Source organism: Hemicordylus capensis, chromosome 3 (genome assembly GCF_027244095.1).
Source record: "Hemicordylus capensis ecotype Gifberg chromosome 3, rHemCap1.1.pri, whole genome shotgun sequence".
Classification (NCBI taxonomy): domain Eukaryota; kingdom Metazoa; phylum Chordata; class Lepidosauria; order Squamata; family Cordylidae; genus Hemicordylus; species Hemicordylus capensis.
The window spans coordinates 273,851,314-273,923,402 of NC_069659.1; positions in this window are offsets into that span (position 1 = coordinate 273,851,314).

Genomic DNA, 72,089 nt, shown 5'->3' on the forward strand with positions numbered 1-72,089 from the left:
TGGGACCAGAAGATAAGGAGTAGGGAAGGTGGTCTGGAGGTTCGGGGGTTTGAGGGTTCGGTCCAGACGTACGGGGTTTGGGGATCGAATCGAACCTCTCCCCGGTCCATCTGGACCAGAACCAAACCCCCGACAAGTCCACAATTTTTTTTTTAAAAAAATTAATTTTAAATACCTCTAGCCCCTTTGGGGGGCTTCATGTAGGCCACGGGGTGGTGGTGTGTGTCCGCAAAGGTTCCCCCTCCCCTCACCGGCCTCTTAAATCACTGCTGCAGGCCCGTAAAATGCTGCTTTCTGGCCCGTTCAGGCCTCGTTTTTTTCCAAAATAAATTTTGTGTAAGGCCCGAATTTAGGTTGCTTTCCATCTGCAGCTTCTGAGGTCAGTCTTTCTCCAAAATGCGAGGAAGGGGTCTAATCACAGGGGTCTAATCACAACTAGTCTATCCCTAATAGTTTCATTTTTGCTGTTCCCAAATTCACAGTCATCAGTTTTTTCTTGCAGCCATCTTATGTAGGCCTCAGATGAATCCCCAGCCTCTGAGTCCTCTGGTGGAAGCAGACCCTTTCATGAATAAGCTTCCTCTTTGGCACAAAATATCAATCAAATTTCCCCAGGATTATGAGATAGTTATCCCTATCCTCAGCAGCAGAAAAGGTAAAGGACTTAAAAATCTGCTCTGCTCAGCCTCCACCAGAGACCCATTGCATAAATGAGAGTGCGGACCTGGATTTCTTCTTCAGCATGCAGCTTTGTAATACAATCCTGTAATGGGAGAACCAGTGCTTCCAGTCAGGGCATCTTGCAGGCCTACTAAAATCAAAGCCTTCTTCTGGTGGAGAGAACTTTGCCATGCTAGACCTTCGTTCAGCCGTTCAGTTAAACAGAATGCAAGTCAGGGTTTGTTTTCTTTTTGCTGCTTTCCTGCCAGTCCAGAAACACTAGAAAGTGGCCCCAACTTCTGACAGCATGTTCTTGATCGGAATATTAAAAGTAATAATGTGAGGATTCAGTTGAAACAGGAACAGCTTATTTGTTGTTTTAACAACAAAGCAGCTTACGCGGCAGATAGTATCTAAAACAAAAAAGCAAACACACACACTGCTTGCTTAACTCTCCCACTCCTTATAAGGCCCTTGCCCTTGGTAGGATCACATTTCACTACATGGTCTGTCTCAGAATATGGCAGCTTCCTATGTTCTTATGTAATGTTTACCCCAACTTCAGATTATTTATGAAGTTAGCTAGCAGCTGTACTAACAGGGTCAGCTTTAGATTTTAGGGGACCCTCTGCAGCTGCCAGATGATGCCAATCCCTGCTGCTGTCTCTAAGTTCCATCAAGTAACCTATTTATCTCCACTGTTTATCTTCCATTTCCTATTTTAACCTATAGCCAGTTTGGAAGAGGACCTGTTCCTCTCCTAACCCATGCAGTGCTTCACACGAGCAGTGTGAAGTGCCCTAAGGGGGTTTGCCGGGAGATGGGCTTAACCTGCTCTCCCCACAGATGAACAGGAAGCTCGCCCTGCGAGGACTGATCCAGTCGCCCACACAATTACCAGCTCCGTCACGGAGCCGGTTGGTGCGGTGGGGATCGGGGGCCTCCTGGCCCCAGAACTCCCTATGCAAGTGTGTGAGGCATTCCGAGGAGCCCTCCTGACACTGGGAGGCTTGCTGTAGCCTCCCTGTCAGGGGTCTAATTGTGAATCACCATGGCATGGAGCCATGCCACAGCGCCACATGGCCAAAAAACCAGGAGTGTGCATTCCGCTAACCTCGTTTAACGGGGGTGGGGATTTAAGATGGCTGGCGGCCGGGAGCCGTGTGACTCCCATTGCAGCACATGAGCAGCAGAAACCGGGCAGGGCTTCCTTAGTCTGGTTTCTGCTGCTCGTGAGAATATCCTCTATAACTATTACTGAGTTTTCTTAACATACATTGGTGGGGAAGTTTGTCAAAAGCTTTTTTTAAATCCAAGTACAGAATATCTGTTCCTGTTCACATTTTCAAAGAATTCTCAGAGGTTGGTAGGCAAACTTACTTTGTAGAATTCATGTTTCTTCCTTAGTGAGGCACATCCTATAATGTTGCCACAAGGTGAATCGGATTTCTGAATGTAGCTGAATTTTTAAGCTTCTTTCAAAAGTTATGCAAGCCACTTGAGTTTCAATCCTAAAATCAATTATTACAATGTTTTCAAACCCGACTTAAAGAAGTCTCCAAAAACCATGCATTTTTTTAAAACTGCAATAAAGAATTTAAGTGGTGGTGCTCAGCATGAGCATATGCGGTATTTTATAAGGCACATAATTTGTTTCTATGGCCTTCTGTGCATCCTTTGCTGCAGCACAAGAAGTCTTTTCCCAAAGCAGTCTGTGGATCATGGCTAGTGTGATCTAGGTGGGCTGAGATGTGCCAATGTGGCTTCCTTCATAGTCCATTCAATTAATTAGTTTGTAAGCTTTTTAGGGGTGTGTATGCTTGTGTTCAGGAGGACAATGAAGTTAACTTAAATTTCAGGGTGAAAGTACAACGTAATAAACAACCTCTGTAATTCTGCACCAAATGAATGTCCCTGAGTCAAGATGACAAGAATCTTTCATTTGCAATAGAGTAAAAGGACATGTTTCTTTTCTAAAATTTATCTGCAGTTGCCACCAGCTCCTCTGGTGGCTGCTCAGGAACAGGCCTTCTCCATTGCCACCCTGAGGCTTTGGAATGTGCTCCCTATTGGAATAAGAACCTCCTAATCTCTGACAACGTTTTGAAAAGCAGTCAAGACACATTTGTTCACCCAGGCTTTTAATTAGAGCTACAGTTTTAGCAATTTTAACAGTTTTAACATTGTGTTAAATTTTAAATTGTTTTAATGTTTTCATGTTGTTTTAATTTGTATTGTTTTTATTGTAAACTGCCCGGAAACATACGTTTTTGGCGGTATATACATATGATAAATAAATAAATAAATAAATAAATAAAATACTAACAGCCAAGAAATGGAGGGGTGGCCCTTGCCATTGTGAGGAATATTCCTGGGAAGCAATGTAACTCCAAAGCTTTACAAACCGAATTAGGTGTAATCCTTATGGGATCACTAACAGCTCATAAATAACTTTTAATGAGTTTTCCAGCCAGCACAACATTTCCACGAAAAGAAGAGACGAAAGAGAATTTGAGCTTTGCTTTGTAAAGTATAAGAGAAACTTTAAAGAAGAGAATCTTTCTATAAGTAAAGATTAGTAGCTAAAATATTTAATTATGTGACAAGGATAGAGCAAGTCTAGGAACAAGTCATTGCAAATACATAGACATTGACCACTAATCTATGGAAACATATAGATCTACATCTCAAGCATGTTCCAGAGTTAAGCAGAGATATAAATCAAGGTTTGCAAATGTCATTTAAGTTTTCACCTGTCCCAAGATTCAGAATTATTGGCTTTCCAATGAAAAGCATATGTTGCGTCTCTAGTCTGGGGAATAGTAATGAAGTGAGGCAGACACTCTCCAGTTCTCCACTACCATCTCTTCCCCTCTTTATTTCCCATCGAGTCAAAATAATTACTGTATCCTTGAGAGAGCATTTCTCTCACTCTGCCGATAACCACTGCCATGTTGCCTCTTCATGAGCTGTTCTTCTTCCTTGTGGGACTATGATTTGATTTATGAGAAAATAGTGGGCAAATTGCGATGTCCATGTTGATGGATGACATCATTTGGGCCATTTTGCTGATCATGTATGACTAACTTTTTTTCATAGTGCTCTTGCAATTGATCAACAGCAGCATCGCAGCTGAGTTTTGTACAAAAAATTGAGGGAGGTGACAATTGCTTTTGCTACGAAGGAATTGTAATGGAGTTTGTACAGCAGAAACTTCTTCTGCAAGTACAAAGATGAGAATGAACACTCTTCAGACTTCAATACCAAGATGAGGTTAGGAGAATGAACATTTTATCAATGGTAAATATGTCATAAATATGAAAAAATAGTTAAGTTCACATGCTCTGACCCATCACAGTAACACACACACACACACACACACACACACACACTGCTTGCTTTTGAATCTTTTAGGTCTAATGCTAACACTATTGTATATATATTGTTGTTCAGGTTTTTCAGTAACAAATACATTCATAATATAAAACGGTCGCTGGTGTGGTGGTACACTTATGATACCCTTCATTAGATTACGCTTGTATTTTTTCTGAACTGGCTATTAAGTATAATGTCATAGGACATATCTTTAAATAATCAGAGCTGCAATTATTTATAAAAATAGAGGGGTATGGTTTAGTAAATACAAATAAGTTCTTTCTAAGTACTAACCTTGAAAATTAATGAAATTTAGATTTTGGTGGCAAAATTCAAACATATATGGGGAGGGTTTTTTCCAATGAAATATGAATTTTATTATCAAGATTCAGCTCTTAAACTTGATCAATGCTGCTCAAAAGACCAGAAGAGTAGAAAAACAACAAAGAACCATGTGATACTTTTTCCAGTGCACACAGGGATCCCATTCTCCAGCAAAAAAAAAAAAAGGGTGGAGGGATAGAGTCCCTTTTCAAATAGTGTAGAGGAAAGATAACACATAGTAGTGGGTTGACAGAAATGCTGCGGGCATTATGGCTGCTATGAGTGTTGATATGTTCTAAGTATAATCTAAACATGAGTAGTACACTGATATTTCGTATTGTGTAAGTAACAACATAAGGAAATAAGTTTAAGTTGGACTCATAAAAGACAGCAATAATACAAAGGTTCTGAACCGCTTAAGGCCCATTTCACCTTTCCATTCAAACAGTGTGTTAGAAAAGAATTGTCAGTGGAATAACAGCACAATTGAATGTAAACATTCATGAATTGCATGGTATTAACAGTGAGCTGACCAGCAAGATGAAAGAACAACCTGTCTTCAGTGATTCATAGAAAAGAAATGAGAAGTTTATAATTTCAGTAGCTGCTGTGAAGTTACACATGGAAGTGATGGAGACATAGACACTACATTATTGTTTCAAGGATTCCTGATAGTAAATATATCAGCTCTGAGAACATGCTACGGGTTTATACCTGCTGGTTCTTCTGGAACTTGCAGTGGTTGATACAATAAGCCATGGTATTCTTCTGGGCCACCTTGCTGGGTTAGGAGTTAGTATTCTAATTATATCTGGAGTAGGTCCAAGGAGTGGTAGTGCTAGGTCATGAACAACCAGTAGGTTGGAGTCTGAAGTCAGGACCTGGAAGGCCCAGCAGAAAACCAGGAGTGAGCAAACACACCAGAAACTGGGGTCAGTCAGGGAGCAATTAGGAATCAATGCCAAAACCAAGGTTCAAAGCCAAGCAAATAAACAAGGAACCAGGATAAGTAGACAAGCTGTGAGTCCCTAAGCAGACAAGCCAGGACCAAGAGCAGAAGACAAGCCAAAAATCAGAACAAAAGGCAGCAGTCAAGTCAAGCAGAAAACAGAATTTAAAAAACACAATGCCCCAGGACCAAAGACAGCTTGAAACTGAGGCAAGTCTGAACCTAGACAGGAAACCTTTATGTGCCTCCTGTCCTGGAAGGATAAAATAAACAGCATGTTTGGGTAGGATCAAAGCAGAGCCTGAGAATGCTCTGCTCTGGCAAGGCTGCTGTAGTTCAGTTGGCTGCTTCAAGGGGCAGCAGAATGCAAGTTCTCAGATTCTGAGACTTAATATGGGAAGTTCCTGACAAGATGGTGGCACTGGGAGTTGGCCACTGGTCAGTGCAGTTTCTCATAGTTCTATCTTGCCCCCTCCCATGCTGTTTAACTTGTACATTAATCTGCTCTACTGGGGATATGGGTTGTCTGGGGCCTTGGGCTGTGGTGTCATTAATATGCAGATACTGTACCTCTCTTTTCTATCTGATTCTAAAGTGGCAGTGGAAGCCCTAAGCCAGTGCTTTGGAATCCTTATGGACTGGAAGATGAAATTAATCCAGACAAGACAAAAGTGTTAAATTTTTATAACTAATTACTGACCATAGGGACATTAGTAGGCAAGGGTGGGGATGAGGTGGTTTGTCCCAAAGCCCTTAGGTTGCTAATCAGTCCACATCATTACTAGCCTGGAAAAGAGTCCCTGGACAACATTCAAATTCAAATGAACACTGCCGGGTGTTCAGCCAAAAGATGCACCTCTGCAATGATTTCACTCTCACTTCTGAAGCGCAGGTACTCATGAGCTGGGGATGGGGAATGTATGCCAATCTCTCCTTCCCCCAGAAGTGCTCTGTGCAGCACACAATTATGTCCCTGAGGCCTGCACAAAAGAATTGTTTTGTAGGATTGGGCTGTAGAGCAACCATAATTCAATATTTCTAACTGATATGGTTGACAAAAGAGTTGGAGTCAGTGATGATCTCACTAAGGGAAAGGTAGAAAACTGGTTTTATTGAGCCAGATGTCTCTCAAACCTTCCTTTTCCTCTTTTATAGGATGCATATTTTAAGCAATTACTTTTATATATCTATTATTTGCAAAATCTCAATTTATTGATAGACATATTTTAATCCATCTTACTCTGTTTATCATATTTTACTAGAAGAAGAAATACATGACATTTTAGAAAGCTTACATTTTCTCTACATTTCCTAAATGCAGTGATCTGCTTTTCTCATTACCTCTGTAATGGAATGATAGAATCTGCTAGCTTGGTAAAGTACTTTACACTCATTTCAGCATCTCATTGTTTTATTGTAGAGTTACAGCCATTAAGGTTACCTTTTAATAGGGAAATTTTTATTTGATGCTGCAGTTTTTCAGCCAGTTTTGTCACACTGAGATTTTTATTTTCCAAGGAATTTAAGTCTCTCTCCCTCCAAGCCAAAATCTAAAGCACATATCTTTATTGCTCTAAACATAGCCAAAATCTATTCCTTTTTATAATACTATTATATAACTAGCTAGTCCCACAGAAGTGAAATGTACAGGTTCAAAATGAAAGTTTGATATGAGCACCAGGGTTTCAGAGTGTGACAGATAAAGGCACAAAGAAACTATTTCTCATCTCTCCCCAGATTCTATTAATATTATTAGGGGCCCCAAAATATATGCTGTTGTTTTTAAAAGGGTATTACTTCTGAAGACTGTATCAGTCCAGAATTAAGACTGATTAAGATTAATTAATTATGATTATATCCTAATCAGCATAAGGGGAAAGGCTAAATACTTTCAACTTGCCTCTTCAGAGGCTTTAATGAATGCCACACTTCTATCCTGTTCCATGGCTTTGTCTGGCTCCATTTTTGACCAGGCATACGACTGCAAGCTGAATCTTCTTTTCTTTATCATAGTTACACCTTGGGAAGCTCTTTTGGGAAAACTTGCTTTGACAACGTTTGGGAATCTCAGAGACTAATGATCTTCTTGTTTACCATAGCTGCAAGCTTCTTAAAATGCAGCATTTCACCAAAAAGGCTTTTCTTTTTGCATTCCATGGAAACAGATCTGTAAAGTTCAAGTCAATGTTCAGAATCTTATGCAGTGTTTACAATCATCAACAAGAAAACAGTGCCAACTTTCCCCCTCTGTGACTGCTACAAATGCTTCCTGCTGCTTTGTAGGACATCAGATGCACTGAACTCCCTGTCTAGCTTTCTGATGGTACTTGCCTACGCAAAATACTTTAAGGACCAACTTGTACACTTTGAGCAGTTCATGGTGTGTATATTCTCACGATAAGCCCTATTTAGACATTATGCTGTACATGTGTACAGGTATCTGTACGCATGTACCTGTGTTGTTGTGAATGACTGTACACGTGTTCGAATTAAAAGAGAATCTGTGTATCGGTCCTCTCAAATTCAGGGTACATTTAGGAGGTGTACTACCCTATGTATATTAACATAATGTGCAAATGACTGTGCATATGTACAGATCTGCACACGCATACACTAGTTGACGTGATGCACACTATTACAGAGCTGTCCACAGCAAAGGCAGAAACTGTGGTAACAGTGTTGGGCTGTTACGTATGGGTAGTTCACAACAGCCCCGGAGCACAGCATTACAGCTCTGTAATTCATGTCAGCCACTACACAGATTGTACATGCACTGAACATAACATGTGAATAGAGCTACAGTGCCAGTGACACCTAAACATTCCATTCTGTTTCTATAGAGAGCAGAGGGTTGTTATCAGAGATCGATTTCCAGTGGGCCTTATAGGCCCAGGAGCAAGGATACCATTCTCTGAAGACACCAGAAAAGTCGGCTTTTCACTAAGTTTGTTCTTGATAACCGTAACGCCGGTATTTAGCCTGGTGTGCAATGCCCAATTAATTTACACACCAAGGGAGACCGTTTCAAAAAGCTTTATTTGACTCTGCAGAGCAAAGGAGCATAGACTAACCCAGGGAATAGGTTTGCAGCAGGGCAGTCTAAAATGGAGGCTTCCCAAGGTTTATATAGCAAATGGATACAAAATGGACACGTGAAAGCAGGAACCGAACAACAGACTTGCTAGGTAGTCTATAATACATCATCATAGTAGTGCTTTGAAGAATACAACCCTCCATTGTTAAAGACTTAAATTGTTAGTTTTCTACTGAACTACCCTTATCAGAATTCATTAATATGGTCTGATCACTTAGCATAGCGGGAAGGTGCCTCTCTTGGCAATTTGTTGCAAGTTCTCAAGGTTGTGAAAGGAGGAGGATGTGAGAGCAGAACAAATGCTGACTAAATGCTCTTTTACATGCTGGCAAACAACTAAGAAAATGGCAGACAAATTGCTGCTCTAAGCAGGAATCTAAAATGGAGTCACTAATGCTAAAATAGAATCTCTAATGCTAATTTACAGATATCACTCTAAAACTGTACTTTCAGACTGAAAGGCAATGTTACCGTATGTTCAGCAAGTGCAGTGGTCGGGAGCGGGGTGCCAGTTCTTGGGGCTCCTGAGGGGTAAATCTGTTCCTTGCTGCTATTATATTCTCTTAATACTGCCCTCTGATTTAACGAGTATCTATTTTATGAACAAAATGTTGCAAAACTAGGCATCTCTAAGTAGTCAAATAAAACCTTAATTTAGTCCAGCTCTGTAAGCTCTGAAATAAAGTGTCTGAATTAAGACACTTTCCCTGTAAAGTATCAAATGCTTGGTACATTTATTTAAAAGGGGGACATCTGGCCACACATTGAAAAGGAAGTAACTACAGACTTCTGATTTCCTGTTTTGACATTTAAATAATTAATTCTACATCTCATTCTCTGCTGGATGTTCAGCAAGTTAGGTAAAATACAGATTTATGTTGTTAAATTCTTTCCTTAACATGCAAATAGCCTACAAAAAAACTAAAAGTTTTGTAAAGCTATTTCATTCCAACCATCTCAGATCCCAGCCAAAAATTCCATGCAAACCAAAACAAAGTTATACCATGTGTTATGGGTGTGGTTTGATTAGCTGGCAAAATTGTTCCTATGCCAACCTCTTCTGTGTAATGAATTGGTCCCCCTCCAGGATGTCTGGGAGGTCCCATTGTGTATGCAGAGTGCACTATTATTCCTGCTTAAAATCTGGTCCCAGCTAAAGTGCAAGTTAAGTGCTCAATTCAGCATTCTTTGTCTGGTCAAAAAGGGAAAAACAGCACAGTGGGAATCAACTGTTTCAATGGGTGGCCTGAGAGGCTTTCTCTGAATTCAGAGTCAGACAATTGTCATATCATGTGCTGGTTTTAGGTACTCAATGAGAGTGAGAAAGACCAGAGTGATGTACTTCAGTAACAATAGTGCTGAATCATAGACCTGAAATTACAAGTGCTTTTCACATTCTTAAATCATATTGAAGCACCTATTAAAGTTGATTAATACCTGAATTAAAATCCAACAGAATGTATTTAATCTGCTTTTACAGTTAAAACAAAAAACAAAATTATATACTCAAGATTACTTGTATAGTTGCTTCCACTCTGCTAGAAAAGGATCTGTAATATCTATCATCTATCTATCTATGTGTCTACCTACCTACCTACCTACCTACCTACCTATCATATTTCTATACCACCTGATGTGCATCCCTAGGCTCTGTACATAAATATACAATATATTTTAAAAGATTTAAATGTTTCAAACAAGTATGACATAAAACCAATTAAAGTAATTAAAAGCCTGAGAAAACAGGTGTGTCTTAAGGGTCTTTTTTAAAAACAGCCAGAGAGTAAGAAACTCTGATTTTAACAGGGAGTGCATTCCAGAGCCCCAGGGCAGCCACAAAGAAGGCCCAGTCCTGAGCAGCCATCAAATGAGCTGGTGGTAGCTGTAACTGGACCTCCCCAGATGATCTTAATTGGTGGGAGGGTTCATGACAAATGAGATGCTCTCTTAAATACCCATAAATAAATTATGAGAAGAGATCTGGCTTGTGGTAGCGAGGATGACTTGTCCCCTTAAGCTAAACAAGATCCGCCCTGGTCGCATACGGAAGGGAGACTAGAAGTGTGAGCACTGTAAGATATTCCCGTTAAGGGATGGAGCCACTCTGGGAAGAGCATTTTGGCTTCAGGTTCCTTCCCTGGCATCTCCAAGATAGGGCTGAGAGAGATTCCTGCCTGCAACCTTGGAGAAGCCGCTGCCAGTCTGTGTAGACAATACTGAGCGAGATGGACCTATGGTCTGACTCAGTATATGGCAGCTTCCTATGTTCCTATGTACCCTGGATCCAAGCCATTAAGGGCTTTATAAGTACTTTGTACATCACTTGGAAAGATATTGGCAGCCAGTGCAGTTCTTTTAAGATCAGTGTTATATGATCTCTTCGGTGTATCCCAGAGACCAGTCTGGCTGCCGCATTCTGCACCAATTGTAGTTTCCAGACTATGTACAAAGGTAGCCCCATGTAGCGTGCATTACAGTAGTCAAGCCAGGAGGTTACCAGCATATGCACCACTGTTTTAAGGTCATTTTCCTCCAGAAATGGGAGTAGCTGGTGTATCAGCCAAAGCTGATAAAAAGTGGCCCTGGCCACTCAGACCTCAGTCTGAGACCAGGGAGAGTTACAAGCTATGCTTTGTTCTTTCTGGGGCAGTATAACCCCATCCAGATCAGGCAGATCTAAACCATCTCTCGAGTTCTGACCCCATACAGTCAGTACCTCCATCTTATTTGGATTCAATATCAGTTTGGATTTGGATTCAATTTCAGTTTGTTATCCCTCAAACAGCCCATTACCACCTCCAGGCAGGCATTTATGGAAGTTATGTCATTGCCTACGAAGCTCATATGGAAAAATAGATTTGGGTGACAACCGCATATTGATAACTCCCTGCACCAAATCCCCTGATGAGCTCTCCCAGTGGTTTCATGTAGATGTTAAAAGGCATAAGAGACAGTATGGAGCCTTGTGGAACTCCATACATTAATTCCTGCTTTGCACCAAGCGACAGCAACTGGAATTTGCCAGAGAGCTAGGAATGGAACCACAGTAAAACAGTGCCATTCTATTCCAACTCCCTCAGGCAACCCACCAGGATGGGTCAATACCATGGTTGATGGTATCTAAAGCAACTGAGAGATCCAAAAGGATCAACAGTCTCACACTCTGTCTGTCAATACCTAATTGGAGATCATCCATGAGGCCGACCAAGGTGGTCTCCACCCCATAGTCCCCCTGAAAGTCAGTATGAAATGGGTCTAGATAATCAATTTCCTCCAATACTGCCTGGAGTTGTGAGGCCACCACCCTCTCAATTACCTGGCCCAGCCATAGAAGGTTGGAGACAGGCCTATATGACTGGCACTGCTCCCCAAGGTCAAAGAGCTGGCAGGCCAGCTGGAAGGAGAAACAGCTATTAAGTTTCTAGTTTCTCTTCCCCTGTAGCAGCCTGCTGACCGACCAATGCTGTATCTTCATTGGTTCCCCACCACCACTGGAACAGCTGTCCCGGAGTCACACACACACCCCGTCCCCTTCTCTGGACAACCCAAGACACATACCTGCGCTAGGCCCAACAACATATTTAGCAACAATAGCACCGTGGTCATCAGGAGTCTCTCCTTTATGAAACAGGTACAAAACAAACTCTGCCCCAGCCCTCGGTTCCACCCCTGAAGGCCACCACCAAAGGCTGGCCCCTTTGGTGGCTGGCTTTGGTGGCTGCCTGCAGGTGGCCCGCCCACCAGCAGGCCATGCTGGTAGCTCCCCCCCCCAGTGCTCCCCACCTTTATAAAGGGCCAGAATTTAAAGTCCAATAGACATGCCTCTCACTCACTCTATCAGACAAATATGGCCCAGCTGCAGGATGCTTTAGCAATTAAGACAAGCCAGAAACAGGCAGCAGTCAGAAGGGGGGGTTGATAAAATCCGAGCTGCAGCCCAAATCCTTCGGGTGGGGGTGAGGGAGAAACCAGATGAAAATAAAACTCCGACCCCATGATGTCTCTTCACATTGCCTTCTAATAACACAAATATCTCTTTGTGGCGAGAGACCCAGATGGGCCTTTGCATGGGTCCATTATGCTTTGGACTCCCAGCCCCCATGCTCTGAGTGAGCATGGAGTAATTCTCTATCAATGGGCACAGGACTTATTTTCAAGACTACAGTCCATGTGCATTTCTCCACAAGATAACTAGAGAAATAATCGTGTGATGGGGCAAAGGCTTTGGTGGCCACATTAAATGTCATGCAAAATTAGTCAAGTACTGGTTGGAAACTAGCTGCAGATACACAAGGTTACATCAAATATACAGGGTAACATCTTAACTCTCAAAGTGCATGCAGTAGCAGGCTCTGTGGGGATGCTATGGAGGCCTGAAAGCAACTCCCACAGTCATCATCCACAGCCTGTTGTGGAATCAGACAAAACTTTCCAGATCTACCTGTTTACTGAAAGTGATCTGTAAGAGAAGAAACATGTTGCTCTGTCTTGCAGTTTGCTTCTGGGGTGTGGGCATTGCTGGTGCAAAAGCACATGCAGAGGAAGACTGGGGGAATTGTGTGCAGGCCTCCATTGTGCCTCTTACTTCATGTATCTTCTTAGGATGCCACTAAGAGTATCTGATTATCAGCAGGGGAACAGAAAAGGAAAAACAGCACAATGTGACAAGTTCTGGTTTTCACCATCTGAGTTCACAACATTTACCCAAATTAACTATGAACATTTGCTTCAACTTTTGAAAAAGGAAAGTAGAAAACAAGGAGACTATTCACACGATGGGAGAAAATCGAGCTAGTGGACGCTAGCGTGATTGTCTCCCATCGTGTGAACGACCGGGCTCGGCTGCGAGCTTGGTGGTTCGCAAGCGGTCACCCACTTCTGTAGCCCGGTGCTTAAATCGGGTTTGCGGAGCAAGCACTCCGCAAACCCGGTTTAAGCAATCGTGAGTAGCCACACCGTGGCTCTGTGCCATGGCTACTCACGAGTAGACCTCCGGTGGGAGGCTGAAAAGCAGCCTCCTGGCTCGGAAGTCTCTCCAGTATGCCCTGCGCACTCATGCAGGGCATACTGGAGCTTCAAGGGGGCCATGCGGCCCCCGATCATCCCAGCCCCCACCGGCTCCGTCACGGAGCCAGCAGTTGGGTGGGCAGCCGATCCGGCCACCCAGGGCTCCCGCCCTGCTCGTCTGCGGGGAGAGTGGGCTTAGGCTTCACAAAGCGGGTCTCACTGATCGTGAGACCTAGCTCAAGATGTCATTTGGCTTTTGTTATCTTTTTATATGGCTACAGCTGGCCCCAATGTCAGAGAGTGATAGCTGTGCCACAAGGCAAGGTGAAGTAGTTTCTTCAAGAAGCAGAAGTCCTATTTGTTGGAAGTTAAAGGACTTTGCGCTGTCTCTTTGCCTCAGACAGTGGAGGACAGACTAGTAAGTCAGAGGGCTAGAGAGTCAAGACATTGGTCATCCCTTCTCCACTGCTCTGATGCTATCCCTTTGAAATGTAGATTGCTAATCTTAGAGAGTCAACTTCCTTCCTCCCCTCCTACCTGCCCCTTCTACCTTGCAACATGGCAAGCCTCTCTCCCTGCACCATGTGTGCAGAGAGGATGCAGAATCCATCTGCATCCAGCTAGATAGATAGATTAGAGATCCTAACTCCTCACTTTCCTATCTAGAATGGAGTTCCTTAATAAATGCCTTTTATATTGATTTGAAACTATGAATTGGCTCCAAGTTACTTTACTGTCAGGATACACGCATGCCTAACTAAACTACCACTGTGTTGTGCCTCTGTGCACTCTGCTATAATGAGAAAGGGATTCTCTCACCACAGAGAATTTCCAACACTATTAAGGGTAATTTGTGTCACTTTTTAAATGAATACAATTAGATGAATCCTCAAAACAATGCTAGATAGAGGTAGCCCTACCAGAAGTCAAGGTAAAGCCGTGCTTTGGGAAGGCAAAGAACTGGCCCATGAACTATAAACAGCTTGACATTGTCCTGTGGAAGTCCTGTGGAAATGAACTGGAGGTCTCTAATTCTAAGATAATATATAGTTGAATGGGTTTTGCTTGGCTGAGAGTCCTGGAGGCAGGGCTGAATTAAGGGGGAAGGAGACATGTGCACTTTCCCCATTCACATGGGTCTCCTAATGGTGCATGCGCCTTACTTGCTTTGCTGCCACACTGGCAGCCCCATCTGAACACACTGAAGGGGGCTCCATGTTACAATGCACATGTGACTAGGCTCATAGGCTCATAGGAAGCTGCCATAGCCTGAGTCAGACCATTGGCCCATCTAGCTCAGTATTGTCTTCACAGACTGGCAGCGGCTTCTCCAAGGTTGCAGGCAGGAATCTCTCTCAGCCCTATCTTGGAGAAGCCAGGGAGGGAACTTGCTCCTACTGGACTTTTCCAAATAAACCACTGCCACTGCCTAACTCTGTCTCACTTACTGTGCACCGTGCCTGTCTTGGCACATGTGTCACTCTGTGCCTGTGGGCTGCAGCTGCAGTGAGGGGTATTTCGGTGAACTGGGAGGATACTGAGCATGCGGAGCAAGCTCTTACTTTCTCTTGCTTCCAGAGAGCGGGAGAAAGAAGCAAACAAGGGGGCAGCAGTGGGGAGAAGAGAGGGAGAAATAAACAGCTGTTCTCGGTGCCTGATTGTGGACTTAGGAGTCCTGAAACTGGTGTAGGATTTCCACCGAAGGGCAGAACATCCAGTGATGTCCAGAGACCCTTAATTGTAGGGCAAATAAGGTGCTATAGCAGTCTAGAACTTTGATTGCCACTGGTGACCAGTGCTAGACAAGGATTTTTTCAGCCATTTTAATTTGCCTTAATTTTCTTCCAAAGCAAAAGAGCATGAGCTCTCCACTCAAAAGATGGGACCTTGCTTTGATTGCAGTAGGAGATAAAAGCTGTAGTGGGGGACATGGGGTCACTGTGGGAGCCAAACACTCCTATATAAACATTGATTGAAACATTCATCTGTTTCCTGCCCTATAGCACGTCTCGACACTTGAGCCTCAGCTGCCAGGCTTGCAACAAGTGCCTAAGCAGGTTGACTTAGAAGTAAGTGCCATGGATTTCAGTTGGATTTACTCCGTACTAACACTCCTTAGGTGTTACTAGAGCACTTAAATATAGCTGAAGTCAGATTAACTTTACCACAGACATGCCGAGAATTTGAGGGCAACAAAATGATTCGGCCTCATTTCAATTTTATAAGGAGCTAAATAAAGAGCATTCAGAGCTTCATAAACATAACCTGTGCTGTAGACCACTTCCCTACTCTTTTGTTTCCCCACACTGGGGCAGTGGGGCTCAGCTGGGAATCATGGGTGCCACCCCCCCAAAAAAAAACCCTAGAGAAAAAATGGGAACATTCTCCCCCCAAAAAGCATTGTGAAGCAGTAGGTGGCAGGAATCCTGCTGTGGGAGAGTCTGCATCTGCCCCACATGGAATGCATACTCTTCTTACCAAGTCTGATAGGGAGCAGCACTTTTTCTCCCTCCTCATCAGGAAAGTGATAGTAACAGTTGCCTTCTATCCCCCACTTCCCCCAGAATAAATGTTGGCAGGAAAGGGCTGCTTTCTCGCCATTCCCCCTTTCCATAAAAGTGAGTTGTGTCATGCTTCCACTCTGAACACCTGTGCATGTTTATTTAGAAATAAATTCATTGTGTTCAATAGGGCAGTACTCCCAGGTAATTGTGTAGAGTGGTGTTGCTTTAAGAGAATTAGTGCCACTGAACTGGGAGGAATTTTTTGTACATTTTTGAATTATGATTGCATGCCACCTTGTGCAAAGTTGGTATGGAAATGAGAAGACATAAATATGGTACAATCAGATTTATTTAGGGGAAATCGAGGTACAGGAAAATAAAAAGGTTGATTAGGTAAGGCAAGGAGGAAATAAAATTTTAACTAACAGTATTAACTAGAATCTCACATTTTAGCTTATGGTCTGAATTGACAATTAAATCAGCTTAAGGCTTTACTTGAGAAAGGACCCAGATGTAGACTTAATGAGGATAGAAAAGGGAGCAAGGAGATTTAAAAGGGATAGATGGTTAGTATTACTCGTTCTAATCCATTGGTGCATTGGGTGTACTTGCAGGTTGGAGTGTGCAGGTAGATTTCCTCACAGGGGCGAAGTAGAAAGGCAGGAAAAAGAAAGGGCAAGCGGTTCAGAGTTGCCACTTGCAAGCTAGGGACTCAGGATAGCATTTGGTTCCAGGATAGGTCCAGAAGTGTTCTGTTCTCCAAGGTCCTTCTCTTAGTTCTCTGTTGTTTTCCCTCCTCCTTCTTCTGACCATGTATTGGAATCAGAAGTACAAATAGGCAAAATCATTGCCCTGGGACAATACAAAGGTCACACTCCCCAACTGTAGGGGCTGAAACAGGCATGCAACAAAGAAGTTCATGTTTGCATGAATCAATCAAGTGGGTGTGAACTTTAAGAAATAAAAGATGGAATGAGGTGTAGGTGGAGTACTGAATGGGTGAACTCAAAAGCTTTATCTGAAGACTGTGACATCTCTTCCTGGGAGAGAGATAAGTTTTCCTTTCCTGTTAATGATCCTTCCTCTGGGTCCTTGTCCGCTCATTAATGCTGTGATAGGAGGCTGGGGATGTTTCATGCTTATCTGAGTAGTTGTGAAAGTGATTAGTGAGGCTAATCCCATTGTGAAGGGTGTTGGCTGTTTCTCTTGTGAAGGTCTCTTTGATCTGGATCTGCTTGCTAGCTTCCTCCTTTTTGCAAAAGAGGCCATGGGGATCTCCCAATAGGTGTTTGTTATTCTGACCTTGGGCAGTGTTACCCCATGTTTGCTTGTGCTAAGCGACCCAATTGCATAGTTTGGCAAATATGGGCATGTGCAAAGTTCACGATCCCGTGAGCTCAGGTTTACAAGATGGAGATTGCAAGCCTGCAACTCCAAATCACAGAGAGGGATGCCATTTGCAGCCCCCAAACAAGCTGTTTTGGTAACATCCCCTATATTTGACAAAGGTCTTAGCTCAAGAGGGAACAGTATTTTTCGCCACCCTGATGATACTCCTCCTCCTCCTCCTCCTCCACCACCACCACCACCATTCCCCCACTCCAGCCAGGGTCTCACTCTCCTCAGGAACAGATTTCCACAACTGAAAAGGGCTTTGGGAGAGAGGGGACAGATCTGAAAAACCACTCCCCATCCCCTCCCATGACTGGACTGCTGCACAAAGCAGCCTTCAGCTCAGGGATTCTGAAAGCTGCTTACAAGCCCATAGCCTTCTTTCCAGAGATAGTGGGCTGAGCATGCTAGCCCTTATTTTTAACTCCTCAGGTTTGCTGGTTAGAAACTGAAATAACATTTGATTGATTGATTGATTGATTGATTGATTGATTGAACACCTTAGGATGCTGTCATTGGATGTACTGTTTGCTCACATTTCTCATTTGTTTCATCAGCGCTTATGTAGACTCAGTGTTCAGGATATTATATCCAGTGGAACCCTGACCATAGCAACCTGAAAGGTTTTCCTCATTATAGCCTGTTTTCCTCATTAGAGCCTGTAGGATTATGGGACTTTCATTAGCTACACATACAGTGGAGAAGAACAATTATGTAACTGAGTGGACAGGGGATGCGATTAGGGCTGAATTCAGACGAAATAGGAAACCGGAGGTCCCTTCCCTGCCAGTTTCCGAAACCGCATGTCTGTATTCAGCAAACCGGAGTTAAGGGTGAAAAGGGATCTGCAGTTTCCCTCACCAAACTCCACTATGAACCTTCGGTCATAGTGCTACCCTTAACTCCGTTTTTTTGGTGCCAGCATTACATCTGAACACTGGCACCACAATTTGGCCCCCATGGAATTGGTGTTGAGAGAGAAAGCTGAATCCAGCCCAATTGGCTGTGCAGGCTGTCCTTCTGTCAAGAAGGAAGCCTGCACAGCCAGATCCCCCACCTCTCTGCAGCCCTCCCTGTCATTTGAATGCAGACAGCAGATCAGAGCAGGGGGAGGGGGCACGCAGAACGACGGGTCCACTGGGCACGCAGTTCCACATTACTTCTTAACTGGGCCTAGGCTCTATTAGATGTCCTTTTAGTGAACTAGCTGGGACTTGTTCCACCATCACTACCTTCTTCCATTTTAGAGGAGCGAGATGATAGGCATCTAGCTCCTCTATAATGGAAGATGGTAATGGTGGTAGAACAGGTCCCAGTTAGTTCACTGAAAGGACATCTAATTTTGCCTTAGTCTCATTCTATGTCCATTGAGTTACACAATTGTTCTTCTCCACTGTATGTGTAACTAATGAAATTCCCATAATCCGACAGGCTGTAAGGAAAACTGTTTTTATAGGCACAGAGTATATGATTTTACTATAGAGAAAATAAAATAAAACAACTGCAATGATCATGAGATTCACACATTGTAACAGATACTTATTTTGTTTGGAGAGCATACATCATATCACTATGTATCTGGATAAAAAAGAAACTCATTTAATTATGTATAGACCCTCGAGTCCCCAAAGAAATAGGTTATGTAAAAACTACTGTTTGTTTATGTGTTCAATGCATTCCATTGCAAAAGAACAGCTCCCCACCAAGCTATCATTACCTATGTCTATGCATTTTTATTTGAATTTTATTTGGCTTCTATTGGAAGCTGGTTCCTTTGATACCAAAAATCTATACCCCTTCTATCAGACTACTTTTGTTGTTGATGTTGCTATGCAGTCAAAATGTAGCATTACATAGAAACTGCCTGATTTCCCTAGGAATTTTTCATGTGGGATCAAATCTGTGCTTGATTCCATTGCAAGGTGAAGGCTGAGGGAGGAGAAGGAAATTCCGGAAGTATATTATTTCTGTAAGTATATTCCTTCTCCCCCCGCCCCCCCGCCACCCCTTAAGCATATTGACGAGAATGGAGATTGGGAATAGAGACCAATTGGAGGAGATACATTCCCTGGTACAAATACTAAAATTGCATACAAGATAATACAACACTATTAAAATAACATGCAATGATACTTTACAAAAGATCAAGTTTTCATCTTGAACTGTACTGAATTCACTAAAATTATTATATAAATTCACTATAAAATTATTATTATTACCCCTGCTAACTGGGCAAAGAGGCACCTTTTACCGTGGTGATTCTCTTTATTTAGCAGGGGGAGAGTAACTGGCCCTATCCACCCCCAGCACAGTACTTCCAGTGACTGTAGCTGGGGTCTATCTTATGTTTCTTTTTAGAATGTGAGCCCTTTGGGGACAGGGTTCCATCTTATTTATTTGTTTATTTCTCTTTGTAAACCACCCTGAGCCATTTTTGGAAGGGCGGTATAGAAATTGAATTATTATTATTATTATTATTATTATTATTATTATTATTATTATTATTATTATAAACTAATTACATCCACTGAAGTATGCAGACTCAGGCATGAATACTAGAAAGTGTGAAGATTGCAGGGTCAGAGGAAAATAGTAGTTGTGGGAATGATTAACCACTTACCTTGTTTGTGTCCATGAAGGGGTATGAAAATGCATTCAAATACACATCTCATTTGCCTGAATGAACTCTGAGTATCCTATTGTTCTGAAGCCTAGTTACTAATCTGTTGCATTGTTCCAATGGCGTATCATTGTTAATGTAGGCCAGATTTTCAAACTTTCAGTGCAGAACTGCCATTTCAAAGGAAAAGTTTCATATATATATATATATGAAGAGAGAGAGAGAGAGAGAGAGAGATCTATATCTATATCTATATCTTGCAGCATTTTGCAGAAAAGAAAAGAAGCTCCTTTTTGCAGTCATTACTGCCCTGATCTGCATCTTGACACAGAACCTTGTTGTTGCTTTGATGGAAACCGCCCACACCTTTTCCAGTCCTATGTATGTGGGCTAGTGCATATGCTAATGCATATTTCTAGTTCAAGTTCAAGAACTTGACCAGTTCTTGACTGACCATGTTCTTGACTGACCATGACCAGTATTCTGGTTCATTTTTCTGGAGTTAATTACATAATCATTGCATTTGCTGTTTGCTCTTGCTGCAGCTTTCCTTTTTTTTTTGCTCCTTGCTATGAACCTTTTTCTTTCATATAAGGAATATTACAAGTGATCGTGAACTGAAAAGTATCTATTTGCATCGGTTATGAATAAGTATTCTCTTCTAAAGTCCAACTGATTTACTAGTGCTTATCTAGTTCACTATTTAACACTGCCTCCCACTTACTAGTCATCATCTAGTTAATAAATTCTAGTTACTGGAAATCAGCATGCACTTGTACTACAGAGAAGTATCTCCATTTTAAGACTTCGGAGAGGAGAGCTGGTCTTGTGGTAGCAAGCATGACTTGTCCCCATAGCTAAGCAGGGTCTGCCCTGGTTGCATATGAATGGGAGACTTGATATGTGAGCATTGCAAGATATTCCCCTCAGGGGATGAAGCCGCTCTGGGAAGAGCAGAAGGTTTCAAGTTCCCTCCCTGGCTTCTCCAAGATAGGACAAGATTTATTTATTTATTTTTAAATAGGACAAGATTTTTTTTAATTGAACCAACAAACTACCAAAGCATATAGCACGTTGCCTGAGAGAGATTCCTGCCTGCAACCTTGAAGAAGCCGCTGCCAGTCTGTGAAGACAATACTGAGCTAGATAGACCAATGGTCTGACTCAGTATATGGCAGTTTCCTATGTTCCTATGTTCCTATGACTTATTGGCCTACTCATATTGTTGCCCATTCTAAATGCTTTTGTCTTGCAATGGATGAGTGAAATTGGAGTGAGGGAGAATCATAAGAGGGATAAAGATGATGGGCATAATGCCAGTCCCTGCCGCTGCACCAGTGTGGTGCAGTGGAATGGGTGGGTTTGTGCCCCCGTCACATGAGGCAGCCACGGCACAGCCATCTTGCCTCCCCTCCTTGTGACCGGGCTCGGCCAGTCAGGGAATGAGTTGGGCCGTTTGTGGCACCGGCCACCTCCAATCTGCTCAGTCGCTCCCTAGCCTGACACCAGGAAGAATTGCTGTTGGGGGATTTCCGTGGTGACCACATGGGCAGGCCAGGAGTCGGCGAGATGTGGCGGTGGGGCCATTGCCAGCGGCATCGTGGCGATAGCAATGGTGATAGCATTGCGGCGATAGCAATGGTGATAGTGATCGGCCATGTGGACAGGCCGAGACATGGCGATGGGGGCCACCATCAGCAACATTGCATCGATAGTGCTGGCGTGGCAGTGCCTACATGAGCGGGGAAGCAGCAGGGCTCCAAGGCCCTTGGTGAATGAGTATCTTCTCCCTTCTCCCCTTGGACGAGGCGCTAGGCCCAAGCCGCAGACATGGCCTATTAGGGGCATGCCATCTCGGCTGGGCAGCTGCAGGCCGCAGATCCTTGATTCGTTAATCAGGGCATTCTAATTTCATAATTGGGGCTTGGCATTGAGTTGATTATTTGGGTGGGGGACATTCCTGTTTCAGTAATTGAGTGTTGCATTGGTTTAATTCATTAAGTGGGCGGGGCACTACTATTCCATTACTTAGCCTGTGCATTTATTTGATTCTTTATACAGGGGGCACTCCTATTTCATTCTATTTTATTAATTGGGCTTTGCATAGGTTTACTTCATTTAGCGGGGGCATTCTTATTTCATTGATTGGGCTGTGCATTGAGTTAATTCTTTAAGCGGGGGGCACTCCTAGTTCATTAATTGGGCTATGCATTGATTTCATTCATTAAGCAGGGGGAATTCTTATTTCATTAATGAGGCTTTGCATTGATTTATTTCATTAAGCGGGGACCTTTCTCATTTCATTAATTGGGGCTTTACATTGAAATAATTATTAAGCGGGGGCATTTTGGATTCATTAATTGGGCTTTGCATGGATTTCATTCATTAAGCAGGGGCCATTCTTATTTCATTAATTGGGGCCATTCTTCAGTCATTCACTTGTAATTGACAGCTGCAGTGGTGCAGCAGGGAAGCAGCTTGCCTAGAGTGCAAGAGGCTCTTAGTTACAATTGCCGCCAGTGCGCTTCCCAGACTGTGGCTCACAAAGACATTGGGGGCAGGGGGGGCATTCAGTCAGTCGATGTGGGGCTTGGCACTGAGTTAATTGATTAGGAACAGTTGATTGGTGGCTACATCGGGGGCATTTAATATAGCCAGGATGGCCTCAAAGAAAGGGCCTGGCAAGGCTAAGGGCAAGGGGGACCTGCCCCTAAGCAGCTGGTGCCTTGGCCCAAAGAACCTGAGGCTTCCTCTACTTCTGAGTATGAGGGGCCTGGATCTTGTTATGGCCTGGATCTTGTCCCGCCCGGGGGCATTGGAGTCCAGTAGGCAGGCCCCCCGCAGCAAGGGTTCCAAATCTGATGCTAAAAGGGACTCCAGGAAGGCTAGGACTCCGGCTAACAAACAGCTGCAACTCTTGCAGTCAATCCAGGTGAGGCTCGATGCACTGGAAAAAGCGACCAGGGAGGAGGCTAGGACAGCAGAATCTTCCAAGCCAGTGGAGGCTCCCTGTCCAAACACACTGGACACCGACGTGGGATCCTTTGGTGAGTCTGACTGGGGTTGTGGCTATCCCCCATGGATCAGGCATCTGGCTAATGTCTGGGGAGTGGGGTGCCAGCATTGCCAGTGGGCCCAGAATTCTCAGCCCCTGCCTGGGCAAGTGCACCATTGGCACATGGGTGGGGGTAGTCTCCAAGGAGCCTGAGAAGAACACAGCGCTGATGGCACAGCAGCAGCTTACTCTGTGGGAGTTGAAGTGGGGTAGCAAAAAGGCAAGGGGCGCAGGCCCTGGCCAGGAGGTCAATGGAAGGGTGTAGACAGCTACTGACAACAAGATTACACACTACCATCATGGGGATGTGTCCTTTCCCCTTGGGGACCACTTGCTGCTGGCCATGAAAGAAAAGATTTGGCAGAATGAGTGTATGGATTTTTTCCCCCTTGTTGTTCCACAAAACGGAGCCCAGGGAGGGGAACTAAGTGGATAATAGGGAGAGGGAGAAGTTCAGGCACAAAGCAGTGGGCCACAACTGGTCCAATTGGCTGGTTGGTGTACATGGGGGTGGTGCTGCAGAAACAGCCTGGGCAGGGAGCATCCATGGTTAAGTATCTCAGCATTATCTACCATACATTCTCTGAGTTTAACGGGCCCGTTAAAGCCTGTTATGATGAGGCTTTTAGGACATGCTCAGTGCTGAACCTCTTCCTCCTGTGGGACTGCCACCAACCACAGCTCTAATTAATTAATTAAATTAATTATCACAAAATTAAAATCATGGCCTTTGCTAGGAGGCCCAGGATCCACTCCTGGAGGATCTAGGGACATGAGAACAAGTGGCACACTACAAGTACCTGTGTATATTTTTTCAATCCAGCTCTAGAAAAGCTCATGGAGAACACGTGACTAAATGCTCGGAGAAGTTCCTCTGCCTTCCTCCAATTCATGCTTACAAGAGGAGGCCACTACTTACCCGCAGCTCTCGAACTGTTCAAAGCCAAGTCATTAGCTCAACTACTCTATGGTGCTCAACTGGGTCCTTTTCCCAATACTGTGACCCTGGAACATGTACAATCCAAATTCTTGCAGCATATCTTACTTAACTGGAGGTCCCAAACCACAGAAGGGCGTTCACCTTGGCCTGCTGCCATGGTCTTCCCTCAGCAGTGCTAGAAGGCCGTTACAGAAGGATCCCATTTGCAGAGCGGCTATACCCCTGTGGCTCAGGACAGATCAAAACTACTGAGCAAGTCCTCCTATACTGCCCGTTCTATAAAGACATTCGTGCCTCTCTCATTCTCCCATTGTTAAGCAAGTTCCCAGGATGTCCGAGACAATTCTACAGCTGTTACTCTCAGACACTAAGCTTGCCATCACGTATAACGTTGCCAGGTACTGTGCGGCTGTGATCGGCATCTGTCGGAGGATGATAGGCTGTGAGACCCTTTAGCCTTAATCAGATTATTGCATTTTATTGCTTTTCTATTGCTTTTTATAATGCTAATCTGGATTTTTACCATTTTATACTCCCCTTTTTATCTTTTCTGTGCATTTTTATAATAGAAATAGTATTATTTTATCTCTTTTATTTTTAGTAGTTTAAGTTTTTTAGTATTAACATGTACATATGTAATCATTTTTATCTCGTCCTTAATTTTATCCTTTTCATGATATGTATCATCATATCATCATCATAACTTTTAGCATAATCACTTTTAGTACTAATATTTATTTACATCAGGGATGTGCAAACAGTTTGAATTTGAACCAGTTCGAATTCACACCGGTTTGGTTTGATGGTTCGAATTCGAACTGAACCAGCCATCAGGTTCAAGCTGCAGGTTCAAATACGAACCAAAGTGGGGGGTACGATTCAAACTGGTTTGAACCTCCCAAAGTCAGTGTGGTGGTAGTTGGCACCCATGGGTACCTACCACCTAACCCCAAAACAATCAGACACTCATATGATTTTTTATGAATATATATATATATATATATATATATATATATATATATATTAGGGTATAATGGGATTCAAACCAGCCCATTATTCCCTATTGTGGAGCACCCATGAGTGCCAAACTACCACCCAAACCCCAAGGCAATCAGACACTTGTACAATTTTTTATGAATTTTTAAATTATTCTTTAATTCCTCATAGGGAATACTGAGGATTCCAGTAAATGTATCACTTCACGTTGGGGGCAAAGGGGTGACCTAGAGCAGAGTGTGGTGGGTGGTAGTTCCCAAGGGGGGCAAGGAAGCTACCAGAATAGTAGTAGTAGTAGTTTTATTTACAGTCATTGACCAAACAGAAGCTACCAGAATTATTTGAAAGGAATTGGGCAAAGGGCTGATTTTTAAGTGATTTTTGAAGCTTACACGTCTCTAGGGTTTTTCTCCATAAGGAAGAATTGAGGTTTCAGCAGCCCCATAACTGCACTTGCGGGGTGCTAGGGTGGCCCAGAGCAAGTGGTGGTGTAGTGCACAAAGGGTGCCAACCACCCCCATGGGTTGATAACCCATGGGGTATAGGGTTTTGTCGTTTCTGAGGTGTTCTGAGTGTATTTTATCTAAGTACTGGTCTATGACTGCAATAAAGGACTGTCTGACTGACTGACTGAGTGTAGATTCTCTGGTAGCAAATGAGATTTTCAATGACAAACCATCAATCCACACTTAAAAATCAGCCCTTTGCCCAATGCCTTTCAAATAATTCGGGTAGTCTCCTTGCCCCCTTGGGAACTACCACCCACCACACTCTGCTCTAGGCCACCCCTTTCCCCCTGACGTGAAGCGATACATTTGCTGGAATCCTCATTATTCCCTATGAGGAATTTAAAAATACTTTAAAAATTCACCAATAATCAGAGGAGTGTACGATTGCCTTGGGGTTTCGTGGCTGTAGGCACCCCTGGGGGCCTACCACCCACCCCACTTTTGTGCCCCTATATGCTCCACAATAGGGGATAATGGGCTGGTTAGAGTCCCATTATACCCTATGAGAAAAAAATAAAAATAAATTTCAAAAATTCATTTTAAAAAATCGTACGAGTATCCGATTGCTTGGGGGGGTTGGATGGTAGGTATCCATGGGTGCCAATTACCACCCCACTGACCTTTGGAGGTTTGAACCAGTTCAAACTGGTTCAAACCGGTCTGAAACTGTTCAAATTCAAACTGAACCAGGGGGGTTTGAACAAAACCAAAACTGAACCTCCCCCTCCCGGTTTGAACCTGGTTCGAATTCGAACTGACCCAGGTGAACTGGTTTTGTTCACATCCCTAATTTACATGTCTATATTAACTTGTCTCTTTAAAATGCAATAATTTTTAATTTTAGCCTTTCACGATATGTATCATATCATCATCATATAACATGTAATTTCTAACTTGTATTCACCTTTAGTATTAATATGTATTCATATAATGTTATGCTGGTCTCTGACCATAATAAAGGTTGGTTGGTTGGTTGGTTAGTTGGTTGGTTGGTTGATTGGCTGCCAGCTGTGCTGGGCATTTGGGTCTTTGGGAGCATGCTCCCACTGCCCCTGTTGTTTTTTGCCATGCTTGTTCAATTGGGGGGGGCTCACCCTTTTAGCACCTGCACTAAGGGTAGGGGGTCCTGAACCAGCCCAGGGACACCCGCTCCTCCAGGAAAGGGTGAGCCCCCTCCCCTGCTCTGGTGAAGAGGACCTAGTCCCATAAAGTTAGGCCCCCTGCTGAGATTGTTGCAGCGCTATCTGGTCATGCAGAACAGGGGTTCTTGGGAGAGGGGATTCAATTGGGTTTCTGGATCCCTTATTGGGGTCCTAAGGTCAGGTTTTGGGTGGAGAATTTGAGATCGGTATGGGGGCTCAAGCATGTGTTCAGGGAGAAAATCGATAAGGAGGTATGAGAGAGGAGGGTGTTAGGCCCCTTCCTCAAGCCACCTGTGCCCAACCTTAGGGTCCCCCGTGGGGGTTGTTCCAAAAAAGGTTAGTGGGGAGTATCCCTAATTCATCATCTCTCCTTCCCTGTGGGTAGATCAGTGAATGACACCATACCACACCAGCTGTGCTCTGTGCAGTACATGTCATTCGATGCCGCAGTGGAGATTGATGGGGAAATGTGACATCAAGTCCACCTTCCGGCTCCTGCCAGTACATCCGGAAAATTTTGACCTCCTGGGATTCACCTTCAAGGGGGCTTACTACATGGACAGGGCCCTACCCATGGGGTGTTCCATTTTTTGTTCTGCCTTTGAGCGCTTCGACTCCTTTCTAGAGTGGGTGGTGCAGGACAGGTAGGGCTTAACTTCAGTGGTCTATTACTTGATTAATTCCTTTTTGCTGGCTCGGGCTCCTCCTCAAGCTGTAAATACCTTCCAGGGTCTGGCACAGGAGTTAGGTGTCCTGCTCGCAGCGAAAAAGACTGAGGGGCAAAACTCGAGGCTAGAGTTCCTCTGAATTTAAATAGACACTATTGCCCAATGCTGCTGGCTGCTGGCAGACAAGGTTCTACCATTAGAGCTACAGCTGGGACAGCTGCTGGAGGCCAAAAAGGTGACTTTGAGGGAGATGCAATACATCATAGGGGACCTGAACTTTGCGAGAAGGGTAGTGGTGCCAGGGTGGTCTTTTCTCAAGAGGCTGTGTGATGCCACCAAGGGGTTTAATGCCCCCCATCACAAGATTCGAGTGACACATGAGGTTAGGGAGGATGCCAGGATGTGGGTTGAATTCCTTAGGGACTTCAATAGCGTTTCACTCTGGTGCGCCAAGTTCTTGCTGGAGGCCGAGCTACAGGTCCAATCGGACGCAGTGGGTGGGCAGGGTTTTGGCCTGTTTTTCAGGGGCAGTGATGCACAGCCAGGTGGCCCGTGGAGTGGGAAGTGAAGGGTGTCACACGAGATCTGACATTCCTGGAGTTCTTCCTGATCATAGTGGTGGTGCACATTTGGTCAGAGGACTTCACGGATCGGGCCGTATAGTTCTGGTGTGATCACATGGCAACAGTGCATGTGATCAACTCAGGGACTTCCAGGAGTCCCTAGGTGATGTGCCTGGTGCAGTGTTTCCTGCTCCAATGTTTGCAGCACAACATTTGGTTTGGGACACAGCATATACTTGGGTTGGATAATAGCATTGCAGAGGTGCTGTCTCGGATGCAGGAGGAGTGCTTTCAGACCCTCGTACCAACAGCCAGGGAACTCACTGAAGACTTTCCCACCAACCTATGGAACCTTGGGGGCTAGAGGTTGAGGAGGCCATTCACCTTTCCTTAGCCCATAGCACAAGAGTGTGGTACTCAGTGACAGTACATGAGTTTCATGTGTCCAGGGCAGCATCTGGATTGGGCAATTTATGGCCTCTCCCAGTGGACTGTGTGTTACACTATTGTGTCCACCTGCACAGACGGGGCTTGGCGCCTGGGTCCATTGGCAGAAGGCTAGCGGCTTTTGCCTTCCAGGCTAAGCTGGAGGGGGGGGGGTATGCAGAGTCCACAGTTGACTTTGAGGTGTATAGGATGATGGAGGGGTGGGCATGGATCCCCCCCACTCCTGGATCCAAGTGTTCCATTTTCCTTGACAACTCTACACCAGCTACTGCCTTTAATGCTGTTTTTCCAACTTTGATGTCCAGTTGCTTAAGGCCTCCACCCTGGTGGCCTTCTTCGGGGCATTGCAGATCAGCGAGCTGGTAGCCGGTTCCAGGTTTGACATGACTGCTTGGACTCTGCAACACAAGGAAGTCCACCTAGAAGGAGATAGGGTGGAGCTGCACTTGCAGAAAGTGAAAACTGATCAGCGGGGCAGGGGCACCACAAGCACCCTTGCAAAGGGTACTACTGCAGGCTTGTGCCCAGTGTGGACATTGCTCACTTACCTGGAAGTATGAGGGGAGGATGATGGCCCATTATTCTGCCACAAGGACACATCCCCCCTTACCCATTTCCAGTTTTGGTCCATGGTGAAGGTGGCATTGCGGAGGGCAGGCCTTGACCTATCAGGGTATGACACTCACTCCTTCAGGATTGGGGCTGCTTCTTCAGCAGCAGCTGTGGGGCTGCCCGAGGTTTGTATTCATGAACTGGAGTGGTAGCGTTGGTCTGCCTATCGCCGCTATATACTCTCATTGCAGCAGTAAGCGGGGCAGCCAATACGGAGGTGCTAACTTGCTTTTGTTTTACATACCATTGGTGGCTTCCTTCACCTCTCTGTGTACTCATCAACGGTCACAGCTATGTATTTTGGGTCAGCTGGAGGGCTCGGCAGACCAATGTGGACACCCAGTTGGGCTTTGCTGGGGACGCTGATGTTGACTGGTTGTGGCATTGAGGAATGCTGTGGAACCTTTTCCTACTGTACCTGGATGAGTATACCACCACATGGGGGGGCACACCACATACGCTAGCCATTCACCTGGGGTGGGGGGTGGGCAGTGACATCGGTTTGCTGCAAGGCAAGGCCTTGATGCTGCAGGCAATCAAGGATTTGCATAGCTTGGCTACGTGTTGGCCTGATATTTTGTTGGTTTGGTTCAACCTGTTTCCATGGATGAGCTGGAGGGGGTAGTGGGGCCCACTGTGCTTTAATAGGGCATGCAAGAAAGTGAACAGGAAGATTGGTAGAGCAGTCACTGCTTTGGGCAGAAGGGTGATCCTGCCCAAAAGGGGGATGGAGTACATCTGACTTATTGGGGGAACAAGCAGCCCCTCTGGGACTTGCAGGTATTCAAGAATCACTAGCGGGGTGGGGTAAATGCGACTAAAAAGAGGTTTGCCCCACTTTTGTAGCAGAAGAGTGCGGCTGATTAATGGTGTTCAGCTGGAGGGCCATTTGGGGTGAATGGGGGCTAAGGAAAAGCCCTTCAGGGTTTTTGCGGCCAAGAGGGTTGGGAATGTTGCCTGTTTGAACGATGGCATGACTCACCAACTCAGAGTTCAGCGGCTTGGGTTGAGACAGGTTGGCCCCACCATCAGTGGGGGGAAGCCTTGCGGTGAGAGGAGGTCAGAATCTGGTGCCTGACCAAATCAGTACCCACCCCTTTGCCCTGGTGTGGGACTGCCCTCCCTAGGAGGTGGTCTCACACAGAAGGAGTACCCACTCTCCCGTTAGTGAGGAACCTCGTTGAAAGCCTTATTCCTCTGTACATTAATAAAGTGGCTCTATTTTACTCCAGCTAAGTCAGGGGGTACAACTATTCCTTACCATGCATCAAATTATGCTGTTTTTGTTTCTCAATAAGGTAAGGGCCTACCCATACCATATTGAGAAACTGGGACTATGCCAAACGAGGGGGGAAAATGAGATAGTGGCCTGATTGAGGGTAGAACTTCAAGAAGCAATAGTCTGGCTTTAGAAGTCTACATGGCTGTTCCCTGGCAGCAGAGGCGTAACTAGGGAAAACGGCGCCCGGGGCAAGCATTGAAATGGCGCCCCCCGCGCCCCCAACATACTACATTATACTTAGGTTTTTCCTCACAAGCGCCCACCACCGCCACCAAGCCAGGCCACTGACTGGCCGCCAGGTGCCAGCAAAGCAATGGGGGGGTGCGGGCGGCGCGGAAGGGACCGCTCGTGGGGGAGGGGGCGCCGACGCGCTCCCTTGACTGCTGCAGTGCTGCTGCACTGAGCAGGAAACATTTGTATTAACAAAAAATTAAAAAAAAATTTAAAAATTTTTTTTGTCATGGCGGCGCCCCCCATGTGACCAAAAAAGATGGCGCCCAGGGCATGTGCCCCCCCTGCCCCCCCTATAGTTACGCCTCTGCCTGGCAGCACCATGGACAATGGAACTGAATGCTATTAACAGTCAATATTGTTAGCCCAAAATGTGTTTTCATTGAGAAGCTGAGCCTATAACCAACTTGTGAGCAAGGGCCTACTTACAAACAGAGACTTAGTGAGGGAGTATACATTGAGCTCTGCCCATTTTTCTGGCAGGGGAAAAAATAGACCAAGGAAGAAAGATCTCCAGGAGTTCTTACAGAGCCAGATAAAGTTTGGACAAGGAAGAAGAGGAAGGAAGAAGAGGAGGACCACAACTATGAACATGTTGATGGCCACCACCACAGGTGAGAGACAATCCCCTATAGCTGGTTGGGCAATTTAAAAAGAGAGTCTTAAGGTTATGCAAGTGGATGTAGGACACATGAGCCCCACTCTCAGCCTGCACAACCTCTTTTTACATCTGCGTAGCACTGGTTATATTAGCAGTTTTTAATTATATCAGTGCTACCTCTCCAATCCCTCTGGCTCTGCTGCTATCTGCAAGGTATGCAGTTATAATGCATACAAATGAATCTAGCACTGAGTTTTAAAAATAGTTCTGGAATGCAAACAACAGAGCTTTAATTTTATGATACATAAAGTGCTGAATATCACAGGTCGTTATATACGGAAATTGTTTCCTTGCTAAAGGGATTTGTAACCTTTAAAAACACTTGTGGTTGGCCTGTTTCCCCCCCCTCTCTAATGCTACATAAAATTAAATTCACAAAGTGGGAACATACAGTAAGAAATACAGCAGTCCATTAGATGGCATAATTGTAACAATGGAAGGCTAAGAAAACAAGGAAGAAAAGGATCTTTAAGTCCTACATTAATTTTCAGGTCTGAAAGAGAAAAAGAATCTTGATGGCATATTTTGGTATATCAATATGAACCAAAATAATCATTCAGATCAATTTAATGTCATTGTAATGTCATCCAAGTTTTAATTAGCTGGATACATTACAGTTGTATATGGAATACAGAGCATTTCAAATTATGAGGATTTGGGTATGTTTTATATTGTGGAATATGTATGTTTGATATTGTAGAAGTTTATTTCAATCCAAGTTTCTGCACTGACAGAATCCCCATATTTTAAGGCATCCAGAAGTTATGCTAGATTTCAAATGACCCTTATGCCTTAAACATATGTTAAATTAGAGCTGTTGAAATCTGAACATGAAACACGAACATCACAAACCCTTAGGATATTTGAAATCTGTATCATAAGTGAAATGATGCATATTCGTTTCCTCGGTGTAAAACAGAAGGGGAATGAAGCCATGAGAAGGCAATACCATATACTTCTTCAGCGCTTTCCATAAATACTTCTATCTCATTAATTATATGGAATGGTCTGAATTAAGTAAAAAACAAGAATTAACAATTAGGATTAAGTAAAAAGCACTAGATTTCCTTGGGGCTCACATTATAAAGATATGTTTTTATAGACAAAAAAAGGTCAGTTTCCACTATTAAACTTGTATATTGTTTTATTCTAAGCCCTTTCAGTGGCCTCTCTAAGGGACTGTTTAGTTTGTATTACACTCTAATACATTCCAGGTGCAGAGGACAAACTGAATAATAAGAACCTGATGGACTAGGCCAGTTAAAAATAATGTGGTACATTCCTGGTTCTCTGTATTTAATTTATTGTTAATCATTGTTATTACTAACATTTATTGGGTAGTTTTTCTAGATTTATTAGGCACTACATTTAACAGTGTTATCGCTTGTAACTGACTATCAATGGAATAGAAAACATTTTCTAAAAGAGTCTCACCCTAATTAGTAAGTTGCTTCTCTATTGAAACAAAACAGATCTTGGGAGACTTTTTAAAAATAGGTTCATAAAAATGGAAACTCTTTTCATGGACACCTGCTGAAACAGATAAAGCATCACTGCTTTGTCCTTTGGCGTTGAATTTAGTTAAATACCCAAAAGAAAAAGAAGAAAAACCTTTAAAACAGCATTAAAAGTTCCTAAAGTATTCAAGTAGTTGAGTCCTCGTGAAATTCATGGGAATGTTCCATTAACTTGTGATTACTGAGGATGATCAGGGTAAGAAGCAAATGAGCAGACTGGCTCATCTGTCAGTCTGAAATGAAGCAGGACATTGTACTGCAGAATGGTGACATGAATTCCCCTACAGCTAATTTATTTCAAAGGCACTATACAGTAGTGGTGCAACATGACAGCTCATATGTTGGGGGACATTAGGATTCCATCTTGTTCATTTGTGTATTTAATGGGAGTAGCTTCTGAATAATTAAGGCTGTGATGTTTGTGTTGATTTCTGAGAGTAATATATTCTAAAAAATTTACTAACCTGCAGCTTAAAGGGGAAAAGATGGCAGCAATGTTGAAACTCATATATTTCATTCTTAATTCATTTTTATACAAATGAAATATGTAATCATAGCCAATATTAACATAGTCAATATTTCATCATAGTTGGTTTTGCCAGGCTTCCTAATTTAAAGTTGGAACTGGTTTACAGGCCTCCCTGAGCTAAATGTTTTTCTTTAAAGAGTATTTATTACCGGTATTCTGTCAAGAAATAAGAGACTCTGAATATTATTCTAATCATTATAAATATAAATATATAATTATAAATGAATATAATATCCTATGCTGACAGTCCCTATCTACTGTATTAGAATGTAATAGATAGGGACTGTGAGCATAGGATATTATATTTATTTCATATATATCTATATAGCACCATAAATGTGAGGTGCTTTATGGAATATAAGAGGACATAAATTAAGTTTCCAGGCGGGAAAGCTCTTATAGCTTATTGTCAGATTTCCCATTTGGTTCTGGTGCATTATTTGCAAATACTTGACTGTAATTTTGAATTATTTGCAAATACTTGCACATAATGAAGCTGTTCCCACACACAGCCTAACCTGGGTTAGGGATACCCGGTGCAGGTTAGGCTGTGTGTGAGAACCACCGGGATCAGGCCTGATCCCAGTGGGGCAGCGCTGCCTAGCCCCACTCTTTACACTGGCTGTTAGCCAAGGTTAAGGGAGCGAGCACTCCCCCTACCCACAGCTACTTGCTTGTGTGCGAGCATGGGCTGCTTCCAGCCTGGTCACATGCAGAGATGCTCTTGGAGGAATCCCACAATACATTGTGCATGTCACACAGTGCATTGTGGGATTCACTGAGGCCGGGACAATGAGCTGCACACTCCCACCAACAAAATAATGATAGTATGGGGGAAAGGCAAGGTTCAGGAAGCCTTCCCCCCACCCGCCCGCTCAGTAGGTCATGTGGATGGCCCCAATGTATATATTTCTTAATTATTAATAGCAAAGTGACATTTTAATTGTTTACATTGTTTAATTGTTTACATTAGCTAAACATAAAATATAACCCCGTTTTGCCTGTACTGTATCTGTGTAATGTATGTATATTTGAACCTGGATGTATTTATTCTTTACATTACTCTACTTTTTTCCAAAATAAAAAATAAAAATTGAAGGCCAGAATTCATATGTTCACTGACTTGAGGATCAAATCCATTGGCCAAGATTCTGATTAAAGATGTGCCTGTGCAAGTAAAGAAAGCACATGCACAGCAGTAGCATCCCCATTTCTGAAGCATAGGTGCTCATGGCATTTTTGGGCGGGTGGGGGTTGGGGAGGCAGTTCCCTGGAAGCACTGTGATATTCCCTCAAGGATATAAGTGCTTCTGGAGGGAAGGGAAAATAGATAGAAATGCCTCCCCTCATGCAAGCAACTGTGTTGCAGGAGCGACTATGCTACTGCTGCACATGTGCTATCTTTGCTTGCACAGGTCCAGCTTAGTCAGGATGTCAGCCACTGAAATTAGTGGACCTGACTCAGGGGCATAGCTAGGGGAGAGGGGGCCATGTTTGCCCCTATCCCCAGTGGCCCCTTTAATAAGGAAGAAAAAAGGGAGGGGGGGAACTGGGGGGCCCTCAGGAGCTGGGGTGGGGCTGAGTTCTTTGAACCCATCCACTCAATTATAGCTATACACCTGGCCTGACCCCTAAGTAAATATGGGAGGATTGGACTGCATGTAGCTTAAAATAATAAAAGACATAAACCAGTTCAGTCAGCTCACTAACATAAGCTCCTTTATCTTTACTATTGATCATGTCTAAGGCTGCGGGAATAACAAAACTTACCCAACTTACTTACTTACTTACTAAACTTACCCAAATTGTATTTCCATAGTGCCTAAAAAACAATGGAGACTTTTTTTACTGCTCTGTTCTGCCCCTTCACTGCTGTTAATGGAGCTGCCCCGGGGTGCTTGCAAACACACCTAACTGTGCTTTGTGTGGGGAAATTAGCAAACTAGAATGGGTTCTATCCTGTCTGTAGACCAATCAGGGGGGGTGGGGCAACCCATCAGTAATGCACTTCTTCCATCAATTCAGGCTGCAGTCCATTCAAAATTAAAGACATTCAGTGACAAAAAGGTCTGCATTGCAAATGGGTGTGTGTGTGTGTGTGTGTGTGTGTGTGTGTAAGGAAAATAGATAATCAAGGAGCTTCTACCCCCAGAGCCAGAATGGTAACTTTAGCTCTGCCCTGTGACATGAGGTGGTAAACAGAAATAAGGGCTGTCTGGAATTAAGAGTGGACACCTGGCTAATGAACCTTAGAAACATGCAAATAAAGTTAGGCATACATAACTGAAATAAAATCCATGCAATAAATATTTTGTAGGGGATTAACTGAAAAGAAATTGCATACTTCTCAAGCCAGACTTTCCATAATCATTTTTGAACCTTAAATGTGGTGTCAAACTGATGAATGGCTCATGGGGATAGTTGTATACAACTCTGTTTCCTTTCCACCACCATGAATGGTCACAGGATGCAGGGATTGCTCCATTTTGTATCTCCTTAGTTCTGGAAATTAATGTTTTTCTAACCTTATGCCCTAGAATTGCACTTAACTGGAGTGGGGTGGGAAGAATATAATGAGTCACCAGAGAAAATCTCTGAAGACTAGCTCATCGGACCTGTCTGCCCTAAGAAAAGGTGTAGCTGTCATAGATCCTATACTTTTCACTCATTCAAGAACTCACAAAAGAAATGCATATAATGCTCCAGCATGAATAATATTGATCAACCCCAATAAACCCTTGTAAATAAAGTGATCTTGAATTCCCTTTATACACATTTCCATACAATGCTTTTAGCCTTAAGACCTCCCTCTCTCTGTAAAAATAAAAAAATCTATTGGGATCTGAGTCCAGGCTAGTGCATAGATATGAACCTCACACACTCACAAAACACAAGGCAACTTTCCAGCATATTTATTACCTGACTGGAAGAAATAACCCAGTGCAGCCGTTTCTGAAATGGTCATGTTCACTTCAGTGACAGCAGCGTGCTGTTACTAATCCATTATAGGAATTTATCACAGTGGCCCAATTCAGACATAATGCAGAACTGCGGGCTCAATGGACCCATGGTTCTGCACCACCACCCCATTCACCCCGTTCTCCCATCCGCTTTCAGACAGCAGGGAGTGCTGCCTCTCTGCAGTCAGTGAGACTGTGTGAGAGCACAGCCAATTGAGCTGGAGTGAGGGAGGAGCTTCCTCCCTCAACTCCAGTTCCATGGGGCCGAAATTGCAATGTCAATTTTTGGATGTACCACAAAACTGGAATTAAGGCTGACAGAATTCCACTCTGACCAAAGGTTCATAGTGGAGTTTGGTGAGGGAAACCACAGGTCTCTTTTTGCCCTTAACTCTAGTTTGCTGAATTCGGATGTGCAGTTTCAGAAACCAAAGGTGAAGGGACCTCCAGTTTCCTATTTTGTCTGAATTTGACCAGACTATGTCAGTTCTCTCTTGTTTCTGCTTTGCAGCAACATCAAGAAAGAAAACTTTACAGTAAAGTTTCTACATTCTGAATTCCAGTAACAACATATTTGTAAATTACAAGATCCTAACTAGTGATATAACTGAAATCAGAAGTATGAACCTTGGAGGCTAGTCAGGTATGACTGCAAAAAATACAAAGCAAACATTAAAGTCCCAACATTCATTTATTTTTTTTATCCACGCTGGAGAATGCAACCTTTTCACCCTCCCCTCCAAGCCAGCTCTCAAACAATCCTCCATTCCACCAATTCATGATCCTTCAAGGTCCTTTTCTCCTTCTTTCATAGCTGGCTGCTGCAGCAGCCCTAGTGGCAGCCCTGAGCAGGAAGGAGAAAATATGGTCTATGCTATCTGATGTATTGCTATGAGATCCACAACAGGCCCTGGGAAGACTACATTTCCAAGGTCTACTTACATCTGGCACATTGCATAGTGCTCCCAACTATTACCAACAACAGCAACAGAACTAGAAGCCAAGTAAAGAGGGAGAGGTGGCTTGAATGGCTGGGAAGTAAGAGTGGAGGAGGTCCAGAGGCTCATGAGATGAGAGTGGAAGAAGATTTGTGGGTGGTGAAGGAGGGACTTGGAGGCATTGGGCCATATCTCCTGATGACAATAAGTGTCTGATTTGACTCATAATTGCAGTTGGAATCAACTGACTATTTTCCAAGTTGGGAGAAAAATAGGTTGGTTTCCTGAGCCCATTCAAAGTCGAAGCAGGGTGGTGGATTTCCCCATCACTAATAACTGAAGATGCTTATTTATTTAGCACTGGTGGCTAGAAGACTACTTAAACTATTACTGATAGTTGACAACTACTAAGCATTCAAAGCTCACCCAAGCTTGCATTGTGGCTACAGAGCAACTGTTTGGTGGTTGGAACGTAGAAACAGACATCTGAGTCATGCAGCTGGCTATATAAAAACATAACAAGCTACCTTATACCAAGTCAGGCCATTGGTCCATCTAGCTCAGTACTGTCTACACTGTCAGCAGTTTCTCAAAAGTTTCAGGCAGGAGTCTTTCCTACCCTAGCTAGAGATGCCAGGGATTGAAACTAGAACCTTCTGGATGCAAAGCAGATGAGCTTTGACAATGATGAACTACAGCCCAATTTCCAATGAATGAAGCAGCCTTTAGGGCATCCAATAGCTGCCTATGTGTTTTGAAGAGAGAATAACCTGTTGCTGCTTAGCATCAATCTGCTTCCTAGCTCCATATATACTAAACAAGTTGTTCTTACTAATCAGCCTACTTTCCTTTCACTCTCTCTACATCTGGACTAAATCTGGTGTAAATTGAGGTCCACAAGTTAGATCTCTTGTGCCTCAAATGTTCATGTGCCCCCCGTCTTGGATCAGGGTGGAGGTCATCATTACAAACGGAACCATTGAGGTGTCCCTGTGTGTCGCTCGCTACAACTGTACCTAATTTGGTTGAAATCAGTTAGATAGTCCACAAATTAGCCCATTTGCAACTCAAATGATCACGTGTCTGCCATCTTGGATTGGGATAGGTGACATCATCACAAATTATGCCATTGAGGTGTCCCTACAGTTGTAGCAAATTTGGTTGAAATCAGTTAAACGATTCACAAGTTAGCCCACTTGCACCTCAAAGGTTTATCTGTCCACCATCTTGAATCAGGGTGGATGACATAATCACAAACTACACCATTGAGGTGTCAACTGTACCTAATTTGGTTTAAATTGGTTAGACAGTCCACAAATTAGCCCACTTGCGCCTCAGGTGTTCACATGGTCGCAATCTTGAATTGGAGTGGATGACATCATCACACATCACGCCATTTGGGCATCCCTATGTGTCCCTACAGCTGTAGCAAATTTGGTTCAAATCAGTTAGGCGGTTCACAAGTTAGCTCACTTGTGCCTCAAAAATTTATGCATCCACCATCTTGGATCGGGATGGATGACGTCATCACAAACTACACTGTTGAGGTTCCCCTATGTGTCCCAACAACTGTACCCAATTTGGTTCATATTGGTGCAGGCGTTGCAAAGTTGATGTGGGGGGACACACAGACACTCACACATAGAATGCCGGGTGATTTCACAAGCCTACTGGAAAGTAGGCTAAAAAGTGATCACAAAACCAGCAGTAACCTCCACTAGTCTCTGTGCACAAAGGAAATGACCTTTAAATACTGCCACCTGCAACACTCTACTGCTCAAGGGAGTGGTGAGTTGTGAAATAATATTCCAAAATGCAACCACGGTGCCGATATAATTAAGGGAAGCATACCCTTAAAGACAACTGTCAGAGTCCAGAGCCTTGGGTGCACTGTGATGTGCAAACTGAGATCTTGCATATGCATTTGCCACCTTCACTTCAACTGAGGGTCAGATCCAAACACACAAAGGATTCATGCACAAAGATGTGTGGCCCATTAAATAAACAGAGGCAGTCCTTATAGGATCTTCTCATGTTTCATTATGACATCTGAAATATGAACATTTTTCATATAGTTTAAGAAATAATATTTATCATTTGTGTAAGGCTGTATTAAAGAGAGTAGGGTAAATTTTATAGGTTGATCGTTGTTGCAAATTGCATTTGCAGTCCTAAAGTCAGTCAACCTTTTAAAAAAGCAACCTGTTCTTAATGTATTCTATTAAATGTAAAGAGTGATTTTGCACAGAACATTGCACACTGTAATGAGAAGAAAGACTGGTCTGGCTCTCCTCCTAATAAAGAGACTTAGCGCATATTACAGTTCAATGTCTTGTGGTATTCTTGTTGGACCAGTTCCTAGCGAATTTTAATGGATTGCAATGGCCTGAAGTAGAGTTGAGCAAATTGGCTAAAAGATCGTGAACAATATGCCCGGGTCTCTAATTCAGCGGTCACAGATCACAAAAAGTCAATGAACATCTTGAAACGGATTGCATCACTATACGTTTATGATATTTCAGAAACCACTCCACTAACCCTATTCTAATGAGGAATATGTGTTTATTCCATTTAAGGCCAAAAGACAGCTCATGTGGGAATAGTCCCTGATTTTCATCTTAGTCAATTTTTCTGTTGGACATAATTCAACAAAATGTGTTCAATCAGATACTGGAGGAAGGAGAAGAAAAGGGTACTTTAGTTTCGGTTGTGTTTTTAATATGTCTTGTTTATTTTTATTGTTATGGAGATGCCTCAACAGAGAACTTAAAAACAATTTATGATTATTCGGAACAAGGGGAACTGTAGATAGCTTTGATTTTCAGGAAAACTACTTTAGGCTGGTGACCATGATAGATCACAAGGAAGCGGGGATCTAATTTCCAATGACTCTTCCTCCTTGCTTCCAAGGCCCTATGAACAATGTAAATCTTATTACCAGTCCTTAATCCCTCAGAGGGTGAGGTATAGGTTTAGCTCCTTCTGAGCAAAGAAGCAACTTTTAAAAGTGCTGATTCTCCTGTTGCAACTGTTGCTGGTTTCTACCATGAGTTTTTTTCAGGAGAGGAGCCATCTTATTTATTATTTATTTTCCTATGTAAACTCCTTTGAGAACTTTTGTTGATAAGTGGTTGTTTTATAGCTGCTTCCCTCACAAACACAAAGTAATCTTATATAGATTTAACTAAGAGTTTATTCAGAAACAATTTAATTTCTTCTTCTCCTTTCTCTCCCTTTTCCTTTCTTACTCCACTCACCACACTCAGTGGAGTACACAGTATACAACAGTGGTATGTTGTTATTATTATTATTATTATTATTAGTAGTAGTAGTAGTAGTAGTAGTAGCTCAACTGTATTGGAAACATGTAGACAACAAGGGATGACTATGAACAATTAGACCAGTTCCAACACAGTACATAGTGGCAAACTCCCTCAGAGCTGTGCAGTCCACAGGGACATGTTTCATGGGATGTCCCTGTGGGATGGTGGGGTGGCGGTGGCCACAGTGGCAGCATGAGAGGCAACGGTGGGTGCTCCTTCCACCCTCCTGCTGGCCACCCAAATGACAGCTTGAGATGGCTGTGACCCGTTTGGGGTCTCTACACACATGTGTATGCACAGAGAAGCCTGAAATGGGCTGCAGCCGGCCCAGGCTATCATTTGGAAGGCCAGTGGGAGGGTGGAAGGAGCTCCCATTGCCATCACCACCGCACCATCCATGCCACTGCTTTGATTTTTCATTGTTACCATTCTCTAACCCTGACCCTTATCCTAACCCATTCCTCTGTGCAAAAATGACTGCAATTATATCCTAATGGTCTGGGAGTAGGTAGGAAGGGATGATAGTATATAGAAGGCTGTCAGTGCAACAATGCTATCACCTATATTTTTTCTCGAGGGTGCTAGGCATTGCAAAAAATCACTATGACCATTGTCCCCTGAGATGTTACCAATGGCCAAAAGTTGTGGACCTGGCTCATGGACTAATACAGCATAACCCCCATTCTCTAAAACTCATTACAATAATCCCTCACCAACCATGGGTTTCCAAAACATGGTTGTAAGTTACCATGGAGGTGAGGCAGAATGCAAATAGTCTGAAAGTAGGGTTGCTCTATGGAGAAGAAAAAAGTAACCTTTACCTATAATAGATGCACAGAAAAGGGAATTTCATCAGGTGCAGCTTGTCATGAGGAGTATGAAAAGCTACACCTGCTGAAATTCTCTCTGCTGTGCATCTATTAAAGGTACAGCAGGAGACCTGTCCTCCTTTCCATATGGCAGTCTTCTCTCAAAGGGAAACCACAGAATAGTACGTTGCTCCTGAATCCCTTCCCATGTCTTCCCATTGTCTTCAAAACTATTTCACCATATATCCACTCCATAGCCTAGCAATGAGCTTCAATGGAAACATTAGGAACTACATTTGGCCTAGTAAATAGAAGATGATGGCTGCATTCACATGTAATACGAAACCGGAGGCCAGCGGACCCATGGTTATTTTTTCAAACCATGAATCGCATTGCAGATGTTTGGCCAGCTGCAATCTGGCAACCTCCAGTTTCAGGACAGGGGAGCCAGTCTCTCTTCCTTGACCACCAACACTGCATCCCAGCAAGCTCCGTAGTGCTTGCATCGCCAGACTGTAGGCAAGGTGTCAGCATGTCACTAGAGCGGCTGCCATTGGCCACAATCCTAAAGGGGGCACGACAAGCACAATTGTGCCTTTTTGGAAACGTACACCTGCCTTGGGCATGGAAAGGGCATTTAGATCCTTTAAATGCCATGCCATGCCATGCCAGTGCTTCTTCTGATAGCACTGTCGCCCTCCTAAGAGCACCGAAACAAAACTGTTTTCACTATTTTCCTGTTACTCAGAAAAGGGAAGGGAACATGATGACTTCCTAGGAGGGGATATGTATATGAGCGAGGGCAAGGGATCCTGGGGAGAGTGGTGGGTGCAGGCCCACTGTGACTAAGGATGCTCTTGTGAGAGCTCACCCCCTGCAAAGGATGTCATGCAGGACAAACCACACTCTGTCTCCTGGAAGCTTGCTGCCAGCAGACTTGCACTCTCATGAGGGGGCCAGTCTACTGATGAGGACCTAAGAGTGAAATACCCTTGGGCTGTGCAAGGCCTCCATTGGGCTGTGCATTGAGTTGTGCTAATCCAACAAAGGGGACCCTGCATGCATGGGGCCCTCACTTTCTCTGGTTAATGATATAACTTTTGCAGTGCAACCCCCTCCACCCCTGGGAAGCCTTGCATGGGCCCAAAGGAGATTTTGACGCCCAATGTGTCGGAGCCTCGCCGAGTGTGTGGACAGAGTAGACACTGAGTGCAGGGATGGACCTTTACTTTCATTCAGAATTCCCGGATTCAGATTGGTGTTACTTCATATGCACACTTGCTGCCAGGGGGAATCACAGGAGATGGGAACCCTGAGTTCCAGTGACCCCAGGAGAGAGGGGAGCACAAGGAAGGTGTACATGTCCAAATGGGAGAATGGGCTGCCAGAGGACATGCTTTAACAGCTTGTTGGTGGCAGTTGCCAAGACAGGGAGAACAGTTGTCAGGGTATCCATCCCCACTGCTAGTTGTATAGAGCAACCTAGTTGGGTGGCATCTGCTGTCCAGCCCCTGTGGCCTGACACTCTTGTGAGAGAGCAGTCCATGGGAGAAAGGGATGTGCTTACACATTATGAATGATTTGGCTTGACATCCCTGTCCCCACAGATGTGTCTTCTTATGAGTTGTGAGGCCGTGTCCCCATGTCCTTATACTCTCATGAGTGAGCGGTCTGCTTAGGGTCAGCAGCCATCATTATCACAGAGGAAGAATCTCTATTCTCAGTGTTGGCAATGTTTTTCCTGCAGCTCGGCCCTTCTCATGAGTAAGCCTAGGGATGCACAGGTACCCCCAAGGGGAAGGGGCTGGGCCCCCTTTCCCCAACATCATTGTGGAATTATGGACAGCCCCTGGTTGGGGCTGTCCATTAAACCCAACCCTGGGTATCACCGCCTAGGCATATGTTTCCATCCCAGCATTCTAATGATGTGCCCTGCTTATGTTGCTACCTGGAGTGTTTGTGCTTGTGAACATACATCTTTGTCGCTTCATTTTCGGGGGAGCAAAGCATGAAGTGCTTGTCTTGCCAGGGGCGTATCTAGGGTAGGGCAGGCAGAGCACGGGGCCCGGGCACCACTTGAAGGGGGGTGCCATTTTTTAAAAAAATTAAAAATGGCCGCTGAAAACAAAATGGCCACCACACATGGTCAAATGGCCTCTGTGAGGCCGTAGGCCATGCCAGGCCTCACAGAGGCCATTTGAGCATGTGAGGTGGCCATTTTGTTTTCAGCGGCCATTTAAAAAAAATAATTATTTTTTAAAATGGCCACCGCACATGCTCAGATGATGCCTGTGAGGCCCTAGAGGCCAGCAGGGGGGAGGGGAAACCTTTACAGACCCCCCACGCCCTTTAGGAAGCCTCCCGAAGGGGCAACAGTTAAATATATATATATATATATATATATATATATATTTTAATATAATATAAGTCACTGTACACATATTCAGTTTGGCACCATGTACAGAGAATCAGCATTCCCTGTCCAGCATCTTTTGGTCTTGCTACGTCCGCTGCTAAATAGTTTTTGAAATATTAAAAGATTAATGAGCTTGACTTGTATTTTTTAAGCTGATATTATGGTAAAGTTATCTGAAAGATGGGCATCAGATGTTTGGACAGGGGGAGCAATTTCAGTGCTTGCCCTAGGCGCTATTTTCCCTAGATACGCCTCTGTGTCTTGCCACCCCGTCCCCTTTCTTTCTCGATTTCCCAGGGCGGGAGAAGAGTGGGAAGAGGGCATGCCCCTGTGTGACTTTGCCATTTGACAGGCTAACAATCTTCAGCTAGGACGTGTCATCATACCTGTTGCTGGGCAACTGCTTTGTTGGATAGGAGACAGGAGGGGTGGGGGAAAGTGCTTGGAGAGGCAGCCAGCAAGAAGCACCGCTGACTTGGAGCATACATGATACCAGGCAGGTCTGCACTGCTGTCTCTATGATTGTGGTTCCAGAAACTGCACAGAACAACGGTTATGTCTGTGTTTGGATATAATGCTGAATACCGTCCGCGGTTGGACGTAATGCTGTGGTGGCCAAACCTCGGGTTTTAGCGGTGAACCTTTATGCAAACTGAAGGTTCAAATTGGAGTTTGGCGAGGCAAACCGCAGGTCGCATTCAGCTCAAAACCACAGTTGCATGCGTTCAGACATCACAGAGTTCCCGTAATGTCCTTCTACCCTGTTTAACTCCAGTTTCGCATTCCGTCCAAATGTGGCTGATCTGTATCACAAAAGGTTATAAACAGGATGGGAAGTGAAAGTGAGTGGCAGATGTCACTGATTTTATTCTATCTCCTTAACTTGCTGTTTGAAAAACTTACTCATATGTGACCTGAAAAGAGAAAGCAGCAAAATGAAAACAGGCATCAACAAAGAACTCTCTGTAAGATTTCAAAAAAATGTAAATTAATGACTGGCAGAAAGAATCTCCAAAGGAAACAACATCCCAGTTTAAGCATCACCATCAACAAAAGCTCAACAACATATGTTAACTTTAATATAAAAAGATAATAGCAATCTTTTAAAAGTGACTTGAGGGAGGGGAAAGGAAACCTTGCGAGGTGCTTTCCTTTTCAACTCAGTTAAAGAGGAAAAATGATGGGAGTTTTTTTAAACAAAAGTTCACATTTTAAATGACGCTGAGATAGGTACAAATTTTAAATGAAAGCAATGATGATCTCCAGCTAACAAAGCAGAAAACCTGATTTGTAACACATGATTAAATACAAACTTATACCAGTGTCACCCTACTGATTCAACTAAATTCCTCAGAACATAAATGATGTAACAGTTTTTTATGTTTGTATATTGAATGTGATATCATAATTATGATTGATTCATTAGCCTCCTTGTTTCCCTAATTTGAGCTTTTATCTATATGCCTCCTTGAATACCTCCAGCTAACTGTTGTTTTTACTGATCAGGATTCATAAGATGGGGCTAAAGACAAAATGCAAAGGTTTCCTGTTGAACTAAAAATATGCCCTTGTGGCTATATTTATCATAAGTATAGCACTTGTCTTGTGAAATATCTCTTAAAATAGCCTCCCATCCACATTTCCTTTAAAGAATACTATTTTCTTTTGGTACAGTAATCATTTAGCATCTGTACATACGCAACACACTTACACTGCTTGTGCCCCAAAGGGGTGGCATCAAAATAAAGGCAATGTCCATGGACAAAGATCATGGGGCAGAGTAGGAGGGCACATGGAAGGCAGGGTTCAAGGTCTGGGGCAGCAGACAGGGGAGAGGACCACTGGCTCATTTCATCATCCAAGTACAGAAAGCGTATTTAGATAATGCTGCCCTCGTGTTAGAACATTTCACATATGCAATGATTTTTCCAATCCTCCCTTCCCTCTGTTGCCTCAATGTATATGCCCAGGCCTCAGAGACCTCTTTTGTGGGGAGGAGTACTGGGGGCATCAGAGGGAAAGGGATATCACAAAAAATACTTGCATATGCAAGATGTTCTAATGCAAGGACAGCATAAGTCTGGATGTTGTGCAATGAAAATGGAGAAGAAATACAATCCATATCAGAAATAGATAGATAGATAGATAGTTGTAAAAGAGAATGGAAAAGACTCAAACCTCCCAAATTATACCTGGTGATGTTGAGGCTGAATCGGTCTGAATATGAATTTCAGTTATAGGTTTGGTCCATGTGATTCAATGAGAAACATTTGGCCAAGATCCTCAACCTGTTCAAGTCGTATTGTTCACAGTGTACACAGCTACAATGCCCCCTCGGCCAGGCTCACCCCATCCCACCCCTAGCTAAGTATGAACAGGCAACTGCTGTACTCATGGAGAGACCTTTGCTGTGATTAGGGATGCTAGTGGTGCCGTTGACTTAACCACATTGTGATTTGGAACTTCACGTGTTTTTACTGTCTACTTACTGAGTATGTTTACACATATAGTCATTACCCACCCATTTCACCCTTTATAACTGCAGATAACAACAGAAGCCCTTCACTGAAGGAAAGGTGATTCCTTTATTGCAAACACACTTCTCAGATCTTCGGTTTTGGCACAAAAACGGCAAGGTGTACAATGCTCTTTGAATTTCATGTCAGTGCCAAAACACACACAGAAGAGTCTTAAATACCTGGGGCTAACTTATAGATAATACAAGCCACACTGAAAATTTGAGAGTCCTGAAAAAAGTTCTAAAGGATTTTTCTCTTCTGAAGAAGCATGGCTCACAGGCACAATGTTTGTCCCAATACATCTATATAGCACTTTTGAGAGTTCAAAGCCATCCACATACATGATTTCAATCATTCTTAAACTCACCATATAAGATAGGCTAGGATTATGACTGCCGTTATCCCCCAGGCCATCCAGCGAACTCATGGCTGAGATTCAAAGCAGGGACTTCTCAACACAGTCAAGCATGACACCCACTATAGCACACTTAGCACACCAAATACTCCAGCTTGTTATGGTGTTCACGTTAGAATAACTCAGTAAAATAGATTACTAATATTCTCTTTACAGATGGCAGATGGAGAATGAGAGGCAAAGCTTTGCCCAAGGGCAGTCAACGATCCCAAGTTGGCTATTATCATATTAGATAGTCATCTACATATAGTATATAAAAGCCAGTTCTGCTACATTCTAGCATGACAAAGAAACTGAGTAAACAGATAAAGGAACAGACTTGATTCCCAGCAGCTGGGACACCATGGGCACGGAACATGCTTGGCTTCGAACCCCAGTAAAATCCCCAAGAGCAACCATTTTCTTTTTCTTTCCCCCATATATGTGAATGGTTTCCAGCCACACACTGCACTACACTGGGGTACACCATAGGCAAATGCCTGGCCTTCACAGACAGGAGCTTATGAAAGGCAGTATAGAAATTTAATAATAATGTTTAAAATGAGATGTACAGCCTGTCTTGATGCACAGAGAAGACACACTCCAGGAGTCTACAACTTGGTTTAGAACATATATATTGTCTGCATGTAAACCACTGTAAAGCCAGAGGGGGCGCTGTAACAAGAAGTTATAGGCTGCCTTCACACATAACGGCAAACTGTGTCAAACCAACGGTTTGCCTCCATCCCCTGCCCCGCATGCTCCCAGATGATTCAACATGCAGTCTGGGAGACTGCAAAAGGGGAGACACTGGTTGTGCGTGAGGCATGAAGGACAGCTGTGGCAGTCAATTCGTTAGGAGAGGGGGAGGAGCTCTGTGCGCTCAACCCCGATTAGAACATGGTGGTGGAATGTGGATGACATGATGCTGCCTTCAAACCTGAAGTCTCAGTGGCAAAACTCACTACAGACCTAAGGTGACAATTCAGGTTTGGGGGCTAAAACTGACCAAAGGTTCAGTGATGAAACTGCAGTTTTCTGCATTCGGACTACCCCGATTTTTAACCTCTGACATGTTTGCCTCCAGTTTGCTGTTAAGTGCAAAGGCAGCAATAATGGAGAAAAAGGAGTTTCCTTCTTGGATCTTCCCTGTGTTCTGTTGTTGATTAGAGTTTCGGAGTGTTCCTAACACTTCTGTTACTCTCCTTACTGTTCCTGTCTCAGTGGTTGTACGAATCAAAATGTTTTTGCACTGACCTCTAAGTGCCTTTTGTGTGCCAAGTAAAGCTCTGCTAAACTCCCACTGGTGTTTGCTCCATACTGTTCAGGAGCCTCAGCCCCTTGGCCCCTTGTGTCCTTTATACTGGGCCTCTATCCTGGGCTTTAGAAATGACTGTGCAACTTTACTTGTGTTGTGATATCATGACACTTTGCATTTCCCTGCTCCCACTTCACATTATTGACAACTGATGGTAGGGGTGGCGTACAAAAATGTGGAATGCCATGACATGAGGTAAATTATACTAGACATCAGAGAGCAGAAGTGGAAGCTTAATGTGTGGTGGCCATTTGGGGTGGCAGTCACACATTTATCATCATGTAGTTTGGTTTTCAGATGGATCAGTCAAAAATGAAGTTTGATCAATGTGTTGTACATATGCATTAAAAGCATAGGAAACAGCTGGTCAAAGGGTGATCTGGTGGTGAATGGATGTGCTATTATTGATAGGGTGACACAAATTGGAGTGTGCAACCCAGCCATCTTGGTGCACAGTTAATAAATGTGCTTGGCATAAAATTGGCATTAATGGTAGCTTTGGGAAGGTAGATACGTAGCTTTGTGTTTCTAGATTTATGGTTGCCTTTAGCTAATAGTAGTTGGGAAGAAGCCTCCAATGTAAGCAGATTGTTTAGTAACTGGCTTTTGCAGCATCTGTTGTATTGCCCTTTAGAGAAAAAAGTATTGACTTGCGAAGACAGAAGACTGACCTTTGGTGAACTGCTTTCTGCTTTATGTTGCTCTATTATTTTTGTGTTCTCTTTAACAAAAACATACTATCTCTTGCCATATAAACCACATTACAGAGGTTTTGAAGGCAAGAATGTAGGTAAACTAGGTATGCATCTAAAAGTAAGGGTTTGAACACTTACCTTTCAAATCAATGGATGATAACAATTTGAATTTCCTAAGAGAGGGTGCAGCCATGACATTTTATTCTGTGTTCTAAGAAAATAATAATCATTCATAAATTATCATATGTACCCAGGGCAGATATAAGCAATTTCCTATGAAATTGAGTATGGTTTCTTCCTTATGCCTGTATATTCAAGGCAGTTAAATTAGAACTTATACAAAAATGCAAAAATACCAGCTAACACATAGTGCAGCACATTGTATGATGGATAGTTTACTGAAGATATCAGCCTGGTGTACAGCAGCAGTGAAAAAGTTGGATTCCAGGTTAAGAACTGGTTGAAAAGAAACTGAGATTAAAATAATTAATATCATAATGCATATATTGGAGCACCTTTCCTATTAGGAAAGGCAAAAATATTTGGAATTTTTTTTTAAAGAAAGAAATGACTAAGGGGAGACATTAAAAAGGTTTATAAAATTATGTTTGGTGGGGAAAGAGCTATCACTTTCTGAGCGTGAGACCTGAGCATTAGACTGATCATGAGACCTGGTTTGGGAAGGTAAGCGGGGAGAGTGGGCTAAGCCCTATCTTTCAGCAGATGAGCAGGGCGGGAGCCCTGGGTGGCCGGATCGGCTGCCCACATGACTGCCGGCTCCGTGACGGAGACGGCGGGGCCTGGGAGGATCAGGGGCCGTGTGGCCCCCAGAAGCTTCAGTATGCCCTGCGCGAGCATGCAGGGCATACTGGAGAGACCCCCGGACCCGGGAGGCAACTTTTCACCTCCCCGCCGGGGGTCTACTCACGATTTTAAAAACCGGGTTTGTGGAGCACTCACTCAGCAAACCCAGTTTAAGGGGAGGGGTTGTTTTGCGGGTTAACCGCTGGGAGGCAACCAGGCTCACCTGCAAGCCCGGTGGCTCCCACAATCAGCCGAAATCGGATTAGGCTCCCCTAGCCCGATTTTGGCTGATCGTGAGAATAGCCTCTCTCTCTTTCTCTCTTCTCTCCCGCTCCCTCTCTTTCTCCCTCCTTCTTTCATAATATTAGAACTTGAGGTTACCAATTAAATTGGCATTCAGGAAAGACTAGAGAAAGTACTTCACACAATGCATACATTAACTTGCAGAATTTACTGCAAGGAGATATGAGGATCGTTGGCTTATATGTCTTTAAAAAGGACTGAGAAATTTATTGAGCATGGGTCTACCAATCGCTTATGTTCTTATGTTTCTAATTAATGTAGTCCAAGAAGTCCTTTCTGCATATTTAAATCAGCTCTCAGTTATCATTGATTGCAGTATACCATAGCTATGTCAATGAATACTAGGGGATGTCGAAACATTTCATTGTCGAAACATTTCTACTCAAAATGGGCTTTTTCAAGTGTTTTGAGTTTGAAACAAAACATCCTTTAAATAAAAGGTCTGTTTCGAGCTCAGAACAAAACAACCCCATTTTGAGCACCATTTTGGAGAACTGTTTTTCCCTTGCTGATTGGTTTTCTGGCACTTACTTCTGATTGGCTTGTGATCTCCTTGCTTCTTGGTTGGATTGTTGTCATACAAATCAAGTTTTGTCATGGACAACTGTGCCCCCATTGGCTGGGGGGAGGGCAGAGGGAGGGGGAAGCCCAAAGGAGGAAGTTGAGCTTATAGCTATGGCTGCTGCTAAGTAAGGGTGCTGCTGTAGCAGCTGTTGCAATGCTAGTAAGTAAGGAATCATAATTGTGTGTGTGGGAGCAACTTGTGCCAGTGATGTTACTGCAGTGCAGGCACTGTGGCTAACAATGGATTCGGGGTCAGGGATTCCCTTTTGGACATTTTTGGACTGTGTGAATTGTGTGGACTGTTTGAAATGTGTGTTCTGTGTTGGGAGGGACAGATTCCCTTTTACTGTGTTTTTCTGCAGGTTTTTCAAGGCAGGGTTTCAAAATGCATTGCAAATTAACAATTTATCAAATTTTTAACCTTTCCCCACAACCCACATAAGATCCTAGTGGGGTTTGGGGGAAAGGTTAGAATTTTGTTAAAAATTGCCTGCTTGTCCATTTCTTTTGTGGGTTGGGTGGTAGGTAGTATCCATCATGCCCTACCCAGGGCTGCCCTTTGGGCATGGCAAGCAGAGCGGCCGCCCCAGGCCCTGCTCTTTTAATCCCTATTAGAATTAACTGGAAGGGGGCTCCACACTGGCTGATTTGCCACAGGCCCCACACCCCACCAGGCCTCTCTAAGGACAGCCCTGGCCCTACGACCCAATCCACTTTGGTGTCCCTAGGACCTACCCATGGGGAACAATGGGGTGTTTTGAGTTTGCCCATTCTTTCCTATTTCCAAATAGGGGAAATGTTTCGAGGTTTTTTCCATCAAAACAAGTTGTTCTACTGCTGGTTCGATGAAATCTTTAGGCCATCTGCCTTTTGTTTCAAGCTCAAAACAAAACATAAAATCCATATCTAGCCAGCATGGTGTAGTGGTTAGAGTGCTGGACTAGGACCGGGGAGACCTGAGTTCAAATCCCCATTCAGCCATAAAACTAGCTGGGTGACTCTGGGCCAGTCACTTCTCTCTCAGCCTAACCTACTTCACAGGGTTGTTGTGAAAGAGAAACTCAAGTATGTAGTACATCTACTCAACTTGTGGGTGTCATAAAATACTTTACATTTTGAACACTTCTGTTATCGACTTACAAAGAACCAAACAAAAGTGCCCACTAAAATATAAGATTTATCTGTGCTACAGACAGTGCTCCCACACCAGCTCAACTCTTGAGGAAGGAAGGAAGGAAGGAAGGTCAACAAATTGCAGAAGTTCACACACACACACACCAGGAGGTCACCTGGTAGAGTGAAAAGGAGGTACCTTAAAAGGCAACAATGTATGAGCAAAGGATGCAGCGCTCTGAAGGGCCTTGTAAAGAAAAATGAAAAATGAAAAGCTGGAACAAAGATCATCTTTACCCTAACTGTCTTGGAAAGTAAGGAATCTCATTGAAAATTTGAGCCAGATTCCACAAGACTTGACGCAATTGAAGCATTGGGCCCTTGTGATTTTCCTCCTTCCTTCCCCTTCTTTTTTCCATCCACTCTTTTATTATATCTTTTTCTTGTTTGGCTGTGGTTAAGTTGCTGATTTGTTTTTCTTTATTTTTTTCTTTATTTCATTCCACCTTTCCCTTCTTCTTTTATGTCCTAAATTGTTATTCAGCTGTTTTGATTTAAATTATGTTTATGTACAGTTACTCACAGCTCCGGCTGTTCCCTCCTTCCCCTGCCCCTCTCCCCATGACTGTCTCTGATGCTCACGCATTCACTTTAGCTTCTTTACAGCAGATGCCTGCAGCAGTAAATGAAAGCAACTCTTTTATCACTGAGCCCTTTCACCTCTAGTTTTTTTTCATTTCTTATTAAGGTGCCAACTAGATCTAGCTTCTTCTTCAAAAGTAAGATGCATTACTCAAAACACACGCAACCACACACACACACACACACACACACACACACAGAGAAATGGTTAAACTGCAACAATAGCCAATGTTTTCACTCAGAAAATTAAAAAGGACTGTTTTAAAATACAGTGCTATGAAACTTGTAGGGGGTATTTCAGGGCTCCATTGTATCACTCAAAAAACCACATGTGGCCAATCTACTTTAGCCTATGGCTAAACAAATCCCAGATCATGGAACAAACCTGCCTATGTTATTAGCTAATGGGCTGTGGGGGGCGGGGGGATGCTAAACATTTGTTTGGGATATGTTAGGGGAAACAGCATTCACATCCTTTCACACAGTATTGCTCATGTTTTTGCACTGAAATATGTGGAAACAATTCAAACTTCTGTGTGACTGATACAGGTAATTTTCAGAAGAACTTTTCTTCATGATATGAACCTTGGTATGTCAAACTCCAAAGCATATCAATGGTTAGTTATCCAAATTAAATGTGTCCCCTCATTCTGTGCCCCATAGCAGGATTTGGGAAATGTGCTGCTGTATGAGGTCTAGCTCAGCAGTTGTCAAAAAGTCAACTTTATCTGTAGTCACAGGTGAGAGAGCCCACAGAATATGTACAGCAAATACATATCCCATACAAATCAATGGAACACAACTGCCTGGGTACCTGCATTGCTAGAATACCCTGTCTGGGAGCTATAAACAGTACCCCACTATGTGATTTGGAACTGGAGGCTTGCAGTCTCCATCTCAGCTATGAGCTCACAGGACTGTGAACTCTGCACATGCCCATATTTGGCAAAGTTCTTGGGTTGGTTGCTTAGCACAAGCAAACATTGGGTAACTGTTACCTAAGGTCAGTATAACAAGTGACTGCAAGGTATAACCCTAGGGCCCCTCTCTATTCAGGGAAGGAAGCTGGCTGAGCAGATGCGGGTGAAGGAGAGAGACAATTTCTCAAGAGACTAGTAAAACTCCCTTTTCTTGGCATAAAGGATTAGTTTCACTAATCTTCTTCACAGTAATTCAGATAAGTCTGAGCACTCTCTTTCCACTATCGTTGCACTAATGGCCTGGCATGCACCAGGAGGAATGGCAGTTAGTTTCAAAAAGGATCATTATCTCCCCACATGGAAGGTCTTCCTGGTAAGCCAGATAAGCCTTGAGCTTGCCTATTCTACTCCAGCCAATACAGGTTGCTCCAACCATTTTACTTTATTGTTCATTGAGATCACACCAGACACTATCCTGGTTTCCTGGCTTGTGAGTGCCATGCTTGCCTTTCCTTTTTCCTGCCATCCTGCCTTGTCCCTGTGAGGAGACCCGCCAATGCACACCACCCTGCTAGTGTGACCGACACACCACTGGATATTGGACTGGGTATTACTAATTGCCCATCTTCCTAACTCTCCTCACCCCCTTCTCCTTTCTCTTTAAATCTAAAGCTGCTTTCAGGCCCTTTTGCTAGCCAGCCCTGAGCTGATCTTGTAACAATTCTAACCTTAAACTAAAACTCCTCATCATGAGATTCCAAATTAGCATTATTAATTAATATTTTATTTCCTCCTTGCCTGCTTAATCAATGTTTCTCTTCCTGCACCCCAATAATCCTAAATAAATTTGATTGCACCACATTTTCATCTCCTCTTCATTTTCCAGACCAAAACATTGCACAAATTGATACTGTAACAGACTGCTCACTACGGTCTTGCTGATTCCCCACACTAGCCCAAAAGTAGCCCTGGAGTGTTTAGCCAGTGCTCTAGAACAATTCTGTTAACACTTGTGTCAAAAAAATCCCTGGTAATTCTATTTGAGAACCTTTCACCAGGTGTTCATCTTAGTTGTCTTCTATACCACCACAGACAATTTGTTGCCAGTGTTAGAAATCTAAAACATGAAGTTTGCATCTCATGACAGAAAGTGGACAGGATAATGAGGAAAATGTCATGGCAACAACAATGATGGAAATTGAATTGCTCCTGTAGAAGGAAAAGTATTATAGCTCAGGGTATTATTAGAGCTCTAAAAGTATTAGAGCTCATGCTTTGCATGCAGAAGATCCTAGGTTCAATAAAAGGTGTCGCCAGCTAGTTGGGCTGGGAAAGATCTCTGCCTGAGTTCCAGGAGAGCTGCTGCCAGCCAGAGTAGACAGTACTGATCTAGATGACATAAGAACAGCCCTGCTGGATCAGGACCAAGGCCCATCTAGTCCAGCATCCTCTTTCACACAGTGGCCTACCAGATGCTGCTGGAAGCCTATAGGCAGGAGTTGAGAGCATGCCCTCCCTCCTGCTGTTACTCCCCTGCAACTGGTATTCAGAGGCATCCTGCCTTGGAGGCTGGAGGTGGCCTATAGCCCTCCAACTAGTAGCTGTTAATAGACCTCTCCTCCATGAAGTTATCCAAACCCCTTTTAAAGCCATCCAGGTTGTTGGCTGTCACCAACATGCGTTGTGTGAAAAAATACTTCCATTTGTTGGTTCTAAATTTTGTAGCAATCAGTTTCATGGGATGACCCCAGGTTCTAGTGTCATGTGAGAGGGAGAAAAATTTCTCTCTATCCACTTTCTCCACAACATGCATGATTTTATAGACCTCTATCATGTCTCCCCGCAGTCGTCTTTTTTCTAAACTAAAAAGCCCCAGGTGTTGTAGTCTTGCCTCATAAAGAATGTGCTCCAGGCCCCTGATAATCTTGGTTGCCCTCTTCTACACCTTTTCCAGTTCCACAATGTCCTTCTTTAGATGTGGTGGACAGAATTGTATGCATTACTCCAATTGTGGTCACACCATAGTTTTGTATAAGGGCATTATAATATTAGCAGTTTCATTCTCAATCCCCTTCCTTATGATCCCTAGCATGGAATTGGCCTTTTTCACAGCTGCCGCACATTGAGTTGACACTTTCAACGAGCTGTCCACCACAACCCCAAGACCCCTCTCCTGGTCAGTCACTGACAGCTCAGATCCCATCAGCATATACTTGAAGTTGGGGGTTTTCATCCCAATGTGCATCACTGACACTTGCCAACATTGAACCACGTTTGCCATTTTGTTGCCCACTCACCCAATTTGGAGAGATCCTTTTGGAGCTCCTCACAATCTGTTTTGAATTTCACTACCCTAAATAGTTTGATATCATCTGCAAATTTGGCCACCTCACTCATTATAGGTCAGCTCCGTATGTCCATACTTCCTGGATTTGTGGACAAAAATGCACAAAGCACCTTTACCCAAAGATGCCTAGTACTGATGCAACATATAGTTTAGATGTACATTTGACTAGTACAGATGGATAACATAAGTTAAAACGCACTCCTTTTGTTCAATTTGGCATTTGTTCTGAGCCTCATATAATGGCACAATGAGTCCTGAGTGGGCAGTTTGTTTAGTCTTTTCTCAGCAGTTTGATGGCTTGGATGCACATTTCATTATTGTTGTAATAAGAATTATTTTTATTTAGAGGTTTCCCATGCTCTCCTTGGGAGTTGGGGGTTCGGTGGGGCTTCCTTCATTTAGAGTATCATATTCATTCATTGAAATAATATTCATTCAATGAATTCAATGAATTCATTCATTGAAGTCTAAAACTGATCTACATTTGAGCACCTCATTTATTTAATCTTTCAGGGCAGATTGGGGTGCACTGCTTGCCTTGGTTATTTGGAAGCAACTTATTTGAAGGAATACAGCTTGCAAAGATGCAACTGATCCAAAACCTCACTATTCAAATGTTTGTCCTTGCTGCATTTTATTATTATGAGTAATTATTCAGAGGCTATTTATGCCTTCCTTGGGTGTGTGGTTGGTTGGTTGGAACACTTAATCCTACTCATTCTGCCTCTTCAAGTCTATTTTGGCTAGAGTTAAGCATTTGGTTGTTCTCCATTTGCATTTGCATGCATCAGCACCCTTTTCAGCTCCTTTTCAGTTCTGTGTTGGCCAAACTGGTGCACCTGGTGGGAGCCAAAATCTGCAGACTTTCATCACTGTTTCTTAGCAAAGCTGAGAAAGAAGGTGTAAGTTTTTATATGAAGGAAGTCTACCAGCCTCCTACTAGTGTGAAGGTGCAGCTGAAAAGCCAAAACTGTGCCCTCAGCTTTGAGCCTTGGGAGAGAGCAGATGTGCATCCCAACATTTGTCAGACTGATATCTATGAGTGTTTCCTTCCGACTTTCTAACCCAGCCTAAGACAGAAGTTCCATTTCCTACTGATCTCCCTACCACTTGAGCCTGGTGTCCAGATATGTAGATCATTTTTACTTCTGTTGGTTTAAATAGCAGTCAGAATATGTGTCTGTGTGCCATTTTTCATGTCCTCTGAAATGGCCCCTTTTTGTCCTCTCTCTTTCTGAAATATGGCAGGTCAGATCCCTCATAGAATGCTTGTAAAATTCATATTGATTGGTTGGAAAATCATGAAGCTGAGGCAGGAAAAACTGATCTGGTTCCTCCACTGAAATCAGAGTATAGTACACATGTACTTTTTACCATCACCAAAGAAGTGTCCAGCAATGCCTGCAAATTTAACATGGATTTGCTAGAAAACCAAGACTATGGGAATAAATGGACAAATAAGTGAATCGAGATGGACAAATTTCACCATGATGCAAATGCTACTTTAATGAAACAATATAAACACAAATGAAGTTTTTAGCAACAAAAGTGAATGGAGACACAAAGCAACTATTTTTGTCTTGCACACCCAAGTACATAGTACACACACTTATGATGAACTGGATTATTTTTAATACAAGTGTAGTATCAAGATTGGGCTCCTTATGATAACATTTAAAAACTAGCTGTCCTGGTACAGAGCATTTGTGCCCCTAATTCTCCCTATCTTCCCCCATCTTCATTTCGTGCTCCCCTCTTCAGTCCCATTTTGTGCTACCTTGGTGGCTGGGCCGCCAGGCTGCCACTTCTCCTTCGCGGCGGGTGGGCAGACATTTTCCTGGCTGCCACTTCTCCTACCTTGGCGGGTGGCAGGCCATTCTCCTGGCTGCCACTTCTCTTCTCTTGGTGGTTGGCCATTCTCCTGGCCACCACTTCTCCTCCCTCAGCGGCCAGCCATTCTCCTGGCCAGCAGTTTCTTTCTACCTGTCCCCGTCACTAACTGGCAGCTTGCTCACAAACTCTCATGAGAGCTGCCACACATGGGATTAGCAGCAGATACATTTAGGAGAATTCTATATCTAGATGGAATTGTAATATCAACATTCTAAACTCAGAAAATGTTGGAACATTTCGCTTCCTTAAAAAAAGAAAAAGGCTCCCCCCCCCCCCATGTCCCCATGTCTACTTGAAAACTGGAGAGGGAAAAGCATGGTATAAAATTGGAGAGGTTTATGGAATCCATTATTTGGAATCTACTTGCTGACATTTGGTGAAGTGTTAAAGATGCATAACAGGGAAGACTCAGCATCACAGCTCAACGCAACATGTTGTCAAGCAGGGGAATGCAGTAGAGTCGGGGGAAAGTGATTTTCACTGCTCTGTTTTCTCTTCAGAAAGAGTTTCTAATTTCAGGGCAGCACCTAGCGATATATTCCTGAAGTCAAAAAGTCCTTCTGTATAGAGAAGAGAGCAGTGAAAATCTATCCCTTTCTGCCCGTATTCTCCTGCATGGCAATGCAGAGTTGCAATGCTGTCTTTCACCAGCACAGCTCCTGTTACACACTTCTAACACTGTACAGAATGTCAGCCACTGTCTTTAAAGTGCCTTTTTACAGCAAGAAGATTTTGTCCACATTGATGGAGGAATTGATGCATTAGCTTAATTCTAAAGCAGAAAGGAACATAAAAGTGCACGTCATTTGTTTACTATGCTATCTAGACATGACTAAATTGGGAAACAAACTGACATGGAAGTATAATAAAATGAAAGAGTAAAATGCAGTTGGCATGGATGAATTTCAAGAAAGGAGGGATAATGCAAAGAATTATATAACACTGAAGCTGAAATATGAAGAAGTCAGAAGAACAGAGCAGCCTTATCCCAGACATTAAAAAGTTCCTGTCTATCATTATGGAAGATTACGTTGTTATTCAATTACATAATAGGTGGTTGCACAATTCATTCAATTGTAAACAGATTTTTTTAATTTAAAAATTCATTTTATCCACAAAAAAGGAGCATAATTTTAGTCACAGAACCAATTAAGCTTTTGTTCTTGCTGGAATACTTTTACTGGCGTCTTTTTCTGTGTAGCTTATACTTTTCATACACCTAATTGGATGGTTTCCAACATCTCTAGTAAGATCACCAAATGAAAGGGTTGCAAAGAGCACTTCCTTTTTTCCTATTTTATATTTATCTTGCTTGCTAAAAGCAAACTATAACTCCTTTCACTTTTGCTCACACAGGAAAGCTAAACACATATATTCTACAATACATACTTCGGGAGGGGGGAAGGGACCCTACCAGTGTTGCAATTTAAGTTAAAGTGCACTTGTCCAACTCTAAAAAGATGCAGTAACAATGTTATTATCCTGACTATGCTTACATGAAAGCAAGCTCAGTTGATCTCCATGGAACTTGCTTCTGAGTATACTTTTTAAGTATTCCATTGTTAATTTAAGCCTTTACAGCAAAGAAGTAAATCAAAATCATTTCAATACTGAGCACTGTAAGTACATTTCAAAAATAATGACAAAAACGGAAAACACAAAATGTGACAAAAGTTATGGAAAAATGAAGTACATGTGGGAAATGAGTGAATAATGTATGACAAATGCAAAAAAAAAGAATTACTATTCAAACATAAAACCAAGCACAACAAACATGGCCCATATTCGTCATGATATCTAAGGTTTGGCTGCCTGACATGTCCAGAATCCATTTTACAAAGGGCAATCCTTCATTATGTGAGAGGTCAGCAAGCAGTGCTAGTCTGTTCTGTTTCTTACGTGGCTTCCTTTTCCTGCCATGTGGACAGAAACAGCTTATGTCCTAGATATCTGAAGGACTGCCTGTTCCCAAGGGAATCTATCCACGCTTCTAGGGAAGCTGAGTAGGGGGAGGCTGTTACTAATGCCAACAAAAGCTGAAGCTCAGTTGTCATGCATGCATCACAGGGCATTCCTTTATTGTCTCCAGAATGTGCAATACTGTCCCAAGAATATTGTATCTTCCCCTCTCTCCTGGCCTTCTGCAGGTGATAAAAAACTGCTCTCTTTTTATAGATCTTTGGATGATATTTGATAGTGACCAGGGACCTTGTTGTAGGGTCCACATGAATTTAGTCAATGCAGAGCTTCAATTAAACCCTCTAGATTGATGTGCCTATCTTTCATGTGCTTTCTGCTTAGAGCTTTATACTGTTTTTACATTGTATACTTGAGTTCTTACTCCTCGATACTTTGGGACTAAAAAGCAAAAAGTGGTATATAAATTCAGTAAATAAACAAATAAATAATCAGCCTCTTTCTTTTCCCCATTTCATCCCCTTTATAATCCTCTTTGAGGACTGGACATTTCCTAAGTTCCTAGTCAGTCTTCACCTGAGTTTATATCTGCCACTTCTATTTGAAGTGGCAGATGGAAACTGTGTATTTTCACTTGAATCTCTGATTCCCTGGTTGCTTTCAGGCAAGAAACAAAGAGAACCTGCAACAAAATATTGCAGTGTTTTCCTAGCAACTAAGAGAATTGCTCCTGTTCAGCACTCCAGGCACTCTGCAACAAAGGCCTTGTAGAAATGTTGAGGCCTCACAGGCAGATGAGCTTCAGAAATTGGGGGAGGCGGAAAGGACACCTTGCTTCTTTACTGTTGCCTTGAAGCTTTCCCCTGCTGTCCTGTGTAGCACTAGAGGCCCACATTTGGGGCTGATTATCAACTCTGAACCTGTTTATTGCAATAGGGCTGGGATATATACATTTTATTGCTATATAGCCATGGTTCTGGAGAGTGGGAAAGGGAAATCCTCTTTTCCCAACCCATTCCTCCTGAAACAGCCTTGTAGGGACAGGAGTTCTATATCCTCCTAGCATCTAACCCCTCCCCCAGTCTCCCCTGTGGTTTGAGCAGGCCAGCTCCCTTTGTTGTTCTGCCCTCCATTTTCTTTTTTTCTTTTTCAATAAAAATAAAATAAAAACTCTGACATTCTTGGGCAAAAGCCCTCAGTGTTTATAGATTCTGGAAGCTCACAGGTCCATGGGTGTTTGTGTGTTAACATTTATGTTTATCTGAAACAACAAACGTATTTATTTTTGTGAACATAAAGAGTCCCAGAGGAAATAAGGGCCCATTTCACTTCCAAACCAATAGCCATTTCAGCCAATTAGCATGAAAAATGGGAACCTGTTATTAGCATGAGCTTCTCAGTTGCATATGCCCAGCTGCTTGCTTTCTTATATGGTATTCATTTGCCCAAATTATTAAACTGATACAATTTTGGCTTGTGCTAATCCTTATTAAAGGCTAGGACTAGTGACTGGCAAGTTTAGAACTTGCTTTCTCTGAGGAGGATGCTGCAATGAGGCACCTTTTAACATGGTGATTCTCTTTATTGAGCAGGGGGAGAGTAACTGGCCCTATCCACCCCCAGCACAGTACCTCCAGTGACTGTTGCTGGTGTCTACATGATGATTCTTTTTAGGTTGTGAGGCCTTTGGGGACAGGGATCCATCTTATTTATTTGCTGTTTCTCTGTGTAAACCACCCTGAGCCATTTTTGGAAGGGTGGTATAGAAATTGAATGAATGAATGAATGAATGAATGAATGAATGAATGAAATCATTTTTCTTTGGCTAGCATGTAGGCAGACCTCGTGGGAATTGCTTGCCTCCCAGGCCCCATAACTATTTTTTTTTTAAAGTGGACCTAAGAAATACAGGTGTTGCTTGTCAGGATATTGTGTCCTGACATAATAACGCTATGCATTTTCTCCACTTCCATAAATGGCAACCAATGATGTAGAATGGGGCTGGAGAACCAAACAGCATGATGATGTCAGGGCACAAAGTAACTTCTACAAGACCTTATGAAAAGGCCATGGGCGTTGCGTCCATTGGATGATGCGATGCAAATGTCTCTGGGCCCGGAGGGTCAAGGGCCCCACAAGGGCCCCGCCACCCTGCTCCCATGCACGCCATGTGCCCACCACCATTTCCCATTTACCCTTGGTGGTGGTGGTGAGCAGACTTTTCCCCATTCCCCAGCTGGCACACGGGCCTCCCCATTTCCTGGCCGGCATGCTGGCTTCTCTAGCACCTGTGCACGGGCCTCCCCATTGAGTAGGGAGAGCACTGTGAGGTGCAACATCACGGCATGCGACACTCTCCCTACTCAATGGGGAGGCCTGCACACAAGCCGGAGAGAAGCCGGTGCACCGAGAAGCCCACCCGCCCCACTACCACCACAGGTAAGTAGAGGTGGAAGTGTGGTGGCAGGGCTGGAAAGTAGGGGGCATGGCTTTGGCACTGAGGCATGCGGGGAGCCCCCCCAAACAACTTTGACCCTGGGCTGCTGGGAGTCTCCCTACACCCCTGGAAAAGGCGGAGGGATTTGAGAACATAATTATGTCAGAACATAAGAAAAGTTGATCTAGACATTACTGAGAGTATGGAAAACGTTGACATGGATTGCTGTTTTCAGCAATAATCCCATGTGCCTTGTAATGTTTGATTCATCTTGCAGTTTTCCATTTGATGTTCAGAGCATTGCTTGTTACAGATGATTTGTTGTTAGAGATGATATGAGTTAGTTATTGAGATCTAGATATGGCAAAAATAAGTGATTTCCCCAATATATAAAATCTATTTTATTTACTTGTTTCCAGATGGACATCTCACTATCATTTCTGAATCCACAGCACAGACATCTGTCAATGCAGTTGGTGGGGGGGGAAATCCAATTGCTCCTGTAGGTGACTCTAAATGGTAATGGACTTTGACTGTAAGTCATATCCTTCCAATTTCATTCTTCAAACATGACCTCTGGAGAGACCATGTTGATCCCCATGGCTATAAGATTCCCTCCATGCTTAAATGATCTTAAGGCACAAAAATTCCATGGAAATAAATCCCAATTAGATATCCATTAATGACAGTAAAAAGATCACTGGGTCCATTACCAGCTGCCTTAAGACATGTTCACTATATTTTTTTTTACATCTCCCGTCTTCCATTTATTTATCTCTTTAATCAGGGTAGCACAAAGAAAAGCCTGCATCACATTTTAGTATCATTAACTTAACTGCAATTTCCTTTCAGTATATTTTATTATAGTTCAACTCCTTTACCACATTCTTTTATTATTATTTTTTACTATTATTTTCAAGAAATGCCAGAAGGCATTCATGAAGAACAAGCCTTATGCATGCAAAATATTTCTCAGACATGACATAAGCAAAAAAGAAACATTTTCCCACAAATTAAAACTCATATGTCATAAAATGTGCATTGTAGCAATATAATATGATGTTGGATGACTCCTGGGATCCAATTTCATACTACATCAAATCAGAAAACAAAAGATGCAAGTTTGCTACTCATATTATTGAATGATGGATCCATATTTACTAAGGCTGAAACTACGCACTGGATTGCACCACCTTATGCACATGGTGGAAGATAACATTTGTGCAGTTGCACAAGCGTGTTGTTGTGAGAGAGCAAAAATGGCTCAGAAGTGTTCAATAAGCTGCTCCCCACTCCTTTCGCTGCGTTAGCAGGAATATGGGATACACGGGCATGCGGGCTGCCATTTTAGTCCTCCAGCACATGACACCAGTGGACCAATCACTGCATAAGCAGTCGGCTCCTTTGCTCTGTCTTTCAGTTGCTCCATCCTCACTTCTTACTTACCTCCATTGTGAAAACTCTCCATTTATACCTACCCTCTGTTTACTATCTTTCAACCAGTTAGCAATCCACACATGTACTTGTCCCCTTATCCCATGACCCTTAATTTCCTCAGGAGTCTTTGATGAGGAACTTTGTCAAAAGCTTTTTGGAAGGAGCTCCAAAGGGATCTCTCCAAACTGGGGGAGTGGGTGACAAAGTGGCAAATGCGGTTCAATGTTGGCAAGTGTCAAGTGATGCACATTGGGACGAAAAACCCCAGCTTCAGGTATACGCTGATGGGATCTGAGCTGTCGGTAACTGACCAGGAAAGGGATCTTGGGGTCGTGGTGGACAGCTCGTTGAAAGTGTCGACTCAATGTGTGGCAGCTGTGAAAAAGGCCAATTCCATGCTAGGGATAATTAGGAAGGGGATTGAAAATAAAACGGCTAATATTATAATGCCCTTATACAAAACTATGGTGCGACCACACTTGGAGTACTGCGTACAATTCTGGTCACCACATCTAAAGAAGGACATTGTAGAACTGGAAAAGGTGCATAAGAGGGCAACCAAGATGATCAGGGGCCTAGAGCACCTTTCTTATGAGGCAAGACTACAACACCTGGGGCTTTTTAGTTTAGAAAAAAGACGACTGCGGGGAGACATGATAGAGGTCTATAAAATTATACATGTTGTGGAGAAAGTGGATAGAGAGAAAATTTTCTCCCTCTCACATAACACTAGAACCTGGGGTCACTCCATGAAATTGATTGCCGGGAAATTTAGGACCAACAAACAGAAGTACTTTTTCACACAACGCATAATCCACTTGTGGAATTCTCTGCCACAAGATGTGGTGACAGCCAACAACCTGGATGGCTTTAAGAAGGGTTTGGATAACTTCATGGAGGAGAGGTCTATCAACGGCTATTAGTCGGAGGGCTGTGGGCCACCTCCAGCCTCCAAGGCAGGATGCCTCTGAGTACCAGTTGCAGGGGAGTGACAGCAGGAGGGAGGGCATGCCCTCAACTCCTGCCTGTGGCTTCTGGCAGCATCTGGTGGGCCACTGTGCGAAACAGGATGCTGGACTAGATGGGCCTTGATCCTGATCCAGCAGGGCTGTTCTTATGGGCTGGCATTTTCCTGCCCACCCCTAGACTCAGTGAGGGATATTCCAGTTGCCATTGGGGCCAAGTAGGAATTTTTTGGGTCTCAACTGATTGGCTAATGTTGGAGCCTTATTTTTGCCTACTTCTCACTGATTTCCTTAAGACAGTCCCTGGGGTTAATTGGTCACTTTACAGATAAGTGCAGGTCAGAGTAGGTTAATTTACATTGGTGTTGGGCTGGAGGGCCCTTATGATGAGTGGGAATATGGAGAAAGGCTTTGTGATCTCGTGATTCTCAGGTTGGATTGGCTTCTACTTGGATGCATGCCAGCAAACACCACTCAGTGCCTCACAACCTGGGTTGAGATGGGCTGGCATGCATCTCTTCGGCGGAGGTAACCTCATGGTAGAGAAGTGGTTCAGACTGGGTACCCAGCCAAATCAAAGCCCAGTCCTTCGCCCTCCTGTGGGCATACCTCCTATGAGACTGACCCACCTAGGGGATACCTGTACTTTAGTTAAGATTTCTCATTGCAGGTTTGGTAAATATTCAATAGAGTAACCATACTTTTTTCCAACTATGCGTGCCCTGTTGTTATTTGGGCCTGGGTTTGCAAATGCAGTCATTGTATATAATGGCTGCACTGTCACACAATTCCGTTTGCACAATTTCTGCTTTTATGCAACAATGCAAAATTACACCTCATGCATAATGTTGCTCAGTATGTCAGCCACTAACTTTGATGTAAGCCCTATTTATCTCAATAGGACTTACTTCTAAGTAGATGTGAGTAGGATTGCACTGTTATGTATCTCAAAATATCTCTTAATTAATCAATGTAGGGCATTTTCAAATATATGAAAGCTTTCACTGGCTACAGCGCTAATTTTAATTGAGTGCCACTCAATATACTCCGCAGTCAACTGCTGAATGTTATTGTCAAGGAGGCATCAAACAACAATCTTGCCACTCATCAGAATGAAAAGCCACTCCATCTTCCTATGTCTGCTTTGCAGTTTCTCCCATGCAACTGCTATTGCTCTATGGTGAACTATTTTCTTGCAAAATGCCAATGATCTGTGATGGGCAATGTAAAAATAGTGAATTTCTTGACTTCCCTGTGAAAAGCCCTAAATCTGTGCTTGTTAGTACACGTGTAAAAAACTTGATGTTTTTGAACTGGGAATCCTGGAAGTGTTCTAGTTTTTGTTGTTGTTTTTTACTGTACACTCACCTATCCAGGATGTACACTCCCTCGAGAATTAGGGTGCTGCTGCTGAATGCCAGGTCAGTTAATGCTAAAACATCTCTCATCTACGATTTGATTGTGGATGAGCATGCTGACCTAGTATGTGTGACGGAGACCTGGTTGGATGAGCTGGGCGGGGTTGATCTCTCTCAGCTCTGACTTCCAGGTTTCCTGATTGTACAGCAGCCCCGCCTGGAGGGTCAGGGAGGGGGCGTTGCGGTCATCTATCGAGAGACCCTCCCCATTTCCAGATGCCCGGTCAGGCAATCTCAGAATTTCTTTTTTTTCCCCAAATTCATTTTTTATTAATTTTAACAATAACAATATTGTCATTCATTACAAATACACACATAAAAGATGGACTTCCCGCTCACATTTCTTCATGAATCATCAACTATAAAATTTACCCTTGCTATAATAATAATTCAAAACATAAGTTCAAGCCCTTACGAACATAATTAAACTAACCAACCTGCGATTTATACTAAATTTCAAACCCTGCTGTCAAGTCCATAGTAGGGAAGTAATTTTTTAAATACAACAAAAATGGTTTCCAATCTTCTTTAAAACATTCCAAGTTTTGATCTCTTAATAGTGCTGTAAGTTTTGCCATCTCCGCATATTCCAAAATTTTTATCAGCCAGTCTTCTTTTGAAGGCAGTTCACTAGACTTCCATTTCTGTGCATATATAATTCTAGCTGCCGTAGAGGCATACATAAAAAATGTTAAATTGGTTGTAGAAATAGCTCGTGTTATTCCCAGCAGGAAGGATTCTGGCTTCTTAGGAAATGTCAAATTCTGGCTTCTTAGGAAATGAGCATGCTAACCTGGTATGTGTGATGGAGACCTGGTTGGGTGAGCTGGGCGGGGTTGATCTCTCTCAGCTCTGACCTCCAGGTTTCCTGATTGTGCAGCAGCCCTGCCTGGAGGGTCAGGGAGGGGGCGTTGCAGTCATCTATCGAGAGACCCTCCCCATTTCCAGGTGCCCGGTCAGGCAATCTCAGAATTTCGAGTGTTTGTCCTTGAGGGTGGGCCTCCAAGATAGGCTGGGGATTCTGCTGGTGTACAGACCACCCCGCTGCACTTCAGTCTCCCTCCCTGAGCTGGCGGGGGTGATCTCGGAGGTGGCCTTGGGTTCCCCCAAGCTTATTGTCTTGGGGGATTTCAATGTCCACACTGAGGCCCCCCTAGTGAGTGCAGCTCAGGATTTCATGGCCTCCATGGCAACCATGGGCCTGTCTCAATTGGTATCGGACCCTACCCACATGGCGGGACATACTCTGGATCTGGTTTTTGCCGACTGGGGAATAAATGATCTGGAGATGGGAGAGTTTGAGATAACTCTCTTGTCATGGACATTTCATCATCTGATGGGGTTTAGTTTGACTGCTCTATCTGCCCTCTGCAGGGGTGATGGACCAATTAGAATGGTCCGCCCTCGGAGGCTTATGGATCTGCTCGGATTCCAGAAGGCCCTCGGGGAGTTTCCAGTGTCCAGAGCTGGTGACCCTGTCAAGGTCCTGGTTGATCTCTGGAATGGAGAGATGGGCAGGGCTGTTGACACGGTTGCTCCTAAATGCCCTCTCTGGCTTGGTGGAGCCCGTTCATCTCCTTGGTTTTCCTCGGAGCTTAGGGAGATGAAACAACTCGGGTGACGGCTGGAACGACGCTGGAGGAAGAGTCATCACAAATCTGACCGAACACGGGCTAGAGCCCATTTTAGGGACTACTCCGTGGCAGTGGGGGCGGCGAAGAAATGCTTTTTCTCCACTTCCATTGCATCTGCTGAGTGCAGACTGGCGGAGCTGTTTTGTGTAGCTAAGACATTGCTGCACACATCCCCCCAGGTAATGGGGGAGGAACCATCCACAGCCCACTGTGATCAGTTTGTGTGTCACTTTGCGGATAAAGTTGCTCTCATCCGTGCTGATTTGGACTTGAGTTTTGGCAGTTCCGGCAGACGTGCCTCTGGTACCATCTGGTCCTATTGTATTGGATTCTTTTCAGTTGGTTCAGCCTGAGGATGTGGACAAGATCCTGGGCAGTGTGCAGGCGACATCATGTGCTCTTGACCCTTGTCCTTCATGGCTAATAAAAGCTGCCAGGGAGGGGGCAGGTAGATGGTTGGAGGTGATTATTAATGCCTCATTAAGGGAGGGCAAGATGCCATCGTGCCTCAAGGAGGCGATGGTAAGACCATTATTAAAAAAGCCCTCCCTTGATCCCTCCAGCCTGGACAACTATAGACCGGTCTCTAACCTGCCCTTTTTCGGCAAGGTCATAGAGCGTGTGGTGGCGTCCCCGCTGCAGAGGGTCTTGGATGATATGGATTATCTGGACCCTTTTCAATCTGGCTTCTGCCCCGGATATGGGACGGAGACTGCCTTGGTCACTCTAGTGGATTACCTATGCTGGGAACTAGACAGGGGGAGTGCGTCCCTGTTGGTTCTGTTGGACCTCTTGGCTGCGTTCGATAACATCGACCATGGTATCTTCTGGGCTGCCTCTCGAGTATGGGAATCGGAGGAACTGTGTTGCAGTGGTTCTGGTCCTTTCTTGAAGGGAGGGTCCAGAAGGTGGTGCTGGGGGACTACTGCTCAGCTTTGTGGCCATTGGCCTGTGGGGTCCTGCAGGGTTCAGTCTTATCCCCCATGCTGTTTAACATTTACATGAAACTGCTGGGAGAGGTCATCCGGGGACTTGGACTGAGTTGTCAGCAATATGCGGATGACACTCAGCTCTATCTCTCCTTGTCACCTGATCCTAGGGAGGCGGTGGATGTCCTGAATCGGGGTCTGGAGGTTGTGGTGGGTTGGATGTGGGCTAATAAACTGAAATTGAATCCAGACAAGATGGAAGTAATGTTGGTCAGTAGGAGAGCCAATCCGGATGAGGAGATTTTACCGGTTCTGGATGGGGTTGCACTCCCCTTGAAGGAACAAGTACGCAGCTTGGGGGTATTACTGGACCCGGCTCTGCTTTTGGAACCTCATGTGGAGGCGGTGGCCAGGGGTGCCTTTGCATGGCTTCGGCTAGTACGCCAGCTGCATCCCTTTCTCGAGAAGGCAGATCTGGCCACAGTTACCCATGCCTTAGTCACGTCAAGGCTGGATTACTGTAATGCGCTCTACGTGGGGCTGCCCTTGAAGAACATCCAGAAACTGCAGCTAGTGCAAAATGCGGCAGCTAGGGTTTTATCTGGAGCTGCCCAGTGGGAGCACATCAAACCCATTTTGAAAGTGCTGCACTGGCTACCAGTTTGTTTCCGGGTCCAATTCAAGGTGCTGGTTTTGACATTTAAAGCCCTAAACGGTTTGGGCCCGGGATACCTGAGGGACCGCCTGCTCCCAAGGGTTGCTGCCCGCTTGACAAGATCATCTAAGGGGGCTCTGCTCCGGGTGCCGACAATGAGGGACGCTCGGTTGTCGTGCACGCGGGACAGGGCCTTCTCTGTTGCTGCCCCCAGACTCTGGGATGCTCTCCCAGTGGCTATTCGCTCCTCAGTTTCCATCACAGCTTTCAGAAAAAATGTGAAATCTTGGCTTTTTGCCCAGGCATTTATTTGATTCTCTGCTGCTGCTCTTTATAATCTTTATTGCTTTTATGCTTTTTGTTTTAATTTTTTAAATCCGATTTGTTTAATATTCCCCCCCCCACACTTAATATTTTAATTGTGTCTTTTTTACCATCTTGTGTTATTATTATTTTTTTTTGGCTGTAAACTGCCTTGGGATTGCTTTAATGAAAGGCAGTATATAAATTTAACAATAAAAATAAAATAAATAAATAAAATCTAATTGCTACTCTGGGTGCAAAGGTATGTATGCTATTTATATTTTTGGAAACAAACATATAAAAATAATTCTGTATTTAAAAATAGTCTTCTTATCCACATTGAGTAGCATCCTGATGCCAGCATAGCAGTGCTACGCAATCAGAGAGCACTCTCTACTCCCATCTCATTCCTGCAGCTCCCTCAAAAGCCATTCCTGAGGGTTGAAGAACCTCCAGCATGGATGTAGCACAGGAGATTAGAGGGGCAAGATGAAGTCCCTGGAAACCAAGTACGGTTGAACACCAATGAATCCTTACTTTACACTGCTCACACTTACCTGCTCCTTTGACCAACCTCCTAGCAAACAACTCTCACCCCTATGTCCCTGAAAAGCAAGCATAGTGAGGAGTAGACAAAAAATTCCACATCCGATGCCAATCTGAGTGAAGACAAAAATTCCTACTCAGTCCCAAAGTGACCAGTTAGTCTCTCATTGCATAATTGGGAGGGTGGGAGCCAGCAGCCCGGTTAATGCTGAGGGGAGGAGGGAGCCGAGCCAAATATCCAAACGGGGCTTCTTCTCCTTCACTGGCTGTGACAAGCACATGATCACCCCTCACACAAGGAGAGAAGGCAGATACACACATCCATCCTGTCTCCCTGAGGCCCAGGTGCAAACCCTGCCCCACCTGACAGCCTTTTGGCAGAGGGCAGAGTGGCATACTAGGTGCAGTCAAGGCCCATAAAATATTGCTATTGAACTGGAATGTGGATTGGAACTTGTATTCTCAGCTGGTGTAAATCGATAAATTCTCCAAGACCAAACATTAAAAATACATATATATATTGCTTAACATTAAAGGAGAAGCTCTGCAACAATTCTGCACTGGAAATATTCAGAGGCAAGAATAAGACAATAGAATCTGAACCATGCCACTCATCAAAACCTCTATGATCCATTTGACACACTCTTCTATTTTAAGTTTTGATATTTCAACTGTATTCAGAGAGAAATGTTGAAAGTAACACGTGATAGCTCCCTGAATTCCAGCTCAGGAAATTTATAAGTACCTCTCTTGCCTGACCAAAGCACTGCCTTCAAAGCTGTAATCATTAAAATCATACTACTGTACAAATATTAGAGTGTAGACCTTCCGTGATTGAAAAATGCAAGATGTATCAGCAATCATCTACTGTTGAAGACCTGATTGTGTCCTGCAGGTATCTACCAGAAGATGACCAATTCTATGTTGCTTTACATATAGAATCTTACAGCATCTTCACTATACTGATGAACTAAAGAGCACTTGTTTTCTTCCCCATGGCTGAGAAGCTGCTTAGATATATCTTCAAATCCTCCATTAAAGCTCATTGAAGCCAACCATGATTTAAAACAATCTTTTAAATGATTTAAAACAATCTGTAAAGAACCATCATTTCAATCTGTGCTTGGTTTACTGCATTTTAAAAGAAATATCTCCAGGTGACCATGCACAAGTTTACCCTAATGTAACATGCATTATGGATGACACCTTTTTTTTCTGCCTAGACTTCTATGCCTTTAGCAGCTGCATGATACAAAGGAATTAAATATTTTTAGTTTTTCCAAACATCTAAGTACAGTGAAAGGTTTTTGCCTAGGCCAAAGTTCAACAAAGACAGAATTCTGTTTATCTTTCGTAAAATATTTGAGCACCCCAATACTGATCTTCTTTTGCTGCTGCTGCCACTGCTTCTGCTGTTGCTGCTACTACTACTACTAATACCTCTATCTGAAATAATAAGTCAGGGTATTTAGCAATAATACCATTACTGGTACATGCACAGCAGCAACCATTAACCTGCACATAATCATACTGCCTATTGACCTCTCCCACTCTGGTATCATTTCAGGCACTTTGGCACCATTACATATATGCCAAATAATGTAATAATATAAGGAACTAGGAGAGCTGTGGGCAAGCAGAGCAAAGCAAACTAACCACATATACAACAATTACATGTTAATTAGCTATTATAGTTATGCCACGCAATGGTTGATTCTGTCTGGTAGTATTAGAAGGAGATGGCATGAGTGCAAGTCAACAGGTTTCCTTCTTGCTATTACCCTTGAGTCAGCAGGAAGCAAATCCTTTGGTTCAGGTTCAGAGAAAACAGGTACACACAATACCCTACCAGAACATCCATTGGATGTCTTTAAATCAAAAGATGGCAACTGTACTAGTTATGCTCTCTAAGGTATAGAGAAGTGACTTCTGTATACTTAAAAATCTGTACTTAGGTTCATTGTCTCCCACCTGACTGCTAGAACGAGATCAAACAACTCACACCCTGATTGCAACAATTAAAGGAAAGCTATTTCTATCAAAAATGTCACTATGGTCAGAATTAGTTTTGCAAGACAATAATAGAAAACAGTACAGCAACAACAACAAAGGAGGATTGCTTCCAGTAGGGAACAGTATTTATTCCACGCATAGGGATTAGTGTGTACAGTGCAGCAGTCCCAAATAAGTGCCCCATTTCTCATGAGATTATTTTCATATCTGCGAAAAGTTGGCCATTTCCTGTTTCTTTTCACAGCAAGATATCTGATAATATCACTCCATTATATATTTAAGGTGTCGCTGTTTCATGTTCCCCATAGGAACTTACAGCTTTGTATATTGTGCTTGCTATATTATTTCTGTTGCATTTCTAAGCATACAATATTTTCTTAATGTTCTTTTTAACAAGAGACACACACTATGGAGAGAAATGTCAACACTGAAGAGAGAAAGGAGATCCAGGCCCAGTTCAGAGTGTTCCATGAAAATTCTGATCTTTCCCCCTCATTTGAAAAGTAAGATCTCAAGTCACTACACCCTCAGCAGTGGCTTGTTGCACGGCATTGGAAGGAGAGATTGAGAACTGCTGAGGAGCACAAGTCTGCACTGAGTATGTAGAGATATTCGGGTGATTCTCTGGATTATGCCAGCATGTTGAGAGCACAGAGCTGATTGTCCAAGATGAACACTGAAAATTAACATATATGCTTTTTGAACAGGTAGTCAAATTTAAGGTTATGAATTGTTCAAGTGTGGTGGAAGAGCTAATCACAGGAGGTGAGTGGGGAAAGACAATGTAGAAAAATGCAGAC